Source organism: Bufo gargarizans, chromosome 2, assembly GCF_014858855.1.
Source record: "Bufo gargarizans isolate SCDJY-AF-19 chromosome 2, ASM1485885v1, whole genome shotgun sequence".
NCBI lineage: Eukaryota > Metazoa > Chordata > Amphibia > Anura > Bufonidae > Bufo > Bufo gargarizans.
In genome coordinates, this window is record NC_058081.1 from 557025356 (window position 1) to 557097444 (window position 72089).

The window sequence follows — 72089 nt, forward strand, 5'->3', positions numbered from 1 at the left end:
TAGAAACCTGTGTGTACATGATTGCTAGTGGCTTTCCACTCTGTCTTTCCTTTGAATAACATCGATCTCACTCTTTACAAAGACTTCAAAAGTTGTCCCAATACCACAAGTCTTATTAAATGATTTCCTCACGCCAACATGTAAGGCTTCTTTTACCCTGCAGCTAGTAGCTATAGCTACGGAAGGCTGTTCCGGCAGAGAACCGCCTGCCGGAGATCTCTGGATATGGCATTTCTGGATGTTACTGGAATGCCTGTTGGCCCAATTGACTATAATGGGTCCGGCAGTCCTGTCATATTTGCCAGTTAGCAGCTGGATTTCCGCCAGACTTCATTATAATCAATGAAGCCGACAGGCTGTCACGCCCTGCCCTATGGGTGTTCTGAGACGATCTGTCAGAGTTGCTGTACGTGACTCAATCTGACAGTTTGTTTTGAACAGAATCCCACCTCCTATCAAGTGTGGTTCGTTTGGTCATTGGGGAGGCTATTTATTCCCCCATCTCCCTATAGCCTTTGCGGGTTATACTTCTTCCTTGTTTGTGTGCTGGAAGTTTTGGTGGATTGTCTGCTCCAACTCATCTAAAAGATAAGTCCTTTTCCCTTCTGTGTCTGTTTTTACTAGGCCCCTAGAGTGACGCTAGCTCCTTCGGTGGTTGAAGGAGCTGGTAGTCTCTTTCCCTTTTCCCTACTGCTGAGGGTCTGGTCCAGTGTGTTTTCAGCTTAGGTACGTGGGCATGTGCATATCTACCATCGAGATATGCACATGAGCATAGCAGCGTAGGGAAAGTCTTTTAGGGATTGCTAGGAGGTGACCCCTTTGTTCCCTAGCTTCTGGGCCCTAGTCAGTTGTTTTGTTTGCTTTGACGATTCCTTCCCTTATCTTACCTACCATGACATGGGCGTTCCGGTAACATCCTGTTCTTTGCAGGGGCAGCCTGCCGAAACTACTAATGGCAGGATGAAACGAGCCTAACCTTGACTGTGCTCCTGACTCCTTATGTCCAGTACCTGTGCACAGGGTTTCTCTTGTCCTCCAGGAGTCTCCTGTTTTCAGTTTCTAGGACAGGAAGTAGCTTTCTGACAAATACCATGGTCAGCCATATTTCCTCTGTTCCCAGGTCATCTAGAGGGTCCCTCCTTCTTTCCACAGGTCTCCCAGTCATTCAGTATTAGTGAGAGAGACCTCCCTTCTGTCACTGTGCAGAGACAAGCTTCATTTCATCTCAACTTAAAGGGGTTGTCTCACTGCAGCAAATAACATTTATCATGTAGAGAAAGTTAATACAAGGCACTTACTAATGTATTGTGATTGTCCATATTGCTTCCTTTGCTGGCTGGATTCATTTTTCCATCACATTGTACACTGCTCGTTTCCATGGTTACAACCACCCTGCAATCAAGCAGTGGTGGTTGTGCTTGCACACTATAGGAAAAACCACCAGCCTAAGTGCGGTCCCACAATCCCAGCCACCAGAGAGGCCAGCAATTTTTCATGTAGTGTGCAAGCACGACCACCACGGTTGGATTGCAGGGCGGTCATAACCATGGCAGCGTATAATGTGATGGAAAAATTTATCCAGCCAGCAAAGGAAGCAATATGGACAATCACAATGCCACTTACTGAAGTGACACAGAACAGCCTTCACCCAATTTGAAAGCCTGGGAGGATACATTTTTATTAAACAAGTAAACATACAAGGAATGCTAGGTATTAATGATGACCTGAGAGGAAAAGGAACTAGCTAACTGCAGGTTTCATTACAAATCAGTGTCAGCCTGGGATATAACTGCATAAAAAATAAGTCAGGCTCCGGAGTTTAATGAAGAAGAAAAAAAAATCATCAATTTTATTGTACAACCTGAGACAGCGCTCCTGAACATTTTTTCTTATATTTAAAATCTCAGTTTACCTGCAGTTAACATACATTATACCTTTATAATTTTTTTATTAACTTTGTATTTAAATGGCTTCTGTCAGCAGATTTGTACCTATGACACTGGCTGACCTGTTGGATGTGCACTTGACAGCTGAAGACATCTGTGTTGGTACCATGTTCATATGTGCCCGGATTGCTGAGAAAAATGATGTTTTAATGTTAGCAAATGAGCCTCTAGGAGCAACGGGGGCATTGACATTACACCTAGAGGCTCTGCTCTCTCTGCAACTGCCCTCTCCACTTTGATTGAAAAGGCCAGGTAGTGTAAATGTGATCACACCTGACCCTGTCAGAGTGCCGAGGGCGCAGCAGTTGCAGAGAGAGCGGAGTCTCTAGATGTAACGGCAACACCCCCGTTGCTCCTAGAGGCTCATTTGCTAATATTAAAACAACATTTTTTCAGCAATGCAGGCACATGAACATGGAACCAACAAAGATGCCTTCAGCTGCCAAGGGCACACCAACAGGTCAGCAAGTTTCATAGGTACAAATCTGCTGACAGATGCCATTTAACTGTGTGGAAATGAAAATCATTTTTTTCAGTGAGTTCCATGGACTGTGGCTCTCTCCTGGGTGGCATATATAGTACTGTTCATCCTTTGCTTCAGGGGTCATGACTAAAAGGCCGTAACAGTAAAGACGGACACACACACATGCAGATAAGAGTGCAGACTATTTACCATGGAAGGCTATGTGATCATGGGCACGGTCATGGAGGCCATTCGTCATTCCCATCCTGCACAGATTACCAAAAATAAGTAGTCATTAACTGTAGAATAGGATGGACAACTCATGAACTTAACAGTTTTGGCATCTATTGACTTTAGGGGGAAATGTAAGGGAAGCATAAACCCCCATTCCAGACTATCCTTGAGTTCCATTAGGAATCTTGGAAGAATTTTGTTTTTAATTAAACTAGCAGAACAGCCAAGGTACAAGAAGAGAAATGTTCCAGGGTTCACTAAGTGCCTGCATTTAAGGGACATATTTGAGCGATCTCAACAGCTTGTCTGCATGCCAAGAAATGACATCATTGGCACGGGTGCAATGTCAAGAAGACATGAGGTGTCAGTCGGTCTGCGCTAACTCCTGTAATTGAGGGTCAGTCCCGGTAATGGATGCAATCACTTCCACATTTGTAATCACTGTGATTCTCTCCAGTCTGGACAACTGGATTTACTTAACAATAAGAACAATGTGCAGAAAAAAAAAAGTATCAAATTCTTTAAATCCACGGCGCCACCGTGTGGTACGCAGAAGCAAGTACACAACCTTGATTTCTTGTCTTTCGTTCACCAGCTCTTGTGGAGTGGCTAGGTCCTCTATAATATGTAAACTATAATTTTACGCTTCTTTTGCTTTGGTGACGACTAGTCCTACATCACTGGAGAAGCTGGATCTCAGCCCTCTGAGAACTGCTCATACAGAGCTTTTTCATCTGCGTCCTTGAATTTTGGAACAAAATTGATTTTAAGAATTTCACTGAAACCTTCGCTCAGAGAGGGTGCCACAAATTTACTTCTGCACAAAAAAAAGAAATATAAAAAATTATGAGATTTTAATAAATATTTTATATGGCATATGCAAGTTTATTTTTTCCTGCATAGATACATAACATGCTGCAGCTGCCACTAGAGTGAACTTATTATTTAATTATTGAGGTTAAGCTCTTAAAGGGGTTACCCACTCCTTTTATATTGATTGCCTATCCCCAGGATAGGCAATCAATATCTCATCAATATAGGGTTCCTCCTTCTTTCAAATACACTGCACCTGCCATTTGCACATGCTCTGTTGGCAGTTTAGTGGAGGTGCAGTGTCTGAATGGAGGGGATTTGCCTGGTTACATGACCCTCCATCAGCAGCCATTTTATGGACAGTACTTCTGTGTGGGCACACCTTATGAAATATAGAAAATGGTGCAGGATTTCAACATAAGCTATATCAGTAAGTGCCATATAATCATCTTACAAACACATTGGTCACAAGTAACCAAAAAGTGGCCTTTAACTTTTCCTTCGAAAATAAAAAAAAACAATTTTAAATTATCTTGGACAACCCCTTTACTGTATGAAGTAACCCCCTGAACTCTGACTTGTGGCGCCAGCAGGCAGACAGCGATTTATTTTATAGATCTATGTCAATGCAGAAGATTTGGATTGCTGTATCAGCTCCAATCACTATAAAGATATATTAGGAAATTACCATATTTTTCACCCTATAAGATACACTAAAAAGTGAAACAAAAATGGCATTGTGTCTCATAAAGCGACAACTAAGGCTAGTTTCACACTAGCGTTCGTCGGTCCGCTCGTGAGCTCCATTTGAAGGAGCTCACGAGCGGACCCGAACGCCTCCGTCCAGCCCTGATGCAGTCTGAATGGAGCGGATCCGCTCAGACTGCATCAGTCTGGTGGCGCTCAGCCTCCGCTCCGCTCGCCACCGCACGGACAGGCGGACAGCTGAACGCTGCTTGCAGCGTTCAGCTGTCCGCCTGGCCGTGCGGAGGCGAGCGGATCCGTTCAGACTTACAATGTAAGTCAATGGGAACGGATCCGCTTGAAGAGGTCACCATATGGCTCAATCTTCAAGCGGATCCGTCCCCCATTGACTTTACATTGAAAGTCTGAACGGATCCGCTCAGGCATCTTGCGCACTTAGAAAATTTTCTAAGTTATTAATGCAGACAGATCCGTACTGAACGGAGCCTCCATCTGCATTAATATGATCGGATCCGTTCAGAACGGATCCGATCAAGCGCTAGTGTGAAAGTAGCCTAACAAGCACTTCCATTATGGAAGCACTCATTAGCACAGTAGGACCGGAGATTGGTGAATACGGAGCTCCTTGTGCTGGCTGTACTCGCCGCTTCCTGGTCTTTTCTGCCGCCGCAGCACACTGTGCTGTGACCTGTGCACAGCATGAGGACGTAGGTGCACTCTCTGACCTCACGCTGTGCAACATTGGGTCACAGCACAGTGCGGCAGGAAGAGCGCTGGATCTCCAGAGTGGCAGTGGTATCTGGAGCAGGAGAGTTGAATTGATTTATTTTTGTCTGATTAACATTGGGGGTCTATAAAGTAGTTGTACGAGATTGGAAAAAGGGTTTGCTTTATTCTAAAAAGCACACCATTCTTGTCCCATGGGCTATATCCAGCACTGCAGCTTACAACAACATGAAATAATACAGACATGATAACTTACTTGTAGCTATTCAGGACCATGTCGTTCACTGAAACATGCCCTTTACAGGTCATCTCCCGGAACTGTGAACAAGTAAAGGATTGTAATGTAGCGCTATAAACTATATAGACATGATATCTCAGGACTGTGTACTCACACCTACCCGATTGTTGTGCTTAGCTGTTTCAAGAGGTGCGGTGAAAAAGAAGCAACGGACCGGAATTCCTGCCTTCTGTGCGCAGCTGATGTACCTGAGGTATGACAGGACTATATCACACTACATACAGGTATTACATTCACTTTGGGATTTCATTTGGGATGCTCCTAACACAAATATCACAGTTTCACTCTCTACATTTACCAGGAAATAATTTTATTAATCTTGGTTATTCCATTCTTTTATTCCTCCTGAAAATGTTTAAATTAGTGGTACCATTCACCTTGTTGATAATAGGCATCATTACACAGCAAAGATTGGTGATTGCTACACTGTGTAAGGACTATCCTTCTTAAAGGGCTTTTCTGGGACTAGAATACTAATGTCCTATCCACAAAATAGGTAAAAAATATCTGATTGTGGGGGTCTGACTCCTGGCACCCCCGCTGATCAGCAGTGTGATGAGGCTAAGCTGCTCTGGTGAGCACTACCGCCTCTTTCTAGGCCAATGACGTCATATTCATCGATCACATGGGCTAGGCGCAGTTCAGTCCCATTCAAGTGAATATCAGCTGCTATCGAATGAACAGGGCTGTGCTTGGTATTCTGTGCGGAGGGTGCAGCTCTCAACAGAGCGCTGTGGCTTTTCAAACAGCTAATTGGTGGCAGGCCCCCATAGATCGCCCATTAATAACCTTTCTAGAGGACAGGTCATCAATTTTACTTCTGGGAAAATCCCTTTAACAAGGAGAATGGTAACATCCAGTTGTGCGTTTCCAGAAGGAATAACAGAAGGAGAACAATGTAGAGTTCTAAGAAATGAGGAGTAAACGTATTTATTAAAACAGATGAAAGTTATCACAATGATGTACTAACCGGCTGCGAGATTCCACATCAGGATTGGTATTATCAACCACTATACTCTTGCCATTTTTCACAGCTTCCTCACAGGCCGAAACACACTTCTGCCATGTTCCAAGTGTATCCTATACCAGATATACACACATCAGGATACCTGGCAAATCAGTGTGTGAATTTCTACCTACTACAACTAACACTTTAGGTAACAATACAGCCCGTCATAAACTTGTGATTACTCACCCTGTTGGCAGAGGCATAACCTTTTGACACTAGGTGTTCTTTTACAAAAGTAGACTTTCCAGCTAGGAAAAAAAGATAAAACATTTTTGGGATCTGCTTGTGTGTTGATGCAATATGTACACAGCACCGGCTCCAAGTACACAGAGATGGGTTATTCCCATCTGATTGGAGCTGCATTTCCCTACACAGCAGGTGGCGAGGGTGCTGCAGCAGGAAAATACACTAGAGGGGTTGTTCTCAAAATCAGTGGGGTCCAACCTTTGTTGGGGGTACTAGTGATATGCCATTGCTTTTTACCATGGGAAAAACCCCTTGGGAACCTCCATAAAGAATCTAAATCTAAGGGTTAATGTAAATTTTGACCTTTTATTGCCATGTTTTTTTAGGTCTACAATTCTGTGCTGATCAGTTTATTATATTGTATGGTGGTTGGAGCTCAGTATTTCTTATGCTGTGTATAAGCAGTAAGCGGCTATGCCCCCCGCCCTAGTGGTAGCTGTAGGCATCCGGAAATTTACCAAAGAACTATGGGGGCCATTTATCATCTCCACTGCGGCAGAAAACTGATGTTAAAAAGTCAAACTGCAACGCATCCTGCTGCACAAAAGTCTGCGACTTTTTGGGTGTTGTACTCACCGCTTGCCCTTTTTCAAAGTGGCGCGTAGTTAGGGGCCTGAGTAGGTGGTCTGTCACGTATATTATAATCAACGCCAGGAAAATGTCTTAGATTATAGCATAAATCCACACAAGCTCCCTTGCTGGTGGACATCTCTGCTTTGGCATACAGACCTGCACAGATGCTACACAAATATCAAGAGGCATGCACCCGCAGGGTTGAGATTAAGACCGGATTGTAAAATGGCAGTCTCTTAAATGTCCCCCTTTGTCTTTGCAGGGAGATTTGGAGTTGTGTAACAGAAATCAAGAGCCCCGACGCTGAAAAGATATAGTAAGAAAGGAGTGTAGAATGTCGGACTTATCCCAGTATGGTGCCCACACAATCAGCTTTTATCAGCTCCTGTTGTGGACTCTGTGGCACTTGGGAAACAAGACACAAAAGCACATTGCACCTTGGAAGGACCAGAGCAGAATAACTATATTCTCCATCAGGGCATAAAAGCAGAGCAGTTTATCTGGTGTTAAAGGGGTTGTCCTGCTTCCCACCGCTCGGTTCCAACTCCATGAGACCTAGGCTGTCTGCACTTCTGGTCCCCACTGTGGGGATTCACTCTGGTAGACAGGGTGTGCGGACGCAGTACAGAGGCAAATTACCAGTACTTAAATCAAACTTCCGTGTTTATTTACACTTAAAGCAAAAACAAAACGTCACTTTGCAGTCTTGGTCTTGGTCCACTCACAATGGAAAGTCCACATAGCAAAAATCACCTTGCTGGCAGTTCTGCCTCCAGTAGTCCATAGCAGGCTTTTAGGGGGCATGTTTCCCTTACAGACGGGTCTCAGCCCTCCAGCACGGCACAAGCCTCAGATCCCAGCACACACACCTCCCGAGCGCCACTGTCAGACTGAGGTAATCCTCACCTGGCAGTGCTGGCTGGTTTTTAGGCCTGGCCAAACCTGGCCTGGAACATGGGGTTAAGGTGTCAAACAGCAACTGCTGCTGACACATAAAAACCGGCTCTTACTCCACCGAGGCCAGGAACCTCGGTGACACGTACCCATCATCCATGATGATTCCTTGTACCTTCCTTCCTTCACCACGTATAAACCCCTGCATGGACACTGTCACGTCTGCGGTTTCAACCATTGACTGATCTCAGTGGTGACATGTTCCCTGCTGTGTTATGTGCCGCTTGGGAACAAATCACTGCTGAGGCCAGTCATTTGCTGCTGTGTGGCACGTGACCCCATCCAGGCAGGAAGTTTACATGCAGGGAGAGGAGACAGTCCGGGCCCGCGAAGCCAGAACCAAGTGTAAGCATAGTTCCCTTCACAGGTCCAGTTGCGGACAAGCCCTTTTATAACAACACACTCCAATGTATAACCCACTTGATTATACAGAAAACGCATGCCTCACATATCTCAGAAAGAATAATTGTGCTGCCAGGGGGAATTTGTTAATTACCATCTCAATTTTTATCATAAATAGTCATAATTTCATGAAATATCATTTGCCAACACTCTACCTCATAGCTGGCAGACAGCCCAGAACGGGTCTCCATTTTGAAGATGGAATTACATCACAGGCCCATGCTGCAGGAGTTTGGCCTCTGATAACACACTGCATGATCTCATTACAGCTACAATATTAGCTTCAGAACAAATGCCCGTACTAGTCACTAGCTTGTGATGTGACCGGCACCAGCTGCCCATGGCGTAGAGTTCTACTGGTGCCACATACCTGCAGGAAAGCCGACCGTTACAACTACTTCTTGAGATGATGACACCAGGGATGAAGTTGGAGGATCATAGAGCCGACCGTTGGGATCCAGAGCTTTCTGTTGTTGGTAGAAGAGAAGATGAATAGCATATGGCAAGTACCGAACATGCAGAAAGATGACCACATCCATGAATATGGTTTTAGCTCTATTATTTTTACATATACCGTAGTTTGCCTTAAATAGTACCAGTCAGCTCTGCAGACATGTCTGTTTTGGTAAATCCTTGTATTCCCCATATATAACAATTCTGAAGCATACAGTCATTTCTTAGAACTCTACATTGTGTTGCTCCTTTGTTATTCCTACTAGAAATGTATGAATATTTGGCGACTGGGTGTTTATAGTTGGGGGTCTGCACAGTGTCAGTGTGTACGGACACAATCCCATCATTACAGAAAATAATAGGAGCTACTGAAAGAGCTGTAGGGTCCCAGATACCTCCATCCCTTTTATTGGGGAGGGAATGTGTGACTACTTCTCTATTAAAACCTGGGTGCTGGACTGTACCACCTCTTAAAAGCATTTCATGGGATCTCATCAAACAGCCACCCCAATGACATTTATTCTGAGAGCTATATAGAGATCTACAGCCATAGACACATGTAACACATGCACCTTTTGTGGCCAAATCTGCAGTGGAAAAAGTCTGCTACCAAGTGGACTTGTCGTAGTGGCTTTTCCTCTACATAAACCCAAATTTCCTCTTTACATCAGATAAGCAAAGCTTCTGTCTTCTTCTGGATAAACACAATGGAGGAGATTCATCAAACTGATGTAAAGTAGAACTGTCTTAGTTGTCCATAGTAACCAACCAGATTCCACCTTTCATTTTCCAGGAGCTGTGAAAAATAAAAGGTGATAAAACCCCCCCCTTGGATACCGGAGGTGTTTTTATTTTTGCGTTTTCATTTTTCTTGCCTGACTCCTAGCTTTTTACTTTTTCCATTCACATTGCCCTATGAGGGCTTGTTTTTGAGGGACAAGTTGTACTTTCAAATGCCACCATTTAATATGGCATACAATGTAGTGGGAAAAAAATTCAAAATGGGGTGGAATTGGAAAAAATGCTATTCTGCCACAGTTTTATGGGTTTTGTCCCTACAGCGTTCTAAATGCGAAAAAACTGACCTGACCCATCATTCTCTGGGTCAGTACGATTACAATGATAGTTTTTTTGTGTTTTACATTGCTATATTCTGACCCCATAACTTTTTTACAGTTATGTCTACAGAGCTAGGTGGGGGCTCATTTTCTGTGGGACGATCGGTAGTTTTTTATTGATACCATTTTGGAGTGTGCGTGAACTTTTGATTACGTTTTATCCAATTATTTTGGGTAAGAGAAGCGATAAAAAAAATAAAAAAAGTTGAATCAGCCATTTAGAGATTTTTTTTTTCATTACGCCATTCGCTGAATTGGACAAATATTTTTATATTTAATATTACGGGCTCAGCAATGCCCATGATGTTTATATATTTACTTTTTTAATCTACAGAATGGGGGGTGATTTAAATGTTTTTTTTTTTTTTTTTTACAATATCCCAATTTATTTTTTATTTTTTTATGGCTTATACTGTATTTCCATAGAATTACAGTATATGCTCCAATTGCTGTTATCCTACGTTGGCCTGCCACCTGCTGGCCAAAATAGGAACTGCAGCTCTTCTACGCTGGGTCTCTTCAGAGATTAGAATTAATGACAGCGAAGCCGGTCTTAACCCGGAAGCGAGTGATTCCGGGTTTTTCACCATTTAGATGATGTGGTCGCGCTTAACCACGGCATCTAAAGTCTTAAATGCCTGTGATTGACATTATTGCCGGTCGCAAATATGAGCCGCGGGCCACTGGTGTTTAAAACAGCAGAAACCCACCGGCTATGGTGCCCACTGCACGCGGAAGCGGGTGCCAAGTTAAAAGAACCTGCCAGCACTGAATAATAATAGCATTCTGAATACAGAATGCATAGTACAATAGCGCTGGAGGGGTTAAAAAATAATAAAAAAATAATTTAACTCACCTTAATCCACTTGATCGTGCAGCCAGCATCTCCTTCTGTCTTCAACTTAGCTGTGTGCAGTAACAGGACCTGTGGTTACGTCACTCCGGTCATCACATGATCTTTTAGTATGGTGATGGATCATGTGATGGCCCATGTGATGAGCGGAGTGACGTCACCACAGGCCCTGTTCCTGCACAAAGCAAAGAAAGAAGCCAGAAGAGATGCCGGCTACGCGATTAAGTGGATCAAGGTGAGTAAAATTATTTTTATTTATTTTTTAACCCCTCCAGCGCTATTTTACTATGCATTCTGTATTCAGAATGCTATTATTTTCCCTTATAACCATGTTATAAGGGAAAATAATAATGATCGGGTCTCCACCTCGATCGTCTCCTAGCAACCGTGCGTGAAAATCGCACCGGATCCGCACTTGCTTGCGGATGCTTGCTATTTTCACGCAACCCCATTCATTTCTATGGGGCCTGCGTTACGTGAAAATGCAGAATATAGAACATGCTGTGATTTTCACGCAACGCACAAGTGATGAGTGAAAATCACCGCTCATGTGAACAGCCCCATAGAAATGAATGGGTCGGGATTCAGTGCGGATGCAATGTGTTCAACTCGCGCATCGCATCCGCACGGAATACTCGCCCGTGTGAAGGGGGCCTAAGGGTTAAATGGGGCCTAAATCCAAATGCGGATTCATAGCATGTATGACTGCAAATTCACTGCTGAAGTCAGAAGGTCAGGCTTGGATTTCTGAGGAAAATATCAGCCATGTGAAAATTCCTTTAGTGGCCTTTTCCTGTTACATGAACACAAATCTATATTGTACAAATCAATGTCTGTCTGTCATCTATAGGCAACCAAACACCTTTACCGTTGGACACCAAATTTGGCAAATAGGTACATCAGCTATCTGGGAAGGTTTTCATAAAGGTCTCAGCCAATAGAAGCTCACAGGTCCTTCACATATCCTTACTGACATACACGCGGTCACATGACCCTTATTAGCCAATAGAAGCTTGCAGCTCATTCACTCATATCCTGACACAGTCACATGACACTTATTAGCCAATAGTAGCTTGCAGGTCCATTCAGGTCATCGGTTGGCCTCCTGGAAAGACCTTGGAACAAATTCATTAAACAGACAGACTAACACATCATACTTGGGCAGTGCAAGTTACTTTTTCTAGTTACTTCCTAAAATTACATGGGAATCTTCTGCCTTCCTGGATCAACAAAGCCATGAAAAATACATTGAATATTTGTATAAGGATGCATTCATATGATCATTCCAGGTGCATGGTACACCCTCATACCTAAAGGGGTTTTCCAGGACTTACCTACTGATAACCTATCCTTAGGATAAGGGTCTATTCAAACATCCGCAAGTGTTTTGCGGTCCGCAAAGAGTGGATACCTGCTGTGTGCGTTCTTCATTTTGCGTAAATGCCTATTCTTGTCCGTGATTGTGGGCAAGACTAAGACGTGCTATATCTTTTTTGCGGGCCCCGGAACTACGGATTGTGGCACCATTGAAATGAATGGGTCCGCACCCGTCTCGCAAAAGTGCGGAACGGATGCGGACCCTGAACTACGAACGTCTGAATGGACCCTAAGTCTTCTTTATCAGATTGACGGGGGCCCAATTCCCAGCACCCCGGCTGATCAGCTGTTTTCAGCTTGTGCAATGAAATACTGTATGAAAATAGGATTATTTATGTTTCTCTCTCCATTCTGTTCACACTTACAGGATTAAAGGTAGGTAGTTGAAACGTAGCTTTCTTCCAGCCAAGGAAATACTCTTCTGGAGTGTAGAACTGTATGCCAATGTTTAGTGCGAACTGCAACAACACAAGCTACTGTCAAGAACTTTACAAGATACAAGAAGTAAATAACTTCCTAGTTGACTCTTAACCCCTTTAGGACATAGCCATTTTTCACCTTAAGGACCAGGCCAAATTTTGGAAATCTGACATGTGTCACTTTATGTGGTAATGCCAAATAAAAATAAAAAGAATACCGAAACGGGAGCCGCACATCCAAAAAATTACAAATTTATTCAAGGGAACAGACACAACACAAAATGGATTAAAATAGTTGTATACAACAAATCAAGGCCATGTGAACCATGTATCGGCACATGCCCATCTGACTCACCACAAACTCTTTTCTTATTTATGGATGTACCCCTATCTTTTGAACTTTATGTGGTAATAACTTTGGAACACTTATTTATCCAGGCCATTCTAAGATTGTTTTCTCGTGACATATTGTACTTCATGAAAGTGGTAAATTTGAGTCAATATAAATTACCTTTATTTATTTAAAAAAAATCCTAAATTTACAGAAAATTGTGAAAAATTTGTAATTTTCAAAATTGTAAATTTATCTGCTTCTAAAGGGGTTTTCTCATCTCAGACAATGGGGGTATATCGCTAGGATATTCCCCCATTGTCTCATAGGTGCGGGTCCCTATATCGAGAACGGAGCCCCGAAAGTGAAGGAGAGCGCACTGCGCATGCGCAGCCGCCCTCCATTTATTTCTGTGAGGCCACCGAAAATAGCTGAGCGCTGGCTCGGCTATTGCAGTCTGCCCCATAGAAATAATTGGGAACATGGGCCACGCATGTTCGGCACGCTCCTATTCACTTCTATGGGAGAGGTGGGGGTTAGCGCTTGGTGGTGGACGGACCCCGGGAAACCTGGGGTCCTCCAGTCACAGCGCTCCCCGCTCCGTTCTCGATATAGGTGCGGTCCCACCTATCAGACAATAGACAATGGGGGCATATCCTAGCGATATGCCCCCATTGTCTAAGATGGAAATACCCCTTTAAAGGGGTTCTGCAAGTTGTTTAAACTGATAATCCTCTGGCTACATCATCAGCATGTGACCGGCGGGGGTCCGACACCCGGGATCCCGCCGATCAGCTGTTTGAGAAGGCAGCGGCGCTCCAGCAGCGCCGCGGCCTTCTCGCTGTTTACTGGTTGCCCAGTGACGTCATCAATTTTAGCAGCAATTCTTAACATTTTTAAGAAAATTTCCAAAACCATTTTTTTAAAGGGTTTCTACCACTTAGGTGTCACATATTTAGCTGTCAGACACTAGCGATCCGCTAGTGTCTGCTCTGGCCAACCATCCTAATATAATTGCTTTTGGGGCGGTGGTTTGGCTAAAAAAACTACTTTTATTAATATGCTAATGAGCCTCTAGGTGCTATGGGGGCGTCATTAGCACCTAGAGGCTCCGTCTACCTTCAGAAACTGCCGCCGCCGAGCGCGTCCCTCCAGCCCGCCCATCTCCTCCTGAATGCGATCGTATGTATTCTGCGCATGCGCAGTGAATGTCTGACCGCTTCCTTGCTCAGACATCTCCACTGCGCCTGCGCGATGACGCCATAGTGCTCCGAGGAACAGGCGCAGTGGAGATGTCTGAGCAGGGAAGCTGTCAGACATTCACTGCGCATGCGCAGAATACAGGCGCTCACAAGGAGGATCGCATTCAGGAAGAGATGGGCGGGCTGGAGGGACGCGCTGGGCGGCGGCAGTTTCTGAAGGTAGACGGAGCCTCTAGGTGCTAATGACGCCCCCATAGCACCTAGAGGCTCATTAGCATATTAATAAAAGTAGTTTTTTTAGCCAAACCACTGCCCCAAAAGCAATTATATTAGGATGGTTGGCCAGAGCAGACACTAGCGGATCGCTAGTGTCTGACAGCTAAATATGTGACACCTAAGTAGTAGAAACCCTTTAACCTCTTCAGGACACATGACGTACCGGTACGTCATGATGCCCTGGTACTTAAGGACACATGACGTACCGGTACGTCATGTGTTGTTCCGATCACTGCCGCCCGGCTGGCAGTGATCGGAACAAGGTGCCTGCACAAATCATTGAGCAGGCACCTAGGCTAAATGCGCGGGGGGGTCCCGTGACCCCCCCATGTCGGCGATCGCAACAAACCGCAGGTCAATTCAGACCTGCGGTTTGATGCGCTTTTTGCCATTTCTGATCCCCGCGGTCCCTGACCGCGGGGATCAGAAACTTTACAATGCCCAGAATATATATGTTCTTCCTCCCCCTGCACCCCTGAATGATATTTAGTGGGCGGGTGGTGCAGGGGGAGGGTTGCGGGCGGTGCGGGAGGCGGGCGGTGCGGCAGGCGGGATCGCGATCCCCCGCCCGCCTCCCCTTGAATAATCGTTGGTTTCTAGTGGGTATACCAGGGTGCCAGCACATTGCTGGCACCCTGGTATAAACGGCTGACATCGTTGATGCGATGTCAGCCGTTTAACCCTTTCCATACAGCGGTCCGTACGGACCGCTGTATGGAAAAGGTTAACAGCGCAGGGAGCTCCCTCCCTCTCCGATCGGGGGGCTGCTGTGCCTTTGCAGCCCCCCGATGGGAGAGGGAGAGAGCCCCCAGACAGCCCCCCGACACCCCAGTCCTCACCCTTCCCCGTCTGCGAAGTTGTGGCAGACGGGGAAGGTTCCCATGGCAACAGGACGCCTGCTCAGGCGTCCTGCTGTCCATGGTGCTGAACAGATCTGTGCTGAAAGCATAGATCTGTTCAGTGTAAGTAAAATACAGTGCAGTACCCTATATAGAGTACAGTACTGTATTATACAGACATCAGACCCACTGGATCTTCAAGAACCAAGTGGGTCTGGGTAAAAAAAAAAAAAGTGAAAAAAAGTGAAAAAAAGTAAAAATCAAAAAACACATTTATCACTGATTAAAAATGAAAAAAATTAAATTCCCTACACATGTTTGGTATCGCCGCGTCCGTAACGACCTGATCTATAAAATGGTCATGTTACTTTACCCGAACGGTGAACGCCATAAAAATAAAAAACTATGATGAAATAGAAATTTTGCCCACCTTACTTCCCAAAAAAAAGGTAATAAAAGTGATCAAAAAAGTCGCATGTACGCCAAAATTGTAACAATCAAACCGTCATCTCATCCCGCAAAAAATGAGACCCTACTTAAGATAATCGCCCAAAAACTGAAAAAACTATGGCTCTTAGACTATGAAAACACTAAAACATCATTTTTTTTGTTTCAAAAATGAAATCATTGTGTAAAACTTACATAAATTAAAAAAAGTATACATATTAGGTATCGCCGCGTCCGTATCGACCGGCTCTATAAAAATATCACATGACCTAACCCCTCAGGTGACCACCGTAAAAAAATAAAAATAAAAACGGTGTAAAAAAAGCAATTTTTTGTCATCTTACATCACAAAAAGTGCAATAGCAAGCGATCAAAAAATCATATGCACCCCAAAATAGTGCCAATCAAACCGTCATCTCATCCCGCAAAAAATTAGACCCTACTCAAGATAATCGCCCAAAAACTGAAACAACTATGGCTCTTAGACTTTGGAGACACTAAAACTTTTTTTGTTTTAAAAATGAAATCATTGTGTAAAACTTACATAAATAAAAAAAATTGTATACATATTATGTATCGCCGCGTCCGTGACAACCTGCTCTATAAAATTACCACATGATCTAACCTGTCAGATGAATGTTGTAAATAACAAAAAAATAAAAACTGTGCCAAAAAGGTATTTCTTGTTACTATGCCGCACAAAAAGTGTAATATAGAGCAACCAAAAATCATATGTACCCTAAACTAGTACCAACAAAACTGCCACCCTATCCCGTAGTTTCTAAAATGGGGTCACTTTTTTGGAATTTCTACTCTAGGGGTGCATCAGGGGGGCTTCAAATGGGACATGGTGTCAAAAAAAACAGTCCAGCAAAATCCAGCCTTCCAAAAACCGTATGGCATTCCTTTCCTTCTGCGCCCTGCCGTGTGACCGTACAGCAGTTTACGACCACATATCTAAGAAACTACTCTACTCTGATATTTTAGTTTCTGTAAACTACAGAATTAGGGCCATGAATAATGAGTTTTGTTTGGCTGTTAACCCTTTCTTTGTAACTGGAAAAAAAAATATTAAAATGGAATATCTGCCAAAAAAGTGAAATTTGGAAATTGTATCTCTATTTTCCATTAAATCTTGTGCAACACCTAAAGGGTTAAAAATGTATGTAAAATCAGTTTTGAATACCTTGAGGGGTGTAGTTTCTTAGATGGGGTCACTTTTATGGAGTTTCTACTCTAGGGGTGCATCAGGGGGGCTTCAAATGGGACATGGTGTCAAAAAAACAGTCCAGCAAAATCTGGCTTCCAAAAACCAAACGGCGCACCTTTCCCTCTACGCCCCGCTGTGTGGCCGTACAGTAGTTTACGGCCACATATGGGGTGTTTCTGTAAACGGCAGAGTCAGGGCAATAAAGATACAGTCTTGTTTGGCTGTTAACCCTTGCTTTGTTAGTGGAAAAAATGGGTTAAAATGGAAAATAAGGCAAAAAAATGAAATTTTCAAATTTCATCCCCATTTGCCAATAACTCTTGTGCAACACCTAAAGGGTTAACGACGTATGTAAAATCAGTTTTGAATACCTTGAGGGGTGTAGTTTCTTAGATGGGGTCACTTTTAGGGAGTTTCTACTCTAGAGGTGCATCAGGAGGCTTCAAATGGGACATGGTGTAAATAAACCAGTCCATAAAAATCAGCCTTCCAAAAACCAAACGGCGCACCTTTCACTCTACGCCACGCTGTGTGGCCGTACAGTAGTTTACGGCCACATATTGGGTGTTTCTGTAAACGGAAGAGTCAGGGCAATAAAGATACAGTCTTGTTTGGCTGTTAACCCTTGCTTTGTTAGTGGAAAAAATGGGTTAAAATGGAAAATTAGACAAAAAAATGAAATTCTCAAATTTCATCCCCATTTGCCAATAACTCTTGTGCAACACCTAAAGGGTTAACGACGTATGTAAAATCAGTTTTGAATACCTTGAGGGGTGTAGTTTCTTAGATGGGGTCATTTTTGGGAGGTTTCTATTATCTAAGCCTCACAATATGACTTCAAACCTGAACTGGTCCATAAAAAGTGGGATTTTGAAGATTTCTGAAAATTTTCAAAATTTGCTTCTAAACTTCTAAGCCTTGTAACATCCCCAAAAAATAAAATATCATTCCCAAAATGCTACAAACATGAAGTAGACATATGGGGAATGTAAAATCATCACAATTTTTGGGGGTATTACTATGTATTACAGAAGTAGAGAAACTGAAACTATGAAATTTGCAAATTTTTGAAATTTTTGGGTAAATTAGGTATTATTTTGTGCAAAAAAAATAATTTTTTTGACTTCATTTTACCAGTGTCATGAAGTACAATATGTGACGAAAAAACAATCTCAGAATGGCCTGGATAAGTCAAAGCGTTTTAAAGTTATCAGCACTTAAAGTGACACTGGTCAGATTTGCAAAAAATGGCCTGGTCCTAAGGTGTAAAAAGGCTGTGTCCCTAAGGGGTTAAGGACCAGTTCAGTTCTGAAGTCTCTTTGCGGGGCTTTACATAGTGTAAACCACCCATAAATGACCCCAGTTCAGAAACTACACCCCTCAAGTTATTCAAAACTGATTTGACAAACTTTGTTAACCCTTTATGTATTCCACTAGAATCAAAAGGAAAATGGAGATGACATTTCTAAATTTAACTTTTTGGGCAGATTTTCCATTTTAATAATTTTTTTCCTGTAACACATCAAGGGTTAACAGTCAAACAAAACTAAAAATCTATTAGGCCTCTTGCACACAAACGTATTTTCAATCCATGTCCTTTCCATTTTTTTTGCGCATGGATTTCATCCGTATTTTTTGTGGATCCGTTTTTGGCGGACCGCAAAATACATACGGTCGTGTGCAAGAAGCCATACCTGTTTCTGTGATTTACAGAAACACCCCATATGTGGTCATAAACTGCTGTAAGGGCACACGGTAGGGCGTAGAATAAGAGTTCCATATGGATTTTGCTGGACTGGTCTTTAGACACCATGTCCCATTTGAAGCGCCCCTGATTCACCCTACAGTAGAAGCTCCCAAAAAGTGACCCCATTTTGGAAACTACAGGATAAGATAACAGTTTTATTGATTTTAATTGCTCTATATTAAGTTTTTTGTTAGGCAAGATTACCAAAAATGGCCGTTCTGGCAGTTTTTTTTTTTTTTTACAATGTTCATCTGACAGGTTAGATTATGTGCTATTTTTATAGAGCAGGTTGTTACGGATGCGATTATATCAAATTTGTCTACTTTCTTTGTCTGTTTGTTTCATTTTTACATAATAAAGCATTTTTGAAAAAAAATAATCATGTTTTTGTGTCTCCATTTTCTGAAAGACATTTTTTTGAGGTAAGAGTTCACATTTTCATTGGTCCCAATTTTAGGCACATAATATTTTTTGCTCATTTAATATTACACTTTATGGGGCAAGTAGTAGTTTTTGGACGATTGTCTCATGTAGGGGCTCATTTTTTTGCGGGGTGAGGTGACGGTTTGATTGGTACCATTTTGGGGTACATAAGACTTTTTTGATTACTTTTAATACCTTTTTTTGTGAAGTGAGGTGACAATTTCAATTCCATCATAGTTTTTCTTTATGGCGTTCACCGTGCTGGGAAAGTAACATGGCCGTTATGGATGCAGCGAGACGATATCAAACACGTGTAGTGTATATATATATTTTTTTAAATCAATTATAAATGTGCAGCTATAAGAAGAAATTAGATTTTTTGGGGATTTTTTTTTACCCAGACCAAGTTCTTGAAGATCCAGTGTGTCTGATGCCTCTATAATACACTGGAGTACACTATATAGTGTACTGCAGTTCATTGTGACTTTACACCTAACCTGATCAGACTCCTGCCTTTAGCAGGAGCCTGATCAGCCTTAGCTATACCATGGCAAGCTGGAAGCCTGGAAAGGCGTCCGGTTGCCATGGTAACCATTGGGACACTGCCAGAGCAGCGAAGCTGCTCGATGGAGAGGGAGCCCCCCCCTCTGTGAACCCATCAAGCATTGGGTCACTGCAACAGCACAGCAGCGGCCCAATGGGAGAGGGAGGGAGCTCCCTCCCTCTTAACCCTTTCCATACAGCGGTCCCTGTATGCTAACACTCTGCTAACCACTCTGGCCATCCTGAAAATGGGGGATCACTGAAATGGGGCACATCAGAAGCTGCGGGGGAGTGGGGGGTGAAGTAATAAAATAACATATATATATATATATATATATATATATATATTATACACACACACACACATATTTAACAAGGTTCAGAACCTTTCAGACAGCATTAGGATTGTGTGATTGGCTAGTCTGTACAGACTAGCCAATCAAAGTGATCGCCGGCCAGGGACCCCCCTCATGTCTGCAGACATGGTGACAGTTTAATGCCATGACGTGTATACTCATCATGGAGCACCAAGTAGCAGTGCTCCATGACGAATATACACGTCAAATAGCACTAAGGGGTTAAAGGGTTTATTTCATGAACTGTTTATATACCAAAACCCGGAAAGGCTTAGCTTGTTTAAAGGGGTTATCCGAGTTATTTCTTTGTTTTTTCTATGTTCCTAACTAAGCAAATGTAACAGCTTTCCAATTCACTCACTTTATCTCCAGTGGCTGGTTTCTCAGATTTCACTGAGGGTCACATGACCTGTGGTCAGCTTCTCTCTCTGCTCTGATAAAGGTTGTTTACAATCCTGTAAACTGATGTCACTGTGCTGGCCACGCCCCCCTTCACTGCCGTCTACTCTCTGCTAGGATTCTTAACCCCTTCAGCTGCACAGCAGTGAGGAGACAATGCTGGGCACTGGAGCGGATATACTAGAGAGAGCATTACACAAGAAGGTAGGGGGGAGATCCTGTGTGTATTAGCAGTGTCATTATACAGCTTGAACTTGTAGTCCTACACATACAACATGCTGCAGAGTCTCCCAGCAGGCAGACATGTCTCTCAGGGCAGCTCTTGTAGCCACTCCTTTAGAGCAGGGGGAGGGGTAGAGATTGTTTTTATTGCATGTAAACAAAGGCCCAGAAAAGAACCAGGAAAACTGCTAAGCTCAGTTATAGATCAGATTTTCAGTGCTATATTATTTTTTTTCATAACTCGGACAACCCCTTTAAGGAAATTCAAGCATAACAAAAATACTCTTTTCATAATTTTTAGTTTCCATATGCCCAGCTTGGTGCTATTTCTAATCTGTGCTATGTAGGTGTTTCTGAGCAGAATCAGTCTCCTTCCCCCTCTGGCACCGGACAATATAGTCCCTTCTTACTGTCTCTACAGAAGAAGTGTTCTGATTTATGCTGCTATGTTACTGCAAATACCCTAGTTTCTGCCCTGGTTGTCGACTGCTCAGCAGCCAACAGAGAACCACATTGCAGAGATCTGGTTGTAGGGAGATTGACTGGGCATGAGTGGCCAGCTGTACTCAGTTCAGTAGATGGACGTACACACTGATATATAATTTGCAAACAACTATACAAGTAAATGTCTTAAGGGGTTTTGCCATCTTAGACAATGGGGACTTATCACTAGGATATGCCCCATTGTCTGATAGGTGCGGGTCCCACCGCTGGGACCCGCACCTACAATGAGAACGGAGCGGGGAAATGAACGAAGGGCGCACTGCGCTGGCTAGGCTATTTCCATCTGCCCCCATTCATTTCTATGGAGCAGGGGCCTTGTGTGTGCACCCATTCAGTTCTACGGTATGGGAGCAGTGCTTGGTGGTGGACGGACCCTGGAAAATCTGGGGTCCTCCAGCCACAGCTCTCCCCGCTCCGTTCTTATTGTAGGTGTGGGTCCCAGAATGCCATATCCTAGCGATATGCCCCCATTGTATGTGATGGGAATACCCCTTTAAAGGGGGTTGTGCAGGCTGTATATATTGATGACCTCCTCAGGATAGGTCATCAATATCTGTTTAGCAGGGGTCTGACACCTGGCATCACTTGTTTGAATAGGAGGCAAAGCTCCATGCAAGCGCCGCTTCCTCTTAATTACACTACCCGTCTTCTTGGAGGTGCAGTGTAATTACAAGGACTCACTCCATTGAAGTGAATGTAGCGAGTACTTTTAATTACTCTGTGCTCCATGGAGACGACACATAGTGTAATGAAGAAGAATTAGTGCTCACCTGGAGCGTTGCCTCCTATTCAAACAGCTGATCGGTGGAGGTGCTGGGTATCAGACCCCCAACAATCAGATATTGATGACCTATCCTGAGGATAAGTCATCAATATATACAGCCTGCACAACACCTTTTAATTCTTGGATTATTTTTGACAGCAGGTAAAAGGTAAACATTTATATAATGAATATGATAATTAAGACTGCAGTGAGGGTTCCCTGGATATGTTATATTGGAAGTGTGCTATTGTTAGGACACCTGTGGACTATTTACACTGGGTACATTGGAGAAAAACTTTGCTTGCATGGGATTAGAAAAACAAGTAAAAAGTGAAAGGGTGGAACTACAATGCCAGACAAAACCAATGGACATCATTAAGCAGTTGCAGACCCTTTATTCTGAGGCAAGCTTCGGCTACTTTCACACTGGCGTTTTGGCTTTCCATTTGTGAGATCCGATCAGAGCTCTCACAAGCGGTCCAAAACGGATCAGTTTTGCCCTAATGCATTCTGAATAGAAAAGGATCCGCTCAGAATGCATCAGTTTGTCTCCGTTCAGTTCAGTCACCATTCCGCTCTGGAGGCGGACACCAAAACGCTGCCTGCAGCATTTTGCTGTCCACCTAACGAAGCGGAGCCAAACTGATCCGTCCTGACACACAATGTAAGTCAATGGGACGGATCCGTTTTCTCTGACAAAATAGAATACGGATCTGTCCCCCATTGACTTTCAATTGTGTTCATGACGGATCAGTCATGGCTATAGAAGTCATAATACAACTGGATCAGTTCATGATGGATGCATGCGGTTGTATTATTGTAATGGAAGCGTTTTTGCAAAAAACTCTAATGTGAAAGTAGTCTTACTTGGCTATTTTTGGGAACTGACACCTAAGTGAATATAGAGAAACACTCCAACTCGGCCATCTCTCAGTTCACAGTAGGCCGAGGTCCTCAAGATAGGTGCAGGTCCAGGAGATATCCTGTGAGCCATAAATGTTCAGATGGGTAAGTCCCTGTAAGTGCTGCTCTATTCTTTAACATTGTGGCTGTCCTGAAAAGTGTTGAAATGCCAGTAGGATCAGAAGAAAGTTATTAATGGCTGGCTTCAGACTACTTACCAAGCGGTCACTGCAGGAGAAATCTTTCTTTTTCCGGTCTGGAGCCCAGTTTGCAGGTCTTCCAGCAGCATCTGTAACGTAATAAACTCATTTAGGCAAGTATTCTCTTCTTAAAAAGTCAAGGCAGATCACTATGGATATTCCATCACATAATCGTGGGGGTTGCAGAGCTAAACCACCACGGTGGCCACCTTCAGTCTTTCCCTGTGCTCTGGTGCTCCTGACCACTTGCTGTGTTGGGATACTATAGCTTCATCTAAGGGTCCATTCACACGTCCGCAAAATGGGTCCGCATCCGTTCCGTGGAACAGTAGCAGACCCATTCATTTTCAATGAGGCCGGAATGTGCTGTCTGCATCCGCATAGCCGCACTTTCGGATCCGCAAAAAAATAGAACATGTCCTATTCTTAAGGCATTTTCTATGAGAGTGCCAGCGATGTGCGGTCCGCGAAATGCACATTGCCGGTGTCCGTGTTTTGCGGATCCGCAAAACACATACGGACGTGTGAATGGACCCTTAGTGAACTGGCTGGGCTGTAGTCTTCTGCACAGCCAGAAGTGGGGGTCCAAGAGGTCAGAACCACCGATCAAAGTGATGGCAGAACCCTTTAACACTAACATTTCAACAATCTTTCTCTCGCAGGTACAGTTCCGTATGGGATTTACCAGGCACTTAAAACACGTCAACTATTCACAGTACTCATTTATACAACGGCATGAAAAATATGTATTCCTCCAAACATCCCGTATTAGTGCTCTACATAATTCATCAGAATGGTTCTCGCATTTAAAGAAAACACTTAGTTATCACATTACATAAATGTACATTAGCAACCACCTTGTAAGAGACCAATAGGACATCAATGCTGATAAAGCATTGAAACGGGAAGGAAAAAAGGAGATTTTTGTATAACTTACCAGTTAAATCTCTTTCTCGCTCTTCCTTGGGGGACACAGACCTTGGGTATAGCTCAGCTCCCTAGGAGGCGTGACACTAAGTAAAACTGTTAAGCCCCTCCTCCATCAGCTATACCCTCAGCCTGGAGATAGAGGCTACCAGTTGCGTGTCCAAGTAGTGAAAGGATAACAACCAATAACGGAAACAACCAGCCAGCAACCCAACGGGGCGCCAGACCATAACCCTGTAACCAAACACAGAAGGGTGGGTGCTGTGTCCCCCAAGGAAGAGCGAGAAAGAGATTTAACTGGTAAGTTATACAAAAATCTCCTTTTCTCGCCCATTTTCCTTGGGGGACACAGACCTTGGGACGTTCAAGAGCAGTCCAAGAAGGGAGGGACCACAAACCCAAGGCGGACCACCACCGGAGCATCAGGAAACCGCTGCCTGCAAAACCAGGCGGCCCAAAGCAGCATCCGCTGATGCATGCGTATGCACTCTATAGAACCTTGTGAAAGTGTGCAGAGAGGACCAAGTGGCTGCTTTGCACAACTGTTCAGCCGAGGCCCGATGCCTCTGCGCCCAGGAAGCTCCGACTGCTCTGGTGGAATGAGCAGTGACGCTGAAAGGCGGAGCTCTACCCTTGGCTCGATAAGCCTCAGACACCGCCAGTTTAATGAAACGGGCAATAGCCACCTTGGAGACCGCCAAACCCTTGCGCGAACCCTCCGGAACCACAAACAGGGAGTCCGTGCGCCGAAAGGATCCGGTGACCTCCAGATAAATCTTCAACGCCCTGACCACATCCAGACGGTGCAGTTCCCGTTCTCTGGGGTGGGAAGGAGAGGGACAGAGCGACGGAAGGACGATGTCCTCATTGATGTGAAAGGCGGAGACCACCTTTGGCAGGAAGGACGGGACAGGCCGAAGCGCCGCCCAGTTGTCCACCCCCGGGATGTAAATCGCGGATAAGGCCGGCACATGCGCCTCCGCCCAGAGGAGAATGAGGGTCACCTCTTGCATCGCTGCAGCGCTGCGAGTGCCTCCCTGATGGTTTATGTATGCCACAGCCGTGGCATTGTCCGATTGGATCCGAACAGGGTGGCCCCTCAGTAGATGGGTCCAGTGTCTGAGGGACAGAAGAATCGCCCTCAGTTCCAGAATATTGATTGGAAGTCTGGACTCCGATAGAGACCAAACGCCCTGGACGGACCGGGGAGGGAAAACCCCCCCCCACCCCCGTAAGCTGGCATCGGTGGTAATCACCAGCCAGTTCAGTGGGAGGAAGGACCTCCCCCGTAGAGGGATATGCAACCACCAGCTGAGGGAAGCCCGAGCCAGGGGAGGCAGAAGAAAGGTCCTGTCCAGACTCCTCAGCCTGAAAATGGGGGAAAACGGCGTGGGGGTGCAGGATACACGGAGGGGAGCTGGGGAGGGTCTGCTGGAGCGCTCAGAATGAGCGACCACGGGTGCCCCCCTTACCCAGAGGGGTACATGCTTGCCGATAGGGACGGGGTATGGGCTGGAAAAGCCATCTCACCTGTCTTCACCCTCAGTTCCTTCCAGCAGGGTCGCCCCTTCAGCTACTGGCACCGCAGTGGCAGGAAGCTGGGAGAGGGGCTTTGCGTGCGGGCGACCCCCTAGCTGGCGGGATGTAGGGGAGCCATTGCTGCCCAGATCCTCCTATTGCTTCTGTGGGGGAGGCAGCAGTGCAAATAAGTTGGCACTGGCGCAGCTCACCCCGGGAGAGCAGAGAGGCCCAATGCGTCTCTGGTATCCCTAGGAAAAAACAAAAATAAAATAAAATTACAACAAGGAGAAAACAGCCCTGCAGTAGCAGGGAGTGTCTTGCCTCCTTGGACACTAAGCTAAAAACTGGTAGCCTCTATCTCCAGGCTGAGGGTATAGCTGATGGAGGAGGGGCTTAACAGTTTTACTTAGTGTCACGCCTCCTAGGGAGCTGAGCTATACCCAAGGTCTGTGTCCCCCAAGGAAAATGGGCGAGAAAACGAGGTTAAAGGCAGATGTTTGGTCCCCTACTTAGAATGCCCCCTTTATTTAAAGGGGTTGTCCCACAAAAAATATTCTGCAGTTTTCAAACCAGCATTTCTTTGACCATCTAATTAAGAAGGCCGCACAGTAGCATAGCACTGATCATTACCTCCTACATATACACAGTCTTCTTTCTTCACTGTTATACCATCATTAGCCTAGAAAAAAGCATAAGACATGCACCTTATATAATACTGATCACTCGTATTACACACATCAAGAACAAACTAGGCTGGGTCAACTATTTCCCTCGTGGACAGGTTAAAAGCCATACAATCCTCCTTATGCATTAACTGGATATATATATATATATATATATATATATATATACACACATACACACACACACACACACACACCTATATATGTATACACATTAGGGCTGCACGATATGGGAATTTTGTGCGATTGCGATTAGGGCCCTAAAAATTGCGATAACGATATGCGATGGAATATTTTAAGGGAATTGTGCTAGAGGTCTATTTGCTTGGATTTTCCCATATGAGCCGCTGACGCGGCTGGGTATGACAGTTGTGGGGGATCTGTGGAGGACGCTGTGTTGTGGGGGGGGGGGGATCTGTGGAGGACGCTGTGTTGTGGGGGGGGGGGGGGATCTGTGGAGGACGCTGTGTTGTGGGGGGGGATCTGTGGAGGACGCTGTGTTGTGGGGGGGGGGGATCTGTGGAGGACGCTGTGTTGTGGGGGGGGGATCTGTGGAGGACGCTGTGTTGTGGGGGGGGGATCTGTGGAGGACGCTGTGTTGTGGGGGGGATCTGTGGAGGACGCTGTGTTGTGGGGGGGGGGGATCTGTGGAGGACGCTGTGTTGTGGGGGGGGGGGGGGGGATCTGTGGAGGACGCTGTGTTGTGGGGGGGGGGGGATCTGTGGAGGACGCTGTGTTGTGGGGGGGGGGGATCTGTGGAGGACGCTGTGTTGTGGGGGGGGGATCTGTGGAGGACGCTGTGTTGTGGGGGGGGATCTGTGGAGGACGCTGTGTTGTGGGGGGGGATCTGTGGAGGACGCTGTGTTGTGGGGGGGATCTGTGGAGGACGCTGTGTTGTGGGGGGATCTGTGGAGGACGCTGTGTTGTGGGGGGATCTGTGGAGGACGCTGTGTTGTGGGGGGATCTGTGGAGGACGCTGTGTTGTGGGGGGATCTGTGGAGGACGCTGTGTTGTGGGGGGATCTGTGGAGGACGCTGTGTTGTGGGGGGATCTGTGGAGGACGCTGTTATATGGGGGATCTGTGGAGGACGCTGTTATATGGGGGATCTGTGGAGGACGCTGTTATATGGGGGATCTGTGGAGGACGCCGTTATGGGGGACCTGTGGAGGACGCCGTTATGGGGGGACCTGTGGAGGACGCTGTTATGGGGGACCTGTGGAGGACGCTGTTATGGGGGACCTGTGGAGGACGCTGTTATGGGGGACCTGTGGATGGCACTGTTATGGGGGACCTGTGGATGGCACTGTTATGGGGGACCTGTGGATGGCACTGTTATGGGGGACCTGTGGATGGCACTGTTATGGGGGACCTGTGGATGGCACTGTTATGGGGGACCTGTGGATGGCACTGTTATGGGGGACCTGTGGATGGCACTGTTATGGGGGACCTGTGGATGGCACTGTTATGGGGGACCTGTGGATGGCACTGTTATGGGGGACCTGTGGATGGCACTGTTATGGGGGATGTGTGCTATGACACATAGGGCCATGAGGGGGGCCAGCATAAGACATATAGCATCTTATGATGGTCCCCCTCATGGCCCTATGTGTCCCCTCATGTGTCCTAAACTGCGCACATAACTGTCTTTGTGTGTAAAGTATGTTACTCCTGTGTGAAACAATCACTCTCCTATTGATAACAGATCCGGCCTCTGTACTCACTGTCACTATGAATGCAATGCACTGCAGCGAGCGGCAGAGAGCTGGCCGGCCGGCGCGTGACTGACGTCACTTAGTAACGCTTCTCCCACTTCAGGAAGCAGGAGCGTTACTACGTGACGTCAGTCACGCGCCGGCCGGCCAGCTCGCTGCAGTGCATTGCATTCATCGTGACAGTGAGTACAGAGGCTGGACCTGTTATCAATAGGAGAGTGATTGTTTCACACAGGAGTAACATACTTTACACGCAAAGGCAGTTATGTGCGCGGCGCGCCCCCATCAATGTCCTTTTTCAGAGGGAGTGTCCTGTCTGCTGCATCTGCTAAAATGCAAAAAAAAAAAAAAAAGAAGACTAAATAGTTTTTTTTTCAAACTATATGCCCCAAAAAACACAAATTATGTAGATAAAAAAATAATCAAACAAACCTACTTTGTTCGTGAAAAAAGCTGCAAAAATCAAGTCAAATGCCCAACAAATAAAAAGGTATAGCAGTTAAACTAACGTGTGCTAAAAACTGTGTCTGGACCTGAAGCCTCAAAATACTCTGGACATGAACTGGTTAAAACATAATTTTTTCCCCCCTTCTACGTGAGCTAAACCGTATATAGACCTGTCTCACCTTCTCACACAGGTGATCCCACATTCCAGTGACAGGTTTACGGTAGATGCCCGTGCCAGTCGCCACAAAAATCTGCAAGAAAATACAATATATAATGTGGAGCTTTTCTAGGTTTTTGGAAGCCATGCTGAGATTTCTTGTACCTTGTGATGACGATTTCCTAAATTGCTCTTTAACCCCTTAATTACATATCATTTTTCACCTTCCTGTCACAGCATATTTTTGCTAATCTGACATGTGACTTTATCTGGTAAGAAGTTTGTAACGCTTTTACTGATCCAACTGATTGTAAGAATGTTTTCTCCTGACACATTGTACTTCATGTTGGTGGTAAATTTGGGTTAATGTGTTTTACCTTTATTTCTAAAAATAATCAAAAATTATGAATTTCAGTAATGTGCATTAGCTTTGTTAACATCTCAATTCTCAATGTTGTCAGGAAAGGGAACATTGGCTGGTATCTTCCCAAGCTAATCTTTAGAGAACCATTCATGTAAGGCAGACTAGTCCACACAAACCTGAACAGGTATTCCCAAATGATCCAAAATGGCTTCTGCTTTGGCTTTGAAAACCTCAGGCCTCAGCTTACCGCGGGTAATGCCCATCTGATTTGTGAAGAAGACCACCTAACCGGAGACAATGAAAGGAATACATCTATAGAAGGAAGAGAATGACAGAAGCCAGACAATCACTCACAGGCTTACCTTCCAGTACAACAGCCTCCACATGTGCATAGAGACTGCTGCAAGTTATTTTTCACCATGTTAACCCTTTCTGTTACCTCGATACGGCTCAATGGCAAACAAGCCCTTCAAACAGTCCCATTCTGCATGTAATGCAGTAAACTGCTATTCAATCAACTGGCATTGCTTACCTTATATCCATCTGCCAAAATCGCTTTTAATTTTTTGGGAATTTCAGGATATAAAATTCTGCAAGAAATATATGATAATATGGTCTATGGTAATAGAAGTTATTGCAAAGCATTCTAAAAATATTGTAATAAAAAAAGCATATAAATTACAGAAAAAAAGGGAAGTGAAAACTACTTGGTACGTTCTATTTGTGTCTATAAATGACATTTTGCTTTTATTACATTGCAGTTACTTAAGATGTGGCCTCATTAGTATATCCATATGGGAGATGCAGAAATGCCAGGCCAAGCCTCGGTTTTGCATGCCACAGATTCAACCATGGATTTAGCCCCCTTCAATGGGTCTAATCCACAGAAAAAACAGGCACTGTGGTTTTCATGTGTGCCAATAATAATCCGCCGCCATATAAACAGTAGATTCCTTGTGCAGAAATCTGCCATGTGAACACACCCTTAGATCTTCTTACAAACACATGATTTCGCCAGGGGATGCGGCGGCCATCCAGGCATTTCCCCCGCAGCAGCCACTTTACACAGCTGCCATTCCAGAGTGGTAGATTGATCAAAACTGGTGTAAAGGAAAACTGGTCAACCAGATTAGACCTTTCATTTTCCAAAGGAGCTCTGAAAAATGAAAAGTGGAATTTGGTTGCCATGGGCAACTAAACCAGTTTTCCTTTACACTAGTTTTGATAAACCTCCTCCAGAGACCCTTTCGTAGCTACAAAATAAAGGGCAAGATACCGCTTCAAGTAAAAGGTATACAAAAAAACACGTTCCTTACCTCCAGTCGTCTGCACTGGTTGGGAAGACCTTCCCTGACTTTGTCGTAATAATTGTTCCATCAATGTCAAACCCGGCAATCTAGAAGGAAAAATAATACAGAATTAGTGAGAGATCCAAAGCCATAAGCAAAGTTATCTAGCATATAATAGAGCTGGCCGCCATATATTATTAATGGGGGAATTTGTTGGTTGAGCCAATAAGACAAATGGATCCAGCTGGGAGGCTAGATCCTCCTCACATCACCGTCCATGTACAGTAGGTGCCTGCATAGGCACACAGGTTGGTAATACACACCTCAGGCACACTGCAATCCCCATTCACAGCTGCAGAAATGTCTGCAACTAATCTGCTGCGTGCGAATATATCCCTATACTGCAGTAGCACAAAAATTCTCTCAAACAGTTCCAGTAAAGTAGACTGCAAATCTGCGCCGTTATACAGAAGCAGCAAAGTGGATGCTCATCTACATGCTAAGAAAAAAATCTGCAACATACAAACTGACCTGTGGTGTGGATAATGAATCCGCAGCATGTCAATCTATATCCATTGTGGATTTCACCCTTTCCAATGCAGAGGGTGAAATGCACATCAAAATCTGCAGTGGAGAGTCTGCAATGAAAAATCCGCCCCATGTGTGTCTTGGTAAATGCAGTTATCACACAAAAAGTATTACTATGCAAAGAATGTATGGGAAAAAGAAAGGAACAACAATTAGGGTAGGGAAAAATCACTTGAATAGAGCACTACATCCGTTTCAGCAGTATCAGGGCTCCAGATGGCGACTAAAATGGTCGCCAATGCAACTTAGAATTGCTAAATGGCGACAAGACTTTGTAGTCTTGTCGCCATTTGCGCCTGGACCCTCCGCTGCTCTGCCGCTTTCACATTAAACTGACAGCAGCGCGCGGCGTGCCATGTTCTTCTCAACAGCACAGGGAGAAGGAGGCAGTCCCTCCCCCCTGTGCCGCTGCCACAAATGGGCTGAAAGCAGGTAGGAGGAGGGGAGGGGCTATGGCCGCTGCGCCACCAATGAATATAGTTTATGCTTAATACAAACGCAGGCTGCGCTGCGGGTGCCGGCCATATCCCATACCCAGTGTTACGTTAGATTTCCCTACCCTCGTCACTTCCTGCTGTGACGTGGCCGCACCGGACATGACGGGGTAGGGAAATTTCAGGTGCGGCACATGAGGGGTTAATAGCGGCGGATCGCAGCGCGCAGTCATAGAAGCTGGGTGCCGGGTATGGGATATGGCTGGCACCCGCAGCGCAGCCTGTGTTTGTATTAAGCATAAACTATATTCATTAGTGGCACAGTGCACCGACCCCCCCCCCCCCCCCCCCAAGTATTATAGTCACTGGTGGCAGTAGCAGTTCCGATCGGAGCCCCAGAAGTGTAAACCTGGGGCTCCGACCGGTTACCATGGCAGCCAGGACGCTATTGAAGCCCTGGCTGCCATAGTCAGCTCCCTGCTGCTGTATGCACAAAGCACAGAGCAGCAGGGAGAGTGTGAAGTCCTATTCACCCTAATAGAGATCTATCAGGGTGAATAGGACAAGGGATGAAAGATCCCAGGTTCTAGGGGGAAATAGTTATTAAATAAACTGTAAACAAAAAAAAAAAAAAAAAAAAAAACACCTAAATATTAAGTTTAAATCACCTCCTTGCCCAATTTTACATATTTCACCCGACATACATTTTCACTCGAAAAAGTGGCCAAATTATTAAAATATTTAAAAATATATCCTATGCGGTGAACACCGCAACAGAAAAAAAAAAGTGCAATTTGCCATTTTTTATTCACCTTGTCCCGACAAAAATTAGGTTAGGACTGTTCTATTATGGTCCAGACGTTCCATAAAATCTGGAATGCACGCAGCTTTTTGGGTGTTTTATGATATCGAGTATTGCAATACTTTTTTATGGTATCGAAATAGAGTAAAAATTTTGTGACAACCCCCAGTCACGGTAATTAGCCGCAGGTCTCTGCTGTTTTAAACAGCAGACCTCTGCCGGCCATGACGCTCGCTGCACGTGCGATCGGGGGCCATGTTTACCTATCGCTCCATGGTCATACATGTATGGCGCTGGTAGTGAACGGGTTAACTGAGTTTATGTGAGAATATGTAGGTGGTTTGATAAAAAGACTACATTCCTCCAAAGCAAACTGTTCTGAGGAGTTTCTTTTTCAGATGTCTCAGAATGGGTCTCATGAAAACAGACTTCTTCCAGATTAAAAAAAATCTGTAGTTGAATTCTGATTGGTTGCTGTGTTTTTCTGTTAGACAGGTGTAATGCTAATGTAACGATAAAGTCAAACTGAAGGCCAGCAAACGCGGCGAACCAGACACACGTACTTTGCACAAGCCGTCATCCTCTGAACACCCTTGAGGGCCGGGGTACTCTACACCCACCTCCAGCAGGAAGGGGGACTTTGGAAGAGCCTTTCCCAGGTGTCAAATAGCAGGGCGGCTGGGCACACCGGCCGCAGCTGGGCAAAATCCCAAAGTAAATACTGTGACACTATGCAATGGTCAATAGGGAAACACGAGAATGGTCAGTAAACGTAAGCCAGGGCACAAGAACCAGAAGACAACCAAAACCAAAGCCAGAGTCAATAACCAGAGAAACCACTCACCAGATAGCTTCAGATCCAGAACCAGGGAAGTAACTGAATGATCAGCATGGAGTGAGGGAAAGGACCAGGTTTAAAGTGGACCTTTACTAGAATAAAACTTCTAAACTAAGTATACAGACATGGAGAGCGGCGCCCAGGGATCTCCCTGCACTTACTGTTATACCTGGGCGCTGCTCCGTTCTCCCGGTAAAGCCTCCGGTATCTTCATATGTTAGGCTCCACCCAGGGGAACCTGCCGGCGTCTCATTCTCCCATGCTGTAGCGCTGGCCAATCGCAGCACTCAGCTCATAGCCTGAGAGGAAAAAAAAACCTCTCACACTATGAGCTGAGCGCTGAGCGCAATCCTTATCTTATTGATAAGAATGTTTATTACCTCTTAGTGAATTAGAGATAAGGGTTATTAGATGACACAAAGTGAAAGGAAAAAGTATGATAGGTGATTATTTCTTACTACTTTAATAGGAGAGATGGAGCGGTGACAACTTTTCAGTGTCTCATCAATATGAATGAGGCTGGCAGGTGAAATATAAAAAAGCTCCAGTGCTGCCTACATGTGTATGCCTAGGAGATTTACCCATCGTCTTACCTTAGAAGATGGCTGCACACCTTGCTTGTTAAACACCAGAAGCTTGCCATGTTGTTCCCAGGCGTCTTTGCTGCAGGCTGTGCCTCTCATGGTGTCTGGGGAGTCATTAGGTGCTTTGGAGATTGTGTGGTTCACTTTGGCTGCCGTTTCCTGCAGTTCTCTAAGTTTACGGGAAATTTCTTCCTCTTCAGAATCCTCACTGTTTTCCGCCGGTTTTGAAGCCCTCTCTTGTAACTTGGTTCTCTTGCTGCTCGGCTCTGCTTTGCCATCCTCTTCCCGTTTGGTCCTCTTGCTTGCAAAAAAGTCTGTAATGTTTTTTTTAGGAGAAGCAGCCCCCGCCGGCTTCTTGTTCACCTGTAATGTGGCCTTGGGTTTTGTAGTGTTTCTCCGACTTTCGTTATTGAACATGACAGTGTAAGGATATAAGGAATTCACCATATACAGAGTCTGATTCTCATGCATCAATGTGCTCTCACCGTGCTTCAGCTTTACCTCCCCAACTGATGTAGGGTTTGTCCCCAGCTAAAAGAAAACAGAGTGATGAAAACTACCCGATATACCAGAGTATAATGTCCAGAGGAGTAATAACCTACAATACTACTGATTACTGTCTGCATCCTCACAGCCCTTATCCAAATAAAGGCCAGAGAATAGGTCATCAGTTCAAAAATCTCACAGAACTCTTCACTTTTTAGTTTTTATGGTAGGTAATCATTGAGGGAAGGAAACAAACCAGAAAATACATTGCACTTTTTGTTACGGATCACATAAGAAATTGTGTCAGATTGTAATGAATTGGATTATGTGAAGACACAAAGAAGTAGAAAAGAAAACCTTCATGTTACACTTTGTACACTGGAAAGATGCCTGTATTGCTTTACATCAGTGACAAGCAAAGGCTTGATCCACTGCAGGATTAGGGTCCATTCACACGTCCGTATGCGTTTTGCGGACCGCACATCGCTGACACTCTCATAGAAAATGTATTTTCTTGTCCGCAATTGCGGACAAGAATAGGACATGTTCTATATTTTTTTTTTACTTTTTGAACTTGTTAATAGTCCCACAAGGGAACTATAACAGACAATCCTTTGATTGCTTATAAAGGCAGGCTTGGGGCCTATATCAGGTCTCAGCCAGCCTTTACACACATCAGCACCCCACAATCACATTTGCAGGGTGCTGATGGAAGACAGAGGGAGTCCACTCCTATCATCACTTACATGCAGCGGGTGCCATTGCCCATGGCATGTAAGGGGTTAAACAGCCCAGATCGGCAATACTGTTTATTCCCATTTATATAGTAACTTGTATAGCAACTGTGCTTGGTACTTCAGCTCAGCCCCATTCACTTGAATGGGACTGAGGTGGGCCTAGGCCAGTGGTGGCGAACCTTTTACAGACCGAGTGCCCAAACTGTAACCCAAAACCCACTTATTTATCGCAACACTGTGTCAACACTGCAATTTAATATGAATACCAATATAGTATATCTTCCATGTACTTTTATCATTTAGCTATAATAGCCTGCCTACATTCAATGCACTGCCTGTGCTGCTCATAGTGCCCCCTGCGCTGATAAATGGCAGTAAAAGTCTATGGCATATTGGTACACCTTAGACTTTTTCCATGGTGCGGGTGCCCACAGAGAGGGCTCTGAGTGCCGCCTCTGGCACCAGTGCCATAGGATCGCCACCACTGGCCTAGGCCATGTGACTAATGAATGTGAGATCACAGGCCTAGGAAGAGGCTGCAGAACTCACCGGAGCATCACATCTCTTCAAGCAGCTGATCAGAGGGGGTGCTGGGAGTCGGACCCCCACAATCAGATATCGATGACCTTTCCTGAGGACAGGCCATCAATATTAAAATCGTGGACAATCCCTTTAACAGTCTATATGTAAATATTCTATTTTTTTTGTTAAATAGGTGGATGGTTTTCTGGTTTATTTTTTGAAGTCACTCCATGTATTCTACTTCCTACACTGGCTCTTCTTCCGTTTGGCCCCGCTTCACTTTGTCAGTCAGAACATTCACATCACCCAGATAGAGAAGGGGCGAGTGACTCAATTAGAGATTCACACATTACACTGATGAGTGCAATGCTCTTCTGTGGGCATCTTTATCTAGCCCTATCAAGAGAACAATTGAGCTATCACACTGTCATCCTAATTCTACATCTACTATTACACAAGCAAATAACATCTTCCCCTCAAAACCCTCAAAACAGCATTACGCTATCTACATAGGAGTTTTATTTCTCTGTGCCGACTGCTACAGAAGTACAATATTCTGTATATAATTTGGACAGGTGATAAATGTTGTGTTTGGGCCGCCTCCTTTCAAGACAACCTGTCACGTGGAACATGGTGTTTGAGCTGCAGGCGGTATGTTATAGAGCAGGAGGAGCAGAGAAGATTGATATATAGTTTTATGGGAAAAGATTCAGCAAAAGTTGTATTTCAATCAGCAGTGCGGCCGAATTCCTGTACAAAATAATGGAATTGCTGCATCCAGCATTTGTGGAATACCCCCAACACCTCCCATTTACTATAACAGAGCCCACTGAGTCTCCAGCATGGATACCGGTGTTCTTCTGGATAAAATACAGCAGCATGTAGCGGTATTGCATCCATTGTTTTTTAGGGGAATACAGGTCTTTCTAAAAAAAATTAGCATATTGTGATAAAGTTCATTCTTTTCTGTAATGTACTGATAAACATTAGACTTTCATATATTTTAGATTCATTACACACAACTGAAGTAGTTCAAGCCTTTTATTGTTTTAATATTGATGATTTTGGCATACAGCTCCTGAAAACCCAAAATTCCTATCTCAAAAAATTAGCATATCATGAAAAGGTTCTCTAAACAAGCTATTAACCTAATCATCTGAATCAACTAATTAACTCTAAACACCTGCAAAAGATTCCTGAGGCTTTTAAAAACTCCCAGCCTGGTTCATTACTCAAAACCGCAATCATGGGTAAGACTGCCGACCTGACTGCTGTCCAGAAGGCCATCATTGACACCCCCAAGCAAGAGGGTAAGACACAGAAAGAAATTTCTGAACGAATAGGCTGTTCCCAGAGTGCTGTATCAAGGCACCTCAGTGGGAAGTCTGTGGGAAGGAAAAAGTGTGGCAGAAAACGCTGCACAACGAGAAGAGGTGACCGGACCCTGAGGAAGATTATGGAGAAGGACCGATTCCAGACCTTGGGGGACCTGCGGAAGCAGTGGACTGAGTCTGGAGTAGAAACATCCAGAGCCACCGTGTACAGGAGTGTGCAGGAAATGGGCTACAGGTGCCGCATTCCCCAGGTCAAACCACTTTTGAACCAGAAACAGCGGCAGAAGCGCCTGACCTGGGCTACAGAGAAGCAGCACTGGACTGTTGCTCAGTGGTCCAAAGTACTTTTTTCGGATGAAAGCAAATTTTGCATGTCATTCGGAAATCAAGGTGCCAGAGTGTGGAGGAAGACTGGGGAGAGGGAAATGCCAAAATGCCTGAAGTCCAGTGTCAAGTACCCACAGTCAGTGATGGTCTGGGGTGCCATGACAGCTGCTGGTGTTGGTCCACTGTGTTTTATCAAGGGCAGGGTCAATGAGCTAGCTATCAGGAGATTTTGGAGCACTTCATGCTTCCATCTGCTGAAAAGCTTTATGGAGATGAAGATTTCATTTTTCAGCACGACCTGGCACCTGCTCACAGTGCCAAAACCACTGGTAAATGGTTTACTGACCATGGTATTACTGTGCTCAATTGGCCTGCCAACTCTCCTGACCTGAACCCCATAGAGAATCTGTGGGATATTGGGAAGAGAAAGTTGAGAGACGCAAGACCCAACACTCTGGATGAGCTTAAGGCCGCTATCGAAGCATCCTGGGCCTCCATAACACCTCAGCAGTGCCACAGGCTGATTGCCTCCATGCCACGCCGCATTGAAGCAGTCATTTCTGCAAAAGGATTCCGACCAAGTATTGAGTGCATAACTGAACATCATTATTTGAAGGTTGACTTTTTTTGTATTAAAAACACTTTTCTTTATTGGTCGGATGAAATATGCTAATTTTTTTAGATAGGAATTTGGGGTTTTCATGAGCTGTATGCCAAAATCATCAATATTAAAACAATAAAAGGCTTGAACTACTTCAGTTGTGTGTAATGAATCTAAAATATATGAAAGTCTAATGTTTATCAGTACATTACAGAAAAGAATGAACTTTATCACAATATGCACATTTTTTTAGAAGGACCTGTATATAGTACTTTAGGGGAATATATAGTTCTATAGCTGTGCCCTTTCTATTTCTGGCTGGAGCGATCTGTACATTTATACCAGCAGACAGTTCTCTATGGATCAGACATCCCTTATCTGCAGCCTCCTGAGAACCACGCAGATAACATGTTCCCTACCTGTGTGACACGAACAACTTTCCTCTCAACATTGGCCACGAGCTCCACTGCAAGAAAGGAAAAAATGACAGTACATTAATTTACTATAACGTAAAACCAAATAATGGCATTATATAAAAGGAGAAATACTTAACCCATCTATTTAGGGTATACAGACTCTCGGTCCCCATCTGGTGCTCTCTATATAACCAGGTATGGCCCGTTTGCCTATCCATGTGACTGGTCGCTGTGCTCTTTACTATAAAAGGATAACCCCATTCATTACTTCTTACATCCTCACACCCCCCTTCCCCATGTGAGCTCTGCAGCCGTGGCTCAGCCTGTACACGGTTACCCGCTCCAGACCTCATCATGTGGCCGATTCATTATATAGAACTACAGGATATATCCAATGCGGTCACAACACGGAGAGGCAAAAGGCGTAAGCACCTTCATTAAAGCCCAGGGGGAATGTAATAAGTCATAAAAGATGCATCATTTTTAATAAACAGCTATTACAAACTTTTATTACTGTAAAAAGAATAATAATCCAGACAATCTAGGCCACGGCCAGCCATCCCCTTTTAGGGCACTTTCACACTAGCGTTTTTGTTTTCCAGTATTGAGTTCCGTCTCAAATACCGGAAAAGAACTGATCAGTTTTATCCTAATGCATTCTGAATGGAGAGCATTCCGTTCAGGATGCATCAGTTCAGTCCCTCTTACGTTTTTTGGCCGGAGAAAATACCGCAGCAAGCTGTAGTTTTCTCTCCGGCCAAAAATCCTGAACACTTGCTGGAATACTGGATCCAGCATTAATTTCCATTGAAATGTATTAGTGCCGGATCTGGCATTAAGTGTTCCAGCAAAATGGATCCGGCTTTCCGGTTTGCGCATGCGCAGACCTTTAAGAATGCCCAAAAAATTAATACCGGATCTGTTTTTTCCAGATGACACCGGAGAGACGGATCTGGGATGTCAATGCATTTGTCAGACAGATCTGCATCCAGATCCGTCTGACAAATGCCATCAGTTTGGGTCCGGATTGCTGCAAGTGTGAAAGTACCCTTATGTCAAACAAGGAAGGGAGAGGTAAGTGACCTTGCTGCTTGGAACATTTTCTATCTGTGATGCAGGTGTCAGGGCCTCTTCCCAGGACGACTCCTACTCCATCCGGAAGCTCAATAGGACTGTGACTGCCATCTGTGCTCTTCATGTAGCACTTCATCTCCACGCCGTCCTGAAAGAGGGAAACGGCACAGTTGTATTTTCACTACTGTGGTTGTGCCACCAAAAATATTTTACAGTTTTCAAACCAGCACCTGGATCTGAATACTTTTGGAATTGCATGTAATTAAACATTTTTTTTTACAGCCGATGAGCTATTCGATAAAATGTATCTGTATAGCGCCACCTGCTGTTTCTTCTTTTCCTTATTTCTCCATCCATCTCACTCAGGGGAAAACACATGCTTAGGTCCCTCCTTCAACTACCACCAGCTCTTCCAACTGTTACAAGGAGAAAGCTGAAGCAGCAATAGCAAACCCCCTGAGCTGCAGCAGAAAGGACACACCCCCTGAGCTGCAGCAGAAAGGACATGCCCTTGGTCCTGAAATAAATCTAGCAGAACAATTGGAACAGTGAATGGAGAGATCCATGTGAGGTACAGGGCTGGTCGTAGGTTTGTTAGAAAAAGTAATGTCCTATATGATGTCTGATTTTCACTTATGACATTAAGGCCTCATGCACACGACAGTATTTTTTTGCGGTCCGCAAAATGGGGTTCCGTTGTTCCGTGATCCGTGTCAGTTTTTGTTTCCGCGTGTCTTCCTTTATTTTTGGAGGATCACCAGACATGAAGGAAAGTAAGAAAAAAAATCTAAGTCAAGTTTGCCATGCAATTCCGTGTCCGTTTTTGTTTCCGCGTGTCTTCCTTTATTTTTGGAGGATCACCAGACATGAAGGAAAGTAAGAAAAAAAATCTAAGTCAAGTTTGCCATGCAAATGATAGGAAAAAAACGGAGCGGGTGACAATCTTGTGTGCCTCTGTGTTTTTTCACGGACCCATTGACTTGAATGGGTCTGCGAACCGTTGTCCGTGAAAAAAATAGGACAGGTCTTATTTTTTTCACGGACTAGAAACACGGATCACGGACGCGGATGACAAACGGTGCACTAGCCAAGTTTTCCACTGACCCATTGAAAGTCAAAGTCCGCTGAAAATCACAGAATACGGAACAACGGACACGGGACACAACAACGGTCGTGTGCATGAGGCCCAAAGGCGTTCTCTGGGATTTACAAATGAATGACTTATGCTTAGGAAAGGTCATCAATATAAGCTCATGGGGGCTCAACTACTGGAGTCGATCAGCTTTTTAAGGAGGTCAGCATCCTGGCCTCCCCGCAGCTTTCCAAGCACAGCGCCACACATTGTACAGTGGCTGTGCTTGGTATCACAGCTCAGGCCCATTCACTGGAATAGGACTGAGCTGTAACTAGGCCATGTGACCAATGAAAATGGCGTTCACAGAGCGCCGGGGGCTCTTTGTACACCTGAACTGATGAGGTCCCAGGTGTTAGACCCCCACCGATCTCATATTGATGACCTATCCTAAGGATAGGGAACCTCTTTAATCATGGCTTTACTCCTTTAAGCAGAAAAGGGAGTTATTTCATATGCACAGCCGGAAAATGCTCCTAATTTAAAGCAAGGTGCCTCATCATAAGATAGCTGCATCCTCCGAATGTCCGTGCGCCTGCGGTGAAATCTATTCCAGGCCCTGACTGGAGAAGATTTCAAGCGTCATTTACACCAGTTTTCCCAGCCCTGGTCCCGCCACTCCCTGGTGTCGAGGGCGGTGTGAAAACGCCAAGTGCGACAAACTTTGTCACACAGGGATGAAAAAGTTGCAAAAAGGGTGTGTGCGACTTTTTCTTTTTTTTATGCCAAACTGTCATTAGTAAATGACCCCCAGTGTGTTTTATTGGCGGCAGTCTTTATTATAAGGGTCATGCTCCTTCCGCAAACTGACATATACTGTGTCAGCGCCTCTCGGGGACTGGAGCCTGATGGCCAGGGGTTACAGCATTGGATGTGTGAAGACATTTCGGGTGGTTCACACATACCGTAGGCTTTTTTCTGGTGTTTTTCTGCACTTTTGTGTGTTTTTGTATATTTTTTTATTTGCACCTGTGTTTACGATTAGGCGATACCAAAAATATTCCCACGATAATGTACCACGATAATGCTTCCGTTTTGTCCCCATTCATTGTCAATGGGGAAAAACGTAACTGAACAGAACGGAGTGCTCCAAAATGCATTCCATTCTCATAGCAGAGAGCAAACCGCAGTATGCTACGGTTTGCTTTCTGTCCTGGGATGCGGAGTCCTGGGAACCACAATGCAAGTCAATGGGGACGGATCCGTTTTCTCTGACACAATAGAAAACGGAACCGTCCCCCTTTGACTTTCCATGGAGTTCATGACGGATCCGTCTTGGCCATGTTAAAGATAATACAACCGGATCCGTTCATAACGGATGCAGCTGGTTGTATTATCAGTAACCGAAGCGTTTTTTGATGAACCCTGCCGGATCCAGCAAAAACGCTGGTGTGAAAACGCTGGTGTGAAAGTAGACTAACTTGTGGGATAGCGGTTGCACATCAGTATACCATGCATTTCTGCCACTGCCATAACACACCTTATAGCACCACTGTTCTATTTATATGGGCTCCGTAGCAACTACAACAGCTAGTGCTGCACCACAGTGCACTCCCTCTGCAGCCTGACAGTGGGACTACAAGTTCCAGCTAAACCCTCCAGTAGAGTCTCAAACCAGGGAGCATACGGACTAACACAATGCCCAGTCATACTTCGCATCCACCACTGCTGAAAAACAGGAGCGGGAGGGCGGTATACACTGCAGTGCGCTTCTCCCACATGACGCCACTTTCATGTCAAGCTGGGGAGACTGCAGCATCTGCTGTTAGGGGTGTGTAGTTCATAAGGCCTCATGCACACGAACGTATATTCTTTCAGTGTCCGTTCCGTTTTTTTTGCGGACCATATACAGGACTATTCATTTCAATTGGTCCGCAAAAAAAGAAAACAGAAGTTACTCTGTGTGCATTCTGTTGCCGTATGTCCGTATTTACATTCCGCTAAAAAATAGAACATGTCCTATTATTGTCTGCATCATGGACAAGGATAGTACTGTTCTACTAGGGGCCAGCTGTTCCGTTCCGCAAAATACGGAATGCACACAGACGTCATCCGTATTTTTTGCGGACCTGCATAAGGCCTAAGGCTCACCACAAGCCACATGATCAGATGATGCCACTGCTTTATGGAGTGCAATCGGCGCCCATTTTAGAAGCGGTCAGCGATATGCAACAAACCACCAGCTGCACGTTAGGGTACTTTCACAATAGCGTTTATGTTTTCCGGCATTGAGTTCGATCATAGGGGCTCAATACCGGAAAAAAACGCATCAGTTTATCCCAATGCATTCTGAATGGAAAGCATTCCGTTCAGTATGCATCAGTTCAGTCGCTTTTACGGTATTTGGTCAGAGAAAATACCGCAGCATGCGGTATTTTCTCTGGCCAAAATTCCAAAACACTTCCATTGAAATGTATTAATGCCGGATCTGGTACCAAGTGTATCCGGCATGCGTAGACCTTTAAAAATTTGAAATAAATAAATACCAGATCCATTTTTCCAGATGACACAGGAGAGACAGATCCGGTATTTCAATGCATTTGTCAAACTGATCCGCATCCAGATCCAAATGGTATCCGTTTGCACACAGATTTCCGGATGCGGCAGGCAGTTCCGGCAACAGAACTGCCAGCCCGATTCCTCTGCCGCTAGTGTGAAAGTGCTGTTAGCAACAGGTCTACAAGAAAAATAAAATGTACTGACATAGAAAAAATACAAATAAAACGCAGCATGTTGGAGGCCATGGCATTTTTTTCCAAGTGGTTTTTCATCCCCTTCAGTACATGGGAAAAACACCAGAAACAAAAAAAAACAAACAAAAAAAAAACAACAATTCAAATATGTAAACAGAAAAAAACTAAAATAGTTTAAAAAAAAAGTGTCATGGCAAAAAAATGCAAGGGGTGTTTACGGTGGCAAATTTGTATGTGAAAGCAGCATTAGCGCGGGTTCACACATTTTTCTGCACTGTTATTGAAGTTTTTTGAGCATTGTTTATTTATTTTTTGCTGTGTTTTCTGCGGTAAAAGCAACTGATGGTGACGTTAGTCTGTGGAAAAATAGAAAACGCAGGACACCCAAGAGTTTTTTGCTGCTGGCATTTTTGTTAATAAGGTGACTTTTTTGGGGGGGCGACTTTCCGGAATTTGAGTAAAGCACTATCATTTTATCATCTCAACGTCAGAGACAAAAAACAGGGTTTTACGGAGCAAACAATCCCAATGTGTGTAGGATGATGGATCCCCAACACAGATTTCTATGGCATCATCTCCACCTGCAAGGAAGGGCGGAATTAGAAGCCCCCACAACCACTAAGGGAAATAGAGGATGATGGGAGTGCTATACACCTACAGAATCCAGTGCCTGGCAGGATAAGTCAGGACTTGATACTTTCAGGTTTACATGGCTGTGGACTACAATTCCCATAATACACCGGCGTCAGACAGCTACATCTTCAAGCATGTCTATGAGACGATACGGCGCACACGGAGCCCGAGCCCCGCTCTCCAGTCACTGACCTGAGCCCTGCAGCTCCAAACTTCTTTTATACTTCCCCTATTACCGCGTCCCGCCGATGTGTGGTGCTCGGGTGCAGCACGGTAAACATTCCGACACCACTTAGACTACATAAAGGTTCCGGGGCAGAACACGGCACACCGCACAGTCACTGCAGGCGCCTGCTCCTTCTATCACGTTTCCATAATAGGAGCAGTTGCTCTGGATTTGTAAGGCTGAGTGACCACCAGTCTGCTGCCATGGCTCCCATGGGGGGTTTTCACCCAGGAGATCCCGTCCGGTTCTGGAATTGACCAGTGCGTTTTTCCTCTTCAGGAGTATGGGAAAGCTGGGTGGCCACTTGTATGGGAGCTTTGAATAAACGTTGTGAGGCTGGTGTCACGCATAGTTGTTTTTTTTGGTGTTTTTAGTAGTTTTGTGTGGCTAGTGTTTTTTATTTATTTTTTTGTTTTACAGTGGTTTTATAATCAAAAGCCTCCAGCTCCAGATGTTCCATGGAGGTCTATGGGAAATGATAAACGCCTTGAGGTGTGTTATCACACTGGCGTCTTGGCTTTCTGTTTGCGAGATCCGTTCGGGGCTCTGACAAGCGGTCCAAAACGGATCAGTTTTAGCCCTAATGCATTCTGAATAGATCCGCTGAGAAGGTATCAGTTTGTCTTATAATAGTCAGTGAAAAACACAGATGGCATCCGTGTCTGTCTCTGGTTTTCATGGGCCCATAGATTTGAATGGGCATGTTTGGGCTGGAAAACACTAATGGGTGCTTAAAGGGGTTGTCCGAGTTATTCTTTTGTTCTTTGTATGTTTGTTCTAACCAGGCAAATGAAAGGACTTTACCATGCACTCACTGTATCTCCAGTGGCTGCTTTCTCAGATTTCACTGAGGGTCACATGACCTGTGATGTCAGCTTCTCTCCCTGCTCTTTGGCGCGGCACTGTGCAGCGACCATCGCGCCCCTGAACCAGCCGGGACCCAGCAGCCACACAGCGCCAAAGCCACCTAGGACCGGGGCACTCCACCAGCACAAAAGCAGCAATGGCCACCGCCCAGCACAGCATAATGTGAACAGGTGCAAAGAGCTCACCTGTTCACAGCCTCTCAGGAACACCAACTGAGAGGTTATTGCTGGTAAACAAAGGGCCAGAAGAGAACCAGGGAAATGAGGAAATATAGAATTTTTTTTATCTAAAACTTGCTTAGCTTAGTTACTTGCTTACCTTCCACAGCGCAGCCCGTTCAGAGATCTGTCACCCGGTCACGTGATCGCTCCTTATGGGTTTTCTTCCCTTCCGACCGAAGTCCGTCTTTCTGTCTTCTCTTCCTTTCTGCAGCAGGAGACGGTTCGTCACAAGTGATGTCACCGCCTCCTGCTGGAGAAAGAGCTGCCAAATAGGGGTCACTAGCAGGGCCGGTGCAAGGATTTTTGCCAACACAAGCGAAGGTACATTTTGGCGCCCCCCCCCCTTCCCCCCACTTCTCCTCTCTGTGGTCCTGGTATCTTCTCTCTGCTTCAGCCAATGGCTGGTTTAAGGACCATATTTTTCGCCCTCTAAGACACACCTAGGTTTTAGAGGAGGATAATAAGAAAAAAATATTTTCCATTACACCTCAGGTCAGACCAGCAATCAGACCCCCAATGTTAATCAGACCTCAGCTCACAGCCCCAATCAGACCCCCAATGTTAATCAGACCTCAGATCAGAACCCCATGTCAGACATCATCCCCCAGCCATCAGCCCCCAATGTCACATTTCTCCCCCTCAATGTCACATTTTTCTGCCCTCCCCCAGGGTGCGCCCCAAGGCGGACGCTTGGTCTGCCTTATGGTAGACCAAGTCACTAGATGGCACAAGAAGGCACTTCATGTCATATAGCGGGCACTGGATGGCAATGGAGGCACTGTGGCTGGCACTGTTATGGGGGTGCTGTAGATGTCACTGTTATGGGGGTGCTGTAGATGTCACTGTTATGGGGGCGCTGCGGATGTCGCTGTTATGGGGGCGCTGCGGATGTCACTGTTATGGGGGCGCTGTGGATGTCATTGTTGTGGGGGCACTGTGGATGTCACTGTTGTGGGGGCTCTGTGGATGTCATTGTTGTGGGGGCGCTGTGGATGTCACTGTTGTGGGGGCGCGGTGGATGTCACTTGTGGGGGCGCTGTGGATGTCACTGTTGTGGGGGCGCTGTGGAGGTCACTGTTGTGGGGGCGCTGTGGAGGTCACTGTTGTGGGGGTGCTGTGGAGGTCACTGTTGTGTGGGTGCTGTGGAGGTCACTGTTGTGGGGGTACTGTGGAGGGCAATGTTGTGGGGGCACTGTGAATGTCACTGTTATGGGGGCGCTCAGTATCAGTGATAGGGCTCATGTAAACGACCGTATCCGTTTTGCGGTCTGCAAATCGCCAATCCACTAAATAAAGTTACTGTCCGTGTGCGATTCACATTTTTTGCAGTCCCATTGAGTTCTATGGGTTTTAGATCTGCATTATGAGGTCTATAATAGGACATGTTCTATTGCAGAACTGACATACAGATGTGGAAAGTACATGGACGTCATCAGTGTGTTTTCTACATCCGTATGTCAGTTCCAGTAAAGACAGAACATGTCCTATTCATAGAACTCAATGGGACTGCAAAAAATGTGGATCGCACACGGACAGTATGCTTATTTATCGGATCCACAACTTGCAGACCGCAAAATAGACACGGTCGTGTGCATAAGTGTTTAGATACACAGCTCAGCAGGCAGGATCATACACAATAGGATTAGATACACACTTTATCAGGCTGTATCATACAAAATGGGATTAGATACACAGCTCAGTAGGCTGTATCATACAAGGTGGGATTAGATACACACTTCAGCTGGCAGTATCGCACACAACAGGATGTGTATCAGGCACAAATACACGATAGGATTAGGCTACTTTCACACCTTCGCTAGGTGCGGATCCGTCTGGTATCTGCACAGACGGATCCGCACCTATAATGCAAACGATGGTATCCATTCAGTACGGATCCGTCTGCATACACTTAGTCAAAAAAAGTCTAAGTCAAACGGATCCGTCCTGCCTTTACATTGAAAGTCAATAGGGGATGGATCCGTTTACAATTGCACCAATATTGTGTCAATGTAGACGGATCCGTCCCCATTGATTTACATTGTAAGTCAGGACGGATCCGTATGGCTCCGCACCGCCAGGCGGACACCAAAACGCTGCAAACAGCGTTTTGGTGTCCACCTCCAGAGCGGAATGGAGGCGGAAGGGAGCCAAGCTGATGCATTCTGAGCAGATCCTTATCCATTCAGAATGCATTGGGGCAAAACTGATCCGTTTAGGGCCGCTTGTGAGAGCCTTGAAACTGATCTCACAGGCGGACCCAGAAACGGCAGTGTGAAAGTAGCCTTAGATACAGATGTGTTTGGATACACAAGCTGTTTATTACACTCTGGAGATGGTGAGGGCAGAGCCTGTGGACGGTCAGTGATGGGACTTAGACTCGGAGTGAGGAGTAGATTCATGTCTGGGTGTAGAAAGATGGATGGACACAGGAGTTGTAGTAGGTGGAGCTGCTGCAGGCAGAGCAGTGGGGGGCGTGGCCAGCCTGTCACTCATCTCTGTGCAGTGCAGCCAGGCTTGTGTATCAATAAAGTTATGTATTCAACAAGACAGGAACGTTTGGTTTCCTCTCACAAGCGGTCCAAAACAGATCAGTTTTGTCCTAATGCATTCTGAATAGATTAGGATCCGCTCAGAATGCATCAGTTTGCCTCCGTTCAGTCTCCATTCCGCTTTGGAGGCGGACACCAAAAGGCTGCTTGCAGCGTTTTGCTGTCCACCTGACGAGGCGGAACCAAACGAATCAGTCCTGACACACAATGTAAGTCAATGGGGACAGATCCGTTTTTACTGACACAATCTGGCACAATAGAAAACTGATCCGTCCCCCATTGACTTTCAATGGTGTTCAAGACGGATCCGTTTTGCCTATGTTACAGATAATACAAACGGATCCGTTCTGAACGGATGCATGCGGTTGTATTATGTGAATGGAAGCGTTTGTGCAGATCTATGACCAGTGGCGGATTATAATTGGGACGTTTGGGTCTGTAGCCCCGGGCCCGGAATCACTGGGGGGCCCAACGCCGACCCAAACTACGGTGGGGTATGGGAGTGCATAGTTCTCTGCCCCGCTGCCCATCATAGGCTTAGGCTTCAGGCCTAGTAGGCCTGGAGCCTATGTGGTAGTAAAATCCCGCCCGGACGCAGCGCGCCTGCACTATCCACGAGTGAGCGCCGACTGAGCGCTTTTATTTTTTTTATTTTTTCTGTGCCAACTATGGGGGACATTACTGAAGGGACAGTGTGGGGCAAACTACGTGGGGGCAAATTACTAGTGTGGGGGAAATTAATACTGTGGGGGCAGTGTGGGGGACAATTAATACTGTGGGAGCAAATTACTACCATGGGAGGAATTAATACTGTGAGGGCAGTGTGGGGGGAAAATTATTTAATGGATGGCAGTGTCGGGACAAATGAATGGGGGGCAGTGTGGGGGTTATAACTTGATGGGGGCAGTGTGGGGGGCAATTTACTTAATGAATGGCAGTGTGGGGGGAAATTATTTAATGGATGGCAGTGAGGGGACAAATTACTATATGGATGGCAGTGTCAGGGCAAATGATCTAATGGGCAGTGTGGGGGGTTATTACTTGATGGGGGTAGTATGGGGGCAAATTACTTTGTGGGGGGAATTGCTACATGGGAGGCAGTGTGGAAGAAATTACTGTATGGAGCAGTGTGGGGGAAATTACTATATGGGGCAGTGTGGGGGAAATTACTTAATGGATGGCAGTGTGGGGGCAAATTACTATATGGATGGCAGTGTCAAGGCAAGTTACTTAATGAAGGGCAGTGTGGGGGCAAGTTACTTAATGAAGGGCAGTGTGGGGGCAAGTTACTTAATGAAGGGCAGTGTGGGGGCAAGTTACTTAATGAATGGCAGTGTGGGGGCAAGGTACTTAATGGATGGCAGTGTGGGGGCAAATTACTATATGGATGGCAGTGTCAGGGCAAATGATCTAATGGGCAGTGTGGGGGGTTATTACTTGATGGGGGTAGTATGGGGGGCAAATTACTTTGTGGGGAGAATTGCTACATGGGAGGCAGTGTGGAAGAAATTACTGTATGGAGCAGTGTGGGGGAAATTACTATATGGGGCAGTGTGGGGGAAATTACTGGGGGTGTTTCTATTAGGGGACATTATTTTTGGGGTCACTATACAGGCATTATTACCTGGCGCACAATATAGGGTGTTATTATTACTGGGGGCACTCTAGGGGACATTATAACTGCTGTAGACACTATAGGGACCTTTGGAGTAATTTATCAAACTGATGTAAAGTAGAAATGGGTTAGTTACCCATTGCAACAGATTTCACCTTTCATTTTTCACAGCTCCTTTGAAACAATGAAAGGTAGAATCTGATTGGCTGCTATGGGCACCTAAGCCAGTTCTACTTTACACCAGTTTGATAAATGACCCCAATTATGAGAAATCTAACGTGTCTGTGTAACAAACTCTGTAGAGACGAGATGTGGCAGAAAGAACTAGTCAGGTATGTCCCGCTCTCAATTGTCTCTGTGCCTTTAGGCTTCTTTCTCATTTGCGTTAGGATGCCTTCAGACGTGGCAGAAAATTTTGGGACTGAAAATCAGTTCCACTCATTTAAGTGGAGCAGCAAGCGCATGGATTTCTGCAAGCCCCATTAAATGGGTTATCCAACCTCTAAAATGCCTAAACCCCTCATACAGGTCATACTTACCCCGCTCCCAGGAACCCATGTTGCCTCTGATGCCTGCACAGCTGCCTCTGCATCTCCCGGTCGCGTTGATCAAAACATCCGGCAACAGGGGGGCAGCCAATGGCAGGCCGTGACGGGAAGGAGTCTCCCTAGCATCACCCGCTATGCTAGGAAGGCTTGTTCCCGTCACGGCCTGGTATCGGCTTCGCCCCTGTTGCCGGATGTTTTGATCAGCGCGACAGGGAGATGCAGAGGTGGCCGTGTGGGCATCAGAAGCAAAACGGGTGGGGGTTGGCCTGAAGCTGATGCGGCCAGACGTGTGAGTCCTAAGCTCCACTCTCCCCAGGTTCTAAACTGCTCCATCAGCAAACACCCCTACTCACTATGGGGAAAAAACAGGTGGAAAGGACCCCCAAAACAATGTCTGAGTCTGTGGGAGGCCTCCAGTTGCAGACAATGGACTTGTACTTACAGAGAAGCATGGACCACGCGACGTCCAAGATGGCGCCAATCGCTCCCGAGCAGCATCTGAAGACAAGGTACCTCCGCTCCTCTTCCCACAAGCGGCCCTTGTCACCACACCGCAGCTCCCTCTACAAGGCAGAGGGGCAACATTTCAGCCCTCAGCTACCTGGCCATGCATCTCCCAGGCAGGGGTAGGACTCCAAACACTCCTAGAGGCCTCTGAAGCCCCACGGCCCACTGGAGGGGGGGGGGAGGGGGAGTGGCAGTGCACTTTAAGGAAGAATCAGCTGCAGTACGACAAGATGTCCAAACCGTGGCCCACCGCTTACACCAGCTGGAAGAGGATCACAATGCCTCACGAACAGTGATTTGTACCCTCCAAACCCAAACGTCTACTCACACCCTCCAATTACGCTATCTTCAAAACCAAGTGGAGGATCTGAATAAATGAGGCCGGTGCCACAACATCAGGGTGCGGGGAGTACCGGAGACTCACGGAGAGGAGGATGTTTGCTCTACCCTCCTTGCTATTCTCAACACCATTTTGGGTCATCCCTCTGACCACCCTATCCTAATGAACCGTGCACACAGGGCATTATGGCAGAAGTCGCCAGATGGAATACCACGTGACATTATCTGCTATGTTAATGACTTTAGTTTAAAAGAAGATATGGCGAAAGCCCGCTCTCTACAACATGTGGCTTTCCAAGGGACTAAGGTATTCCTGTTCCAAGATTTGTCCTGGATTACTCTTCAAAAAAGGAGGGCATTGAAACCCATGCTGGATCTTCTCCGCAAAAACTCAATCCCCTAAAGTTGGGGTTTCCCCTTTAGCCTCTCGGAATGAAAAAAATGAAAATTCAGCAGTCCTGAAGAACCTTGAAGATCTTGCAGATTTTTGTGCTCAACTAGCTATTACCCCTCCGCAGCTCCCGTATTGGAAATCGCCAGTCCACCTACCTCCGATTCCAGCAACCTAAACGACGTATGTGACCATCTACTACTGAGAACTGAATCGGGTCCTCCCCATGTACGGACTCTTAATGGGGTTACTATACTAACTGTGGTTCACTGTTTTTCACTTTTTCTTCCTTAAGCAGGTTCTTATGCTTTATAGGCTCCTTTCGTCTATAGAGTTCTGGGGAGAGGGAATCTCTCGTCACTGGTTGAGGTTTGGCGGCTCCCGCTGTTCTCCCCTGAGTGAGTTTAATTAATTTTACTCAGCTGCCCCCAGGTAGGCTGTACTTTGAATCCTCCTTGCATCAATCCGCCTGAACTCCATAGACATAAGGGCTTTGGTTTTACTATGCTTTTATTGTTACAACCAGTTCTATTAAAATATTGTTCTATTGTTGACTATACCAGTCTTTCTATGGCTCTATACCACTCTGTCCTCTTTGTGTTCTATGTTGGGTCCTGTCCCTTGCCGAAGGTTGTGTGATTCCGAGAGGAACAGCCTGGCACCCATTTTCAGGGATTCCCCCCCTTACGTATTTTAGCCACAATAACACGCTCCCCTTTTTAACACGTTTCCATGGCTAAGATTATGTCTTTAAATGTCAAAGGTCTGAACTCGAATCTTAAGAGATGAATTACCCTACGGGAACTCAGTAGATCCAAAGCTGACATTGTTTTTTACAGGAGACACATCTGACATCTGAGGGTTTCTTCGCTTTCGCCAAGTAATGGTACCCTAGAACCTACGCAGCTTCGGCTGGATCCAAATCTGTGGGAGTCGCAATTTTGGTCTCTAGATCCTGCCCACTTCAGGTCGACAGGGTAGACGCTGACCCTCTTGGTTGATACCTCGTCCTACAAGGTACTCTGTATAGTGTCCGATTACAGCTCTTGAACGTCCCTTTTTTCAGAATGCTCTGATAGGCTCACTACACCCCCGACACCTCCATCCAGTCAGTGTAAACGCCTTTCTATAGGCTTTCGTAAGCTAAGGCTACTTTCCCACTGGCATTTCTGGGTCCGCTTGTAAGATCCGTTTCAGGGCTCTCACAAGCGGCCCAAAACTGATCAGTTCAGTCCCAATGCATTCTGAATGGATAAGGATCCGTTCAGAATGCATAAGTTTGGCTGCGTTTGGTCTCCATTCTGCTTTTGAGGCGGACACCAAAACGCTGCTTGCAGTGTTTTAGTGTCCACCTGATTATGTGGAGCCAAACGGATCCATCCTGACTTAGAATGTAAGTCAATGGGGATGGATCCGTTTTCACTGAAACAATAATGCAAACGGATCCGTTCTGAACGGATACAAGCATTTGCATTATCAGTGCTGATCCGTCTGTGCAGATACAGAACGGATCGGCAACGAACGCAGGTGTGAAAGTAGCCTTATCCATCTTCACTCTTTCTATGACCTATGGAGAGTGGACAACCCTTCCGCCCGCCAATATACGTTTTACTCTCATCCTTATCTTACGCACTCTAGGATTGATTATTTTTTGGGCAACGTTATGGCCCTCAGGTCCTTAACCGACACATCTATTGGTTCCATCACATGATCAGATCATGCCCCAATATTTTCAGAACTAACCCTTCCTTCTGCCCCTCTAAGACACACACTCACTAGAGACTGAATGACACTCTGCTAACTAACCCGGTAACTTGTGAGGAGCTGCGCTCTTTGTCTCAATACTTTGTAGAAAACACTGCCCCCTCTGAAGCTATCTTGTGGGAAGCTCATAAAGCAGTGTTTCGTGGGGTGTGCATTTCCCTCTCCTCCAGGTTGAAAAAAGACAGAGAGGCTCAATACCAGGAGTGTATCCGCTCTCTTCAAGAGGCGGAAAGAACCCTCAACTCCCACCCCACAACACGGTATTGAGACAAATAATTAATCTGCGTTTGAACGGTTAATCCGCTATACTAGACAAAGGGTTTTTGCCTATGGGAATAAACCGCACACTTTGCTGGCCCGACAGTTAAAAGAACATTCAGCGGCCTCTACCCCTCACACTATTTAAGATCAACAAGGCACACTCCAATACCACCCCAATTCTATAGCTAACCTGTTCCACACATACTATACAACTCTGTATTCCCTTCCCTCTACACTTCCTGCTAATGAAACACAGCGAAACGCACTTCTGGATGACTTCTTCTCAGAATGCCATCTCTCCTCGTTATCCCCTGAAGCCCTTTACCACTTAAACCAAGTCGTCACAATAGATGAAATTAAAGAAACTATTACGGACCAGTGGAAAATCGCCCGGCCCTGATGGAATTTCATATAATTACTTTAAAACATTTGGAGAATTGCTAATTCCCCACATGGCCATACTGTTTATGGATTTCTGCGAGGAGATAGAATTCCTGACACTATGCTCGATTCTTACATAACCGTCATCCTCACACCTGGGGAAGATCCTACCCATTGCTCAAGCTACTGGCCAATTAGTCTACTAAATTCAGATTTGAAAATATTTACAAAGTTACTAGCGAATAGGCTGAATTTCTGGCTTCATCAACTGATCCATAAAGATCAGGTGGATTTTGTTTGGTTTCTAACTTTTATAATATGCTAATTATCCTCTAGGAGCAGGGGGGCGTTTTTACCTGTTCCTAGAGGCTCTGTTCTCCCACCTTTGTCGCCTCCCTCAAAGTCCTGATTGACAGGGCCAGGCAGCGGTCACATTTGTCTGCCAGCCCTGTGCTCTGGTGAAATCTCGTGGCATTCGGCGCAGGCGCGGTGAGGGAAAGACGCTCGCAGGCTGCCAGCTTCTTCACCGCGCCTGCGCCGAATTCTGAATGGCGAGAGATTTCACCAGAGCACAGGGCTGGCAGACAGATGCAAGCGCTGCCTGGCCCTGTCAATCAGGACATTGAGGGAGGTGGGAGAATGGAGCCTCTAGGAACAGGAACAACGCCTCCCCCCCCCCCCCCCCCCGCTCCTAGAAGCTAATTAGCTTATTATAAAAGTTAAATTTCCGGCGTAACGGGGGGATAGATAAATGTAGGAATAGGCTAGTTAGGTTTAGCTGACATTAGCTAGCACATCGCTAATGTCAGCTAGCTTAATAGGGTTAAATCTGGTGACAGAATCCCTTTAATATCACCCCCCCCCCCCCCCCTACAGTCTTCATCTCCTCCAAGCCCGGTTTAGCTATACTTGGCGTACCCACTCCATCAAATATTTGGGAATTCACTTAACTCCTAAGTACTCCCTTCTCTACAAGGCTAACTTCCCGCCATTACTAGCAGAAGTGAACAATCTATTTACCAAATTGAAATAGCTTCCGATCTCCCTCCTTGGTCGTATCGCGGCCATAAAAATGTCTATTCTCCCAAAATACCTGTACCTGTTTGAAACCCTCCTGGGGAGGGTGCCTGCCCCAGTCCTCTGTTCTATACAGAACTCTTTTGTGAACTTTGGAATTACAGATCTTGATAGCTCCTGTCTCTAATGGAGGTATGGCCCTCCCAAGCATTAACCTATACTATTTGGCAACACACTTGAGACATGTTGCTTCCTGGTCTACGCTCCACTCGTACAATCGTTGGACCGAAATTGAGCGGCTGTGGCTGGCACCAACTCACCTGGGAACTATGATCTGGGGCCCTCCTCCTCCTGTTCCCGCCTCTGACCTGCTCAGCCCTATGTTGTTTACTAAAGAGATCTCGTATAGGAGCAGGATTAGGTACAATCTAGCTACATTACGCCCCCCTCTTACTCTGTTTCTTTTCACTCCCCACCTCTGGGGAAGCTCTGGGGTGGAGATGGTTAGACCGTTTAGGGCTCTCTCGTCTTGTCGACCTCAAAAACCCTCTGCTCAAATTCTGACCTTTGAAGAACTTTAGACTGAATTTTACTTGCCAAGCACCTTTGCATTCCAATATTGTAAAATATTTCATTTTTGCAGGAGTATCTTGGGATCGACTGACCTCCCAACCCTCTCCTCTTTCGAACGCATATGTGCCCGAGGCCCCTTTTCTAAGGGTCTAATTTCTGAGATATATATCAAATCTTGACTTCTGACTTCCCAGTAGATTGCAAACACATATATTCAAAAGTTGGAAAACCTGGCTACAGAGGGAGCTCTCCCCAGAGACATAGAGAACTGTGTGGAGACGGGCATATTATAGTTCTACGTCCATAACCCAGAAGGAGCTCCAGTTGAAGAGTTGAACTTTCAGCTATCACACACCAGAAGTACTACATGCTATGAACTCAGGGTTACCAGATCTCTGTTGAAAATGCGCCCAACCGAAAGCCTTTCTATTCATCATCTTTTGGTCTTGCCCAATCATAGAGCAATTCTGCCTACAGGTCACTAGAATAGCGCAATATGTCATAGGTGTTCATATCCCTAGAGACCCTCTGACACTCCTCTTGAATGTAGTCCCAGATAAACTAGGGGGCCACGGTGCCAGGCTGCTTCTCCACATACTAACTGCAGCCAGGTGTCTGATTGCTCTTCATTGGAGCCATCCTAACCTACCTACGAGTTCTGACCTATACGCCCGGATACAGGAAACTAGAATCCTGGAACACTCAAATAAAACACAACGACCAAATTTGAGAATTGCTGGCAAGCTTGGGACACTTGCAGCGTCCCACTAGTGTATGTGGGCACTGCAAAAGCTTATTTTGTCATATGTTGTATTCTTATGTGAAATCCCTGTTACCAGGCTGTCAGGTGCACTACACACATTCTACCACTAGATGGGGGTAGCACCACAATATTTATAGCACAGTTCAGGCTTAGTTAGTCAGTTGAGAAGATGTAGGAGTTCAGAGTGTGGGAGTTGAAGAAGGAGATGGAGTGAGGAGCAAGGGGGAAGGAGAGATGCTCTCTCTCTTGGGCTCCATGGCCCAGAGAAGCCAATTTACATCTCAGTGTCAAGCCAGGAAAATAGGCAGAGGTGAAGTCTGTATTCTACCATTAACTCTTCCGGAGTAGCAAGTGGATTTTGCCAAGTTTATTGTGGAAAAGACAAAGGAAGGACAAAGCCATTATTCTAGGATCTAGGCGCCTTTGTATCTAGGTGAAGGATTTATTAGCTTCCGGCAGCCTCACCGTTATTCTAAGGAAAGATAAGATTTCTGTTGCATTACTTGTGTGTAGAAGACAAAGACTTGAACTACCTCAACTGAGACTGAAGCAAGGCAAAGAGCTGAATATCAGTGAGTACATAACTAACTACCCTAGCCTGACACATTACCACCAGCTCAGCCTGTTACTGGGATTCATCACATCTAACGTGCATGTGTATCAGAGACAGTTTTTTCACTGGATGCAAATTACCTGGTTATAGTAAAGTTTTCAGTTAGATTCAAACCTGCCTCATTCTTCTAACTCCATACTACTACCACTCTCAACATTTTGCAGCATCAAGGCACTGGCATCACAACATTAACTAAATCAGAGCCCATCCGCACAAGCACTCAAAAACTCGATCACCATCAAGGACACCTCGATCACCACCTGGCCAGTGTCCCCTGTAATAGTGTGCCCCAGAGAATCCTGTGCTGTTCTCCCCTTCACTGCACTGCCGGCCCAGGGAGGCGTCTGCTAAACCGCGAGTAACCGATGAACTGTTTTACCCTTTCGGCCCACTGTGAACCTCACGTGTTCTCCCCAGAGGGCCGGCACGTTGCACACTTGCAAGACTGCAATCCAATTGTAAACACGGACAGACTGTATTTGTTTCCTTTTATATACTTTTATTTATGTTTGCGATTTCTATTTGTACACTGTTACCTGAGAAGGTCTGACTGTTCTGGACCGCTATCATAATTATACACTGTTTATGAACCAAAAATGTGGCCAAGGATTTTTCCCGTGCGGTTTTCCAGATTGCGGCAAAAATGTACACATCCATTCTTGGCATGGTCACAGCCCAGACCCCCTGGGGGCCTGCTCACAGTTTAGGTCCATTCTATGGACCTAAACCAAGAATGGGACGACACCATTCAAAATGCTAGATATGTGATGGATTTAAATGGTCAAAATCCTTTGGGTGAACCTACCATCAGAAGTGGAGGCAGCCAGGCTCGGTACAGGGGAATCCCCCGGTGGGCCCCTGAGCAAGGTGGGCCCCTAGTCTACCACCCCCTGCACAAGTGGCACATAACACAGTAGACTTACTGCACTACATACATATATTCAATGTACAGCATCTCAACCAGCCTATGTTCATATAAAAAAAACTTGTTAAATTATTTATTATATTCGAATGTATCTGTACGGTGGGCCCCCAAAATAAATTTTACTGGTGGGCCCTAGGCATCCCGGTCCGACACTGGATGCAGCACTAATCTGAGTTGTGGCCCCGTCATTCTCTACCAATCATAAAGTGGTGGCATATACTTACTATTTATTATACTTGATTATTTTTGTTTTATAGTAGAAGTGCTTTGTATGGTTCTTTTTGCTGATTGTTCAAATAGGAATGTGCATGTGTGCAAATATATGCCATTCACTGACTATATCCACTGAATTCTATGGTAAAAAGATGGACTGGTCACATACACAGTTTCTTGGATGCCATCCTATTGAGCACCTAATGCTTTAAAGTAAAAACAATGACATATTCACCTCTGCCACATCCCAATCCCCCCCCCCCCCCCCCCGCCCTTCTCAGTGCTATAGCCCCTTTTCTCCAGCCGCTGTTTGCATACAAGACTACAGCGGTGAGGTAGAGGTATATGGCATGCAACAACTGCAGCCAATCTCTGTCGTATACCGCTGAGGACAGTGACAGGCTGCAGTGCTGCTGTATGCAGGGGCGTATCTATCGCGAGGCAAACAAGGCATTTGCCTAGGGCGGCACTTGCCAATGGGGCGGCAAAATGCCTTGTTTGCCCCTTGTCCCATCAGACGCCTCCGGTATATTCAGAAGATCCGATGGTATATTCTAACCCCCAGGCGTTCCCATGGTGACGGGGACGCTTGCCTGGGGGTTATAATATACCATCGGATCTGAGTTTTCACGCTCTCAGTGAGAGCGTGAAAACACAAATCCGATGGTATATTCTAACCCCCAGGCGTTCCCATGGTGACAGGGACGCTTGCCTGGGGGTTAGAATATACAGGGCCCCGCCGCTCACAGGAAAACATTTAAAAACAAATCAGTAACCTAAACTTTATTCATTAGTGATGTCTTACTGTATACCTTACTCTGTCTTTCAGCTCCGGTAACAGCAGGCAGTGCGGGCGGCGCTCACTCACTGATGTCACGCGCCTGCGCCGCCTAGTGGGAGGAGCAGACGCGTGACGTCAGTGAGTGAGCGCCGCCCGCCCGCACTGCCTGCTGTTACCGGAGCTGAAAGACAGAGTAAGGTATACAGTAAGACATCACTAATGAATAAAGTTTAGGTTACTGATTTGTTTTTAAATGTTTTCCTGTGAGCGTCGGGGGGAGGAAGCTGTGGATGGCACCGTTTAAGGGAGGGGGGGGGGGGGGAATCTGTGGATGGCACCGTTTAAGGGAGGGGGGGGGGGAATCTGTGGATGGCACCGTTTAGGGGAGGGGGGGGGGAATCTGTGGATGGCACCGTTTAGGGGAGGGGGGGGGAATCTGTGGATGGCACCGTTTAGGGGAGGGGGGGGTCTGTGGATGGCACCGTTTAGGGGAGGGGGGGGGGGTCTGTGGATGGCACCGTTTAAGGGAGGGGGGGGGGGAATCTGTGGATGGCACCTTTTAAGGGAGGGGGGGGGGGAATCTGTGGATGGCACCGTTTAGGGGAGGGGGGGGAATCTGTGGATGGCACCGTTTAGGGGAGGGGGGGGGTCTGTGGATGGCACCGTTTAGGGGAGGGGGGGGGTCTGTGGATGGCACCGTTTAGGGGAGGGGGGGGGTCTGTGGATGGCACCGTTTAGGGGAGGGGGAGGGGGATCCGTGGATGGCACTGTTTAGGGGAGGGGGAGGGGGATCCGTGGATGGCACCGTTTAGGGGAGGGGGGGGTCTGTGGATGGCACCGTTTAGGGGAGGGGGGGGGGTCTGTGGATGGCACCGTTTAGGGGAGGGGGAGGGGGATCCGTGGATGGCACTGTTTAGGGGAGGGGGATCCGTGGATGGCACTGTTTAGGGGAGGGGGATCCGTGGATGGCACTGTTTAGGGGAGGGGGATCCGTGGATGGCACTGTTTAGGGGAGGGGGATCCGTGGATGGCACTGTTTAGGGGAGGGGGATCCGTGGATGGCACTGTTTAGGGGAGGGGGATCCGTGGATGGCACTGTTTAGGGGGGATCTGTGGATGGCACATAGGAAGGGGTGGGGTTTAGAGAGAAAGGGGTTTGGCCTGGACAGGAAGGGGTGGGTCAAATTTATATTAGGGGGGTGCCCGAATTTAGTCTCGCCTAGGGCAGCACAAAACCAAGATACACCACTGGCTGTATGCCTGCACAGGATGGAATTCTATCACAGCACAATGTAATGTTCACTACCTAGGATTGAGCCATTGAGCAAGTAATGCAACATCTACAGTAGTTCAACTTAATGTGCAGGAGGCACTATTACTAATTTACACTAGAGGGCGCCAAAGCTTCAAAAGTCAAATCTGGATTCTTACACAAGTATTTGTCCACAAGGAAAAATGTGATTGAAGCCAATGGGTGGTAACCCTGCTGCTGGACAGATGTACCTTCACACCCATATGGTGAACATGACGGCACAGTAATTCAGGGGAGGACTGAAAGCCATGCTGACGGAGTGAATACAAACGGCAGAGTTATTAGAGGATGCCAGCTCCTTACACAATCTCTGACGATTGCAAAGCACACAAATTCGGTGGATTTTTTGTGGCAGATCACAAATCACAAGTGACATTTCCACATAGGGTCCCATGTAAGTCCAGTGCAGCGGAGACCGAGCTTCTACCATTATTTTATCTAGGCGCTGGGCAGCGCTGTACCTAACATAAAAAAAGGCGCTGATCTGCTCCCACCACTCTATGCCAGCAATGAGGATCCAGCTTCGTCTGGTCCCCACAATGTGTAAGCTTCCGGATGGGGACACGTGAGCCTCTGCAGCCAGTCATTGGCTATATCGAACCTGCCTGAAATTTGACAGAAGGCGGGGCCTTTTGTCCAAGACCGGGCCCCCTTCCTCCAGGGGCCCTAGAGGTACCGCTGACTGTACCTCTTAATTTTTTATTTTTCAGTAGAATCTGTATAAAACCCCAACCATATCTGTTTTGCGGTCTGCAAATCGCAGATCCAAAAAAATATGGATGTAGTCCCTGTTACATCCACATTTTTTTCTGCCTCTTGCTGAAGCGCAGGTCATCTGATCCTGACATGGTGGCCACCATGTCGTTGACTTGTGGTACAGTCATCACCTCCAGCTGTATCCCATATTGATTGCCGGGACACAGTGAGACCCCCGCTCTGGTACAATGATCTGCAGATACAAAAAATATAACTAATTATGACTAAACATGGAACAGCAGAAAATTACATAAGTGACACACAATTTACTCCTGGTTTGTGTGGGTTATTGTAATCCCTTTAAAGGGACTATCCGAGTTATGGGAAGAAAAAAAACTGATAAAACTCTTCAGGACATACATGTACATTAGTTAATCTTGATTTCTTAAAGGATAACTGTCACATTTAGACCCTAATTTCAATCTGTTAAGATGGCCGCCACTGCCCTCCCCCTGAGGCTAATCCCGCCTGCCCTCACTAGCCAGTAACAATAGCACCCCAAAAGTGTCAGTAACCACAGCCCTCCCCCTAAAGGGTTAATCTGCTGCAGCACAAAGGGGTCCTCTTACCACATGTTGCTTTCATTTATATACTGAGCAGATGGCAGATCTCCCTTCCCTGGTCTGCGCTGCTTCAACTCTGCATTGTCCCAGTCTGCTGAGTAAGGGAGCGTCTGCCAAGCGCAGGGACAGGGAGAAGTGCACACAGCCCAGGCACTGTTATCAGCTGCTGGGGAGGACCTGGCTCTAATCATTTACTTACAGTCCCTGGCTGTCAGTAATCTGACCTTGCACGCTGCGTGCTTCCTCATCCTCAGTCCCTCAGTCCTTCAACACATAGACGGACCATGCCTAGCAACAACATTATAAGCACAGGTAAAAGTAGGCAGTACAGGGAACAAAAATATGGAATTAAGGAGTAATTGAATACATAGTGAAAAGTTGAAATAGTGCCACCAAGGAGATATTAATCACCACAATCCAATACTCCCCAAAAAATAATAAAATAGGACAGTTATCCTTTAAGAGAAAAACCCATACTTACACCTTTGCATGGTTCTGTTATTATTGCTTTGTTTACATGCTGCCGCAAAGCTGTGGGGCGTGTAACAACAATGACTGAGCTCTCCCTCATGAATCTTTGTGGGTGTGAATAATCTGACCTTCCCCCTAACTTTGCATACACAGTCACATGATCATCTCCTAGCTCACACAGGCAGAAGATCTTCCCGTCACATTGCAGATACACAGATATGCATGTATCTAAGCTATATGACAGCTATATGTATCTAAGCTATATGACACCTACTGTAGGTGTCGTATAGCTTAGATACATATAGCAGTCATATAGCTTAGATACATATGGCTGTCATATAGCTTAGATACATATAGCTGTCATAGCTTAGATACATATAGCTTACATATAGCTGTCATATAGCTTAGATACATATAGTTGTCATATAGCTTAGATACATATAGCTTACATATAGCTGTCATATAGCTTAGATACATATAGTTGTCATATAGCTTAGATACATATAGCTGTCATATAGCTTAGGATCAAAGGGAAGGAGCGGGCACACTGTTGAATCTTTCTGCCGGCACTCCAGAGGAGAGAGGGGGGGGGGCGGGCACACAAGGCTCTGATGTTTCGTGTACAGAGCCGGGCCATTTCCGGGCCATTTCCTAAGGCAGGGAGAAGCCTGTACACGAGACGTCCCCACCGGAGCCTTGTGGATGACGTCAGGGGTCACGTGACCTGCAGCGGCCGTTAAGAAACACTGCAGAATAAATAATGTGAGTAAATTACAAATGTATTTTTAATAATGTTATAAGCCACCATAACATATATAGCTATAACTCGGACAACCCCTTTAACTGTATTACACTTGAGCCCATGTTTCTAACAGCGATAAAAACGCTTATCAATGTCATTGACTGTTAAAGCTGTTATTCTTGTTCTGGGATACACTTCTATATACAACATAAACAGAATACACCTTATAATCATGGGCTGATTTATTTTCATATAACTTTATAGGGTTTGGAGCTAAGTTTTCCTAATACAAAACCCCTGCTTTCTTTTACACTTCCAGTACACTTCTGGGAACCATTTCCAATCCAATCTGCTGCAATTGCCTTCTTAACCCCAGTCTGTTTTTATTTCCAGTTGTGACCAGTAGATACCGCTGTGTCAAAGTTATACAGAAAACACCATAAATATCAAGAAGCAGAAAAATCACAAATCGTCAATATATCCAATGAAGATGCAAGGTCTCCTCATGGACGTGGTCCCTGATAGTCTGACACATATTTCCGGGACACAACTGCCTGATAATCAGGTTTCTAGGACTGAGTTAAAATAATAAATTAGGATACCCCCCTCATTAATAGGTATAACTATAGGCACAGCAATGAAAGACTGAGACGAGCCTCCCTAGCATCACCCGCAATGCTAGGGAGGCTCGTCTCCGTCTGCCATTGGCTCCCCTTCCCCCCCAACACCCGATGTTTTCATCCATGCATGGGTAGAAGCAGCAGTGGCGGTGCGGTGACCCAGGTAAGTATATTCAGTGTGGGGGGCCTGGCATATGGAGGGGCATTTTATAGGATTGGATTACCCCATTCACAGAATAGGTGATAAATATCAGATCACAGTGGTCCGACCACTGGGACCACCAGCAGTCCTGAGAACGAGGGTCCCTGATTCCCCTCTCTGAATGCACCGGTATTGTGCATGCTGGTTTACCGCTCCTTTTACCTCTATGGGGCCAACTTCATCAGCTCCATAGAAGTGAAGGAGTGGTGAACTGACGTGTATTACTGCTCCATACAGAGGGGGAATTAGGGACCCCTAATTTCAGGAATAGCTGGGGGTCCCAGTGTTTGAACCCCCTGAAATCGACTATTCATCACCTACCCTTTGATCATACTGTCCTATATCATCTGGTTTTCCAGTGTTTTTGTTTTTTTCTAGAATGACTACCAGTGGGTTAAACCTTGTAACTGTTTTGTGCATTAAGGAGCTTCTATTATATCCACCCTGGAACCAGCATCAATGCACAGTACCAGAAATTACCAGACTCTTACTGGCAGCTTGAATTGCTTTGGGCGGTAATCCTTAAACTATTTTAGAATACAGAACCCTCAAAAAGCTGAAGAACTTAAGGTGGCCATACACAGTCAATAGCTGTCGGACAACGATCGTTCAGCCAGCAGCTATCTCTCCGGACTCCCTCCCAACTCGATGGAGTAGAGTTAACACTCCTGTTTTCTGAGATTTCTGAGTTGTGTTATCTAATCTAAGCAAACAATGGCTTTTGTCTCAAGATAACCGATGAGTTAAGAAATTTCAGTTAAGAGCTGGAGCCTGCTCCATCTGTACATGTCCGGTCGGTGGGGGGTATATCTGTTGTCAACGGGGAGAGAGCCGCTGCAGCTTATCTCTTGGGAGAACAAAAGGATCAAGCACAAAAAAATCAGTTTACCTGATCCCCATACATATTAGAAATACAGTAATGTGTGTGGGGGGGCCTTTAAAGTGGACCTCTTACCAGTTTAGATAAAAGTTGCTAGTAGGAGCAATACATAACAGGGACTTGTAGGCACAGAATATCTGGACCTTTTAGCTCCGCGACACCAATGCAAAATCTGTAACAGGTCCCAACCTCCCATGTGCCATTTATAATACTGCTGTCTTCTTATGTGACAAAGGATCCTTTAGGCCCCCTCAGACACCAGGGTCCATATACAGCTGCTTCCTCTGCACCCGCAATATGTTTTTGGTCCTTAGACCCATTTGTATACCTTAGTGCTACATCCAATAGAAAGTGTAAGTTTACATTTAGTTAAGCTGACTGTACACTTTAAACGCATTCAGCCAGCAGGTATTCCTGTTGATCCTCAACATACACATCCACACTTGGCCAAGCGTATGATAGGGAGATGGGAGTAAGCCAGACCCCTTAGGCAGCAGGTAATCTTCCTTGAGAACAAAGGATCAGGCATGTTGCTTTCCTTCTTTGCTCCAATATCTGTCATGGGGAAGAGAGAGGACATCCTCATACCTATTAGATGGTCAGGCTGGACCACTAAACTTGGGGGATCAGCCAACATTCATCTAATACAGGCATGCTCAACCTGCGGCCCTCCAGCTGTAGCAAAACTACAAATCCCATCATTCCTGGACAGCCTACAACTATCAGCCTACAGAAGGGCATGGTGGGAGTTGTAGTTTTACAACAACAGCTGGAGGGCTGCAGGTTGAGCATCGCTGATCCAATATGTATGGCCAGCTTAAAGGGGTTGGCCACTTTCTGGCTACTGTTGAACAATGTCTTTGGAAGATGATTATATGGCATTTACTAATATAGCCTTTGTTGAAATTCTGTGCCATTGTCTATATTTCATAAGTTGTTCTCCCTTATTTGCCAAATCTTTAGTACTGTCCACAGGTCCTGTCCATAAAATGGCCGCTGATGGAGGGTCATGTGACCAGACACATCACTCAGTCTCCTCTATTTAAACACATTTCACCTGCACTAAACTCCCGACAGTGGAATGCAGATGAAAAGTGCAGTGTATGTGAATTGAGGTGAATTACATGGAGGTGATTTTCCTGGTCACATGACCCTCCATCAGCCACCATTTTATGGACAGGACCTCTGTGTGGACAGCACAAAAGACTTGGCAAACAAGGGAGCATACCATATGAAATATAGAAAATGGGGAAGGTTATATTAGTAAGTGTTATATAATCATCTTATATACACATTGGTCAATAGTAACCGGAAAGTGGCCAACCCTTTTACACTAAAGAGGAACCTTCAGTTTAAAATATTATGTCCTTAATTAGAAATTAGTAAATTTGTTTAATTCTAGTTTTACAAGTAATTCACCAGCCATTAAGATGCATTGGACAAATACATTTTTTACAAGTGATTGTAAACTCTGTAAATAAAAAAGGCCAACATCCACAAAAATATGCCTTCTACTTATGCAAAGACGGGCTGCAAATGGGCTCTTAGCAAGCTCTGCCTCTGATGCCACCAGATGTAAGGCAGCTATCCTATAAGACCTTTTAAACAGGCCTTGAGAAATGACGGATAATAATTAAGCCAGCATCTGATTTGCAGACAACAGTTTCTGCAGTGCAGAGCAGAGAGTACTAGGTGAGAGGCCTAGGTCAGGATTTAGGGGATACCATATCTCCTTATGGAGAGCGCCTACGGCTAGTTTCACACTAGCGTTACTTATCTCCAGCGCTGCTATCTGACATTGGTGACATGTCCTGGTGATATGCCACCAATGTCCGAGATGGGTCTAACCTTTTAAGGCCATTTTACATGGGCTGATGATCAGAGGGACCAACATTCATACAACTTTTGTTCCAAATGATTGCACCATGTAGAGGTGGCCTGCAATCACTTATTTGTCATTGATCTCATCCTTTATGCGGGCATAGAAATGGTCATTTGATGGCAGCGCATCTTTCCGTGTAAACAGGGAATATGAGACAATGTAGCTCTATGAGAGGAGGTGTCTTAACAAACAATCTCGAAAATGATTGTTTGTTCAAACCCCTCCCAAAAATTTTCAATTGAAAATGAAAGAAAACGAGTGACTTCCTAGATCGTCAATTGGTGCTTGTTATGTGACTATGGAAAAGTACCTGCGTGTGCTTTCAAGTGCCTACGTGGTGCAGGTGGTGTACCCCTTTATCTACCATTATCATTTACTTTTGGTGCCCTTATTTTACCCGTTCAATAGCGATCTCCTCTCCTATGATGATGACGATGGGTTAAATCCACTTGCCACATGTTGGGAATATGTGAATAATTTCCTAATTTTATTTTATTATAGGATCTGTCTATCAATGGTGAATGTTTCCGGAAGCCAAAAGTAATAGAGTTCAACTTCAGTGGAGACTGTGGTTTTCTTACTGTGGAAAAATCTATATTTAAGGAGGAAAACATCTTACAGATGAAACCGAGATACTCCCGTTTTAGAAACATGAAGTGTGTCTGTTTATTCCGTGCTGTCATTTATAGCGTGGAAGGAAAAAGTGGCACCTAGGTCCCTGTGTTTGTTCCGCCTGTCTAAATAGCAGTTTTCTTTGCTTCCATACCAAACACGGGCCATGAGTTGGACGTGTGCCAGGCACATTTGACTGGATGGATTTTGCTCAAGAGGAGACGTAATTTAAGAGCTTTATAAACAATCTTATTTAAAATATCCCACCATTTTGTGTATACAGCTCATGTGCGCACCTATGTTCAGGTTGATGCAGCAGAACAAATTCTGCGTACCATCTGATCCTGCAGTCATATATAACTCACCTAATTCTTGCTAACCTACTCCTGCACACTGTGAGGCCTTCTGTGGTCACAGCAGGTCAGTATTATTTACACACAGCTAATATATCCTGGAGACTTTTTTTCATGGAAATCACATACATGTCGGGGTGGAAGAGAAGAGAGACCATTGGGTGAGAGAGACCATGCTACACAGGGAATGCCCTCTGAGCCCTGAACTTGCAGCTCCACAAGCAGGCATATTAAATAAAGTAATGGAATGAAAATTAAAGAAGTAATAAAAAAATCAGCCAACCCAATAGTCCTATTTGAACTTCTCCAGGTACACAGATGCAGTACATACCTAAAATGATTTTTTCCACGATTAAGGGGATACTTTTAGGGGTAAAAACTAATGAAAGAATTCTCTATGTTTTAGGGTATCTATAAGGGTACGGCCAGTCAGGTTTCTTCATGAATTTTGGAAGCCAAAATCAGGAGTGGATCGTAAAAGGAGAGAAAGTATACAGGACAGACACGACTTCTTCAAATTTTTTGCATTTACTCCTTGTTTTGGTTTTCAAAACGGCGTCGGGAAACCTGACTGTGTAGCTGTACCCTCAGGTTCTCTCAGTCTGGAAAAAGTTAAAATTCTTAGATGTTTGACAGGTGGGGACCTCTATTTGAGGGAATATTTAGATTTTTAGAGAGTCTTTGGGAGGGCAGCATGCATCTTAAGCTGGCCATACACATTAGATAAAAGTTGGTTGATGGTTGAACAGTAGTTGAGCAAACATCTGGTAAACGTTCGTTTCATAGACATGTCCATATTGGCCTTTTCAGTTGTTCAAACTGCCCATAAACATTCACTGTAACCAGTCGATGGACGAAAGATCTTTTGGGAACGTTCTTACAACAAAATATCATTCGTCCAACTATCAAATAAAAATATTAAACACGACCAACTTCTTTTTGAATGATAATGGTCGTTCGTTGTTAAATTTCAACCCATGCACATTTATTCTGGTTGAAATAATCCATTTTGATCAACTTTAGACTAATGTCTATGGCCACCTTCATAATGGCTTCTTCAGACAAGCTTGTTGTGTTACTGGGGGATATAGGTGGCTGAAGAACACCCATGGCCCTACTCATCTCCTAGGGAAACGGAAGAGGTAAAATCTAACATGTCCGACACCCGTTGTCGTATGGCCATGTCAGGTCTTTCCTGCTTGCTCGTCTTGTAACAGTATGTTCTGGTGGACGGTTATTGTTTAGAAAGAAGTCCAGCATGGCCGAGTATCAAGTGTCTCTCCCCGGAGAACCACTGATGTCTGTGCATATGTTTGCATGTAGACAGACGTTTCAACGCTAACCTATCCCTACAGGTCAGAGGGCAGTCAGCCAAAGCTACAATTTGACCCAACACGTGCACTGAGGTTCAGAGAGGTTGGGGCAGCTGTGGCTGCTGGATCCCTTGAGAGTATTAACACGGCAAGAGAACATAATAAAACAAGACAGCGAGAGGAGAGGGAATCAACGCAATGAGGCCGAATGTAACTGACACATGCAAAATTATTAATAGGGTTTTTAAGGTGGTCTATCAACAAAAACACATGGTAAGAATATGGCGCAGCTGTTCCCACTCACAGCGGGGGCTGTATACTGGTGGAACACGTCACACTGTATGTAGGTAGGTCAATTTGGGTGTTTGAAAAAGATCTTGTATAAAAGATAAGCAGCAGATCTACAGGACCCCTTCTTCACCAGGGCCCTCCTGTGTGTGTGTGTGCACCGATTAGGGCCCTTTTAAACAAGCCAATGACTGGGAAAAAATGAACACAGCCCCATGTAAACATGCCACCGATCTTTTATGTGGCATCAAAAATGCTTGCTTGTCTGTGGCACAACGACCTGTGTAAATGGGATGTGCTGGCAATAAATGAAAACTGTATGGGGATGAATAATCACATTACCGATTGTTTGTCTCCATACTTATAATTACTGCATACATGTTGTTGTCGCAGACTCGCGCTTGTTACCAGGCAGAATGTTGGCCAATGTGAAAGGACCTTATATTCTTCTTTAGCTCATTAGTGATTTACTTGCTTGTAGATTATAACTTTTGTATGTTTGCTGTAATAGAAACAATTTTCCATGCTCTTGGTGGTCTTATGGTGGGCTTTTGTTTATACACAGCAGTAGAGATGAGCAAATTCGGACAAATCAATTCATCTCATCAACAAGAGTTCTTCGTCTGCGAAGGGCTGTCTCTGCTGCTGAACAAGCTCCCCTGGCGATTGATTGACAGGGCCGGGCATCTCGCCAGACCCTGACAATCTTGTGTCTGTCCGATACTGGAGCAGCGACTGCGCATGTGACGCAACATTTTTGGGTAGCGACGTATAAACAGTACCTACTCCCGTATCGGAAGCAGAACCTCTGCACTTGCACTGCTACTTGGAACAGCAGCACAGGCCCTGTCAATCCAGCGGCGGCACAGAGATACTTTAGCACCGGAGACAGCCCCTTGCTGGTGAAGAACTCTTGTGAATTAGACAAATCGATTAATTACAATCAATTCACTCATCTTTACAAAGCAGCCAATCTAAACAAGCAGAGCTTCAGTGTAAAGAATGGGGAAAGGACTGTGCAGCAACTGGATTGTAGGCACTGCAGCCTTCCTATAGACCGTATTAAAAAATGTAATCAGTAGAAACTACGGAAAATAAATAGCAGGCATGCTCTACTGAAAGGCACCGCATGATCGCATAGTAGGAATGTATCAAAGTGCTTGTTTGGCACCTGTTTTGCGCTAAAATTTGCAACACCCTCGCCACTTTTACAAAAAGTATTGACTGATATACAGTGGATATAAAAGGTCTACACTCCCCTGTTAAAATGTCAGGCTTGCATAAGTGTGCACACCCTCTTATAACTGGGGATGTAGCTGTGTTCAGAATTAAGCAATCACATTCATGTTAAATAGGAGTCAGCATACACCTGCCATCATGTAAAGTGCCTCTGATTAACCCCAAATAAAGTTCAGCTGCTCTGGTTGGTCTTTCCTGAAATTTTCTTAGTCGCATCCCACAGCAGAAGCCATGGTCCGCAGAGAGCTTCCAAAGCATCAGAGGGATCTCATTGTGAAAAGGTATCAGTCAGGAGAAGGGTACAAAATAATTTCCAAGGCATTAGTTATACCATGGAACACAGTGAAGACAATCATCATCAAGTGGAGAAAATATGGCACAACAGTGACATTACCAAGAACTGGACGTCCCTCCAAAATTGATGAAAAGACCAGAAGAAAACTGGTCTGGGAAGCTACCAAGAGGCCTACAGCAACATTAAAGGAGATGCAGGAATATCTGGCAAGTACTGACGTGTGGTACATGTGACAACAATCTCCCGTATGGGGTAGAGTGGCAAGACGAAAGCCTTTTCTTACAAAGAAAAACATCCAAGTCAGGCTACATTTTGCAAAAACACATCTGAAGTCTCCCAAAAGCATGTGGGAAAAGGTGTTATGGTCTGATGAAACCAAGGTTGAACTTTTTGGCCATAATTCCAAAAGATATGTTTGGTGCAAAAACAACACTGCACATCACCAAAAGAACACCATAGCCACAGTGAAGCATGGTGGTGGCAGCATCATGCCAAGGGGCTGTTTTTCTTCAGCTGGAACTGGGGCCTTAGTTAAGCTAGAGGGAATTATGAACAGGTCCAAATATCAGTCAATATTGGCACAAAACCTTCAGGCTTCTGCTAGAAAGCTGAACATGTAGAGGAACTTCATCTTTCAGCATGACAACGACCCAAAGCATACATCCAAATCAACAAAGGAATGGCTTCACCAGAAGAAAATTAAAGTTTTGGAATGGCCCAGCCAGAGCCCAGACCTGAATCTGATTGAAAATCTGTGGGGTGATGTGAAGAGGGCTGTGCACAGGAGATGCCCTCGCAATCTGACAGATTTGGAGTGTTTTTGCAAAAAATAGTGGGCAAATCTTGTGAAGTCAAAATGACTCTTACCCCAAAAGACTGAGTGCTTCAACAAAGTTCTAGTTTAAGGGTGTGCACACTTATGCAACCATATTATTTTATTTTTATATTTTTTCTTCCCTCTTCCTAAAAGATTTCAGTTTGTTTTTCAATTGAGTTGTACAGTTTATAGGTCACATTAAAGGTGGAAAAGGTTCTGAAATGATTTATCTTTGTCTCATTTTTTTACATCACAGAAACCTGACATTTTAACAGGGGTGTGTAGACTTTTTATATCCACTGTATGTGGTAGAAAAGCACTGCACATTACACCCAAATTGCTGTTGTAGAATTCATTTTCTGGCACACAGAGCTACCGAGCATTATTCAGAGGCATAATTTCAACACATTGGGGGAGATATATGAAGACTGGTGGATCCATCGACTGCGCTGGTGTGAGATGCTCCTGATTTGTTAAGAAGCAGAAGCCTCCTAGAAAATTATGTGCATCTCTGCCCTGCCGTGCGCCAGAACCTGAAGTCTATGCCAGCTACAGGCTGACGTAGACGTCAGCTATAACTGCATACATCGTGCGCATGGGAGCGCACAGCATCATAGGTTACTATGATGCTGTGCGCATTGGGCCACATGCGGGACTATTGTGCCGCACTCATAAGATCATATTAATGCAGGACAATAACCCCGCGGGCGGCCCGATGCGCACAGCTTCATAGTAACCTATGATGCTGTGCGCTCCCATGCGCACGATGTATGCCGCTCCGAGACATATGGCCCGCTCATGGACCGCATGTCTCGGAGGGCATACGGTCATGTGCATGAGACCTAAGACTGTAATCAGACATGCCAGGCTTAGTAAATTTCCCCCATGGACTCCTGACTGTCCCTCCCCTTCTGATTAAAGGGGTTATCCCATGATTAATTTAAAACATGAAAATCAGACATCATATAGTACATGATAATCTCTTTCTAACAAACTCAGCGCTGTACCTCACATAGATCCAGAGATCTCCACATTCATTGCTCCAATTGCTCTGCTAGATTTATTTCAAGCTGGCTGCTTAGAGGGCGTTTCCTTTCTCAGTGGGCATGTCCTTTCTGCTGCAGCTGGTGGCAGTTGAAGGATGAAACTGAGCATACATGTCAATATCAATGAGATTAACAGAGAATTTAGAAAAAGAACAAATATCAGGTGGTGCTATACAGATAGACTTCAGTGAAAAAGGCCGGGTTCACACTTCAGTTAGTCAGTGTTCAGTGATTTCCATCAGTGATTTTGAGCCAAAACCAGGTTGAAGTAAAAAACACAGAACAGGAGCAGATCTTTCCATTATACATACTTATCTATGTGTAGGCTCCAGTCCTGGTTTTGGCTCATAGTCACTGATGGAAGAAACTGACCAAATAACTGAAGTCTGAACTCAGCCTTAGGCCTCATGCACATGACCGTATGTATTTTGTGGTCTGCAAAAGACGGATCTGCAAAAAGTACGGATGACGTCCGTGTGCATTCCGTATTTTGCGGAACGGAACAGCATAGAAGAACAGTACTATCCTTGTCTGTAATGCAGACAATAATAGGACATGTTCTTTTTTTTTTTCCGGAACGGAAATACAGACATACAGAAATGGAATGCACATGGAGTAACTTCAGTTTTTTTTGCGGACCCATTGAAATGAATGCTTCCCTATACGGTCTGCAAAAAAAAACTAAACTGACATGGAAAGCAAATACGTTTGTGTGCATGAGGCCTAAGGCTACATTCACACGACGGTATGTGTTTTGCGGTCCTCAAATTGCGGATCCGCAAAAAAAAGGACGATGTCCGTATGGCATCCGTTTTTTTTGCAGATCCATTGTAACAATGGCTGACACATTCATGTGAATGGATCCGCATCCGTGATGCGGAATGCAGA

General features: G+C 45.3%; 1 protein-coding gene across 2 annotated transcripts; it reads right to left on the reverse strand.

Annotated features, from left to right (window-relative positions):
• Positions 1-2361: 2361 nt before the first annotated feature.
• On the reverse strand, positions 2362-44784 carry LOC122928610 (polynucleotide kinase 3'-phosphatase). Of its 2 annotated transcripts, none has more exons than XM_044281613.1 (17): positions 44668-44784; positions 38808-38946; positions 37728-37774; positions 33311-33832; positions 30083-30162; positions 29299-29356; positions 28943-29050; positions 28425-28496; positions 26033-26081; positions 22973-23043; positions 12536-12628; positions 8740-8836; positions 6381-6442; positions 6156-6265; positions 5286-5373; positions 5144-5205; positions 2362-3460 (listed from the first exon to the last, which is right to left on the reverse strand). In XM_044281613.1, the coding sequence occupies exons 2-17, from the start codon at positions 38932-38934 to the stop codon at positions 3340-3342; spliced, it is 1767 nt and encodes a 588-aa protein (XP_044137548.1). In that variant the 5' UTR covers positions 38935-38946; positions 44668-44784; the 3' UTR covers positions 2362-3339. The 2 variants fall into 2 exon arrangements, with proteins under 2 accessions (XP_044137548.1, XP_044137547.1); XM_044281612.1 differs by lacking the exon at positions 44668-44784 and adding an exon at positions 43449-43529.
• Between the last annotated feature and the right edge of the window lie 27305 nt (positions 44785-72089).

Coding starts and splice junctions, on each gene's coding strand:
- LOC122928610 (XM_044281613.1), bottom strand. CDS start 38,934: ATGAAGTGCTACATGAAGAGCACAGATGGCAGTCACAGTCCTATTGAG. Junction 30,163..33,310: donor GTGTGCAGCCATCTTCTAAG/GTAAGACGATGG, acceptor TTTTCCTTCTAG/ATTGCCGGGTTTGACATTGA. Junction 6,266..6,380: donor GTTATGCCTCTGCCAACAGG/GTGAGTAATCAC, acceptor TATCTGGTATAG/GATACACTTGGAACATGGCA.